The 54,161-nt window shown below is 44.2% G+C and overlaps 2 protein-coding genes and 1 pseudogene across 2 annotated transcripts; 1 reads left to right on the forward strand and 2 right to left on the reverse strand.

Annotated features, from left to right (window-relative positions):
• Nucleotides 1-6,202: 6,202 nt before the first annotated feature.
• Nucleotides 6,203-11,844, forward strand: LOC114108733 (ciliary microtubule-associated protein 3). The gene is made up of 6 exons (XM_027964861.2): nucleotides 6,203-6,221; nucleotides 6,457-6,599; nucleotides 7,221-7,319; nucleotides 8,207-8,337; nucleotides 10,255-10,372; nucleotides 11,776-11,844. The coding sequence occupies exons 1-6, from the start codon at nucleotides 6,203-6,205 to the stop codon at nucleotides 11,842-11,844; spliced, it is 579 nt and encodes a 192-aa protein (XP_027820662.2).
• A 2,596-nt stretch (nucleotides 11,845-14,440) lies between these two features.
• Nucleotides 14,441-26,660, reverse strand: LOC106990799 (pepsin B-like; annotated as a pseudogene).
• A 3,286-nt stretch (nucleotides 26,661-29,946) lies between these two features.
• Nucleotides 29,947-43,040, reverse strand: LOC443344 (oviductal glycoprotein 1, 120kDa). Its single transcript, NM_001009779.1, is given in 11 exon segments — nucleotides 29,947-30,807; nucleotides 31,792-31,927; nucleotides 34,979-35,095; nucleotides 36,659-36,844; nucleotides 36,944-37,052; nucleotides 38,861-38,985; nucleotides 39,439-39,604; nucleotides 40,426-40,482; nucleotides 41,662-41,866; nucleotides 42,247-42,276; nucleotides 43,000-43,040. Coding segments are annotated over 11 exon segments (1,620 nt in total). The 5' UTR covers nucleotides 43,025-43,040; the 3' UTR covers nucleotides 29,947-30,343.
• Nucleotides 43,041-54,161: the final 11,121 nt, after the last annotated feature.

The following is a 54,161-nucleotide window of genomic DNA, read 5'->3' on the forward strand; positions in this document are numbered from 1 at the left end:
TGCTCCCCTAAAAAACTATTTCATCTATTGCAGAGTGAGCTCTTTTAGTGAGGATACATGATTAATTTACCTTTTTAGCCCCAGAACAATTAACTAGTCTGCCTTTGGAATGCATGAGATAAGAAAATACACAGCCAAGAGTACACTCTGGCTTAGAAAGAGGCAACTGGCATTGTTACAGAAGCAGGGGTTGTAACAGGTATATTTTACATTACTTGTTTTTACCTTCCCATTTCCCTCCTCCTACTTTATCTGTTTTTGGATAACTGTTTAGTTTAAGGTGATTATGAACAAATGAACACTGTCCCATGATGATAAGTTGTTGAGGGAACTTCGGGCATCTCCTGTGTTGAGGACACAAAATTTTCCCTGCATTTCAGACAAGAGAGGGCACTAGAGGCAAACAGGGTGGATCGTACTAGATATTTTCCAATTGTCCCTCTACCTCCCCAACCTTCTCCACCTTTCTCTCTGACCCTGGAAGTCTGTTTGGACTACATCCAATAGCTCAGTAGGCTCTGTTTGAAAGAACGGTAGAGTAAGGAGGAGAATGAGGTTAGGGTGTTTACTCCCCTGATCTCAAGGTGACTATATCCCTCCATCAAGGGTCACTGCTCCTCTCAAGGAGGACTGCTCTACCTGACTCTCTCTTCTTCCAGCTTCTAGAAACCTCTCCCTGTACCAGCTCCACTGTTCTAGCCCTGGCTTCATGGACTAACCCTGTGGTTCCCCTACATCACTAATCTTTGTAGTTAGTCTTTTTGCAAATAAATCCCCCTCAAATTATCTTGAGTGTACTATCTATTTTCCTTAGGATGCTGACTGATAGACTGTATAACCTTGGATCATCTTGCTTAATATTCATGAGCCTGTTTTCCCATCTATAACATTAATATATTGATAATTATCTTACAGTGTTTAGATTATTAAAAGTCTTGCTTTAAAGGCTAAGTGCTCAAAAATATCATGCACTATTAACTACTTGCATTTGTTAGATGCAATAGAAAACTCAACTAGAAGCAATTTAACTAAAATAAAAACTTATTAACATTCACTACAAGAAATCCAGAAGAGGTGGCTTAATCAGCATTGCTTAATTCAGATGTTCAGCAGAATCATCCAGGACTCAAGTTCTTGATATGTTTCTTCTCTGAAGGACATGACTACCTGTGGATGAACAAAATCAAAGTCCATCAGTAAAGTTAGAGGAAGGAAGGAGAATAGATGTTATACAGCCAGCTGCACTTGCTACACTATGACTAAGTCCTTCTCTGGTGTTTCAGGTGGTAAAGAATCTTCCTGCAATGATCCCTGGGTTGTTAAGATCCCCTGGAGGAGGAAATGGCAACCCATTACAGTATTCTTGCCTGGAGAATCCCATGGACAGAGGAGCCTGGCAGGCTACACTCTATGGTGTTACAGTCCGTGGGGTTGCAAAAAGTCAGACAAGACTGAGCAACTAACACTAACTAGCCTCTCTGACAGCACATCCATCAGAGTGGATGGGCCCCAGAAAGAATATTGGAAGAGTGGGGGCTGGAGTAAGCAGAGCAGCGTCAGAACAAGAAAGAAAATACCCCTAATAGAAACCAACAAAGAGGGGCTCTTATTCCTGATGACAGTGAGGAAAGTTTCATCACATGACAGAAAGAAAGTTTCCCATAATTCTGACAACAGCTTCTACTTCACTTCCAACTGTATGGAACATGCAACATTTTCAGCACTGACCAAGACAATCGTTATCAGGGTAGTGTGGATGCAAACAACAGACAGCAACTCTGGCTAAATCTATTCAAACAGAAAACCAAAGGAAAGCCTGTAAAGCTATGTGGAATCAATGGACATGTTGTGGAATAGTCTTAAAACACAGACAAGAGGCAAGAAGGACTATTTATAAAAGATACTGCCAGAGTCCTGCCATGGGAAATCTGGTTAGGAGGTTCCAATGATGGCACTGGTGCTGCTGCTACTGAGCTGTCCTCATCATTGTCAGATACCCATTCTTTGAATCTTTGCAGCTCTGCCTCCAGATTTAAGTTCCAGATGTGAGTAGCCAAATTACCAAGCCTAGTTCAGCTACCTACACCTTAGCAGCTCAGGTTAAAGGAAAAAACAAAAACCTAGTATCCATCACGTTTTCACAGTCTCCCCTCTAAAGGCCAGCACTGAAATCCATTTCAAAAGCATACCCAACAGGTCAATCACCTAGAGCCAGACATCCTGGAATGCGAAGTCAAGTGGGCCTTAGGAAGCATCACTAAGAACAAAGCTGGTGGAGGTGATGGAATTCCAGTTGAGCTATCTCAAATCCTAAAAGATGATGCTGTGAAAGTGCTGCACTCAATATGACAGCAAATTTGGAAAACTCAGCAGTGGCCACAGGACTGGAAAAGGTCAGTTTTCATTCCAATCCCAACGAAAGGCAATGCCAAAGAATGCTCAAACTACTGCACAACTGCACTCATCTCACATGCTAGTAAAGTAATGCTCAAAATTCTCCAAGCCAGGCTTCAACAGTATGTCAATCATGAACTTCCAGATGTTCAAGCTGGATTTAGAAAAGGCAGAAGAACCAGAGATCAAAATCCAACATCTGCTGGATCATGGAAAAAGCAAGAGAGTTCCAGAAAAACATCTATTTCTGCTTTATTGACTATGCCAAAGCCTTTGACTGTGTGGATCACAATAAACTGTGGAAAATTCTGAAAGAGATAGGAATACCAGACCATCTGACCTGCCTATTGAGAAACTTATATGCAGGTCAGGAAGCAACAGTTAGAACTGGACGTGGAACAACAGACTGGTTCCAAATAGGAAAAGGAGTACATCAAGGATGTATATTGTCACCCTCTTAACTTATATGCACCCTGTTAACTTATATGCAGAGTACATCATGAGAAAGACTGGGTTGGATGAAGCACAAGCTGGAATCAAGATTTCTGAGAGAATTACCAATAACCTCAGATATGCAGATGACACCACCCTTATGGCAGAAAGTGAAGAAGAACTAACAAGCCTCTTGATGAAAGTGAAAGAGGAGAGTGAAAAAGTTGACTTAAAGCTCAACATTCAGAAAACTAAGATATGGCATCTGGTCCCATCACTTCATGGAAAATAGATGGGGAAACAGTGGAAACAGTGCCAGACTTTATTTTGGGGGGCTCCAAAATCATGGCAGATGGTGACTGCAGCCATGAAATTAAAAGACGCTTACTCCTTGGAAGGAAAGCAACCTAGACAGCATATTCAAAAGCAGAGACGTTACTTTGCCAACAAAGGTCTGTCTAGTCAAGGCTATGGTTTTTCCAGTAGTCACATATGGATGTGAGAGTTGGACGGTGAAGAAAGCTGAGCACCAAAGAATTGATGCTTTTGAACTGTGGTGTTGGAGAAGACTCTTGAGAGTCCCTTGGACTGCAAGGAGATCCAACCAGTCCATCCTAAAGGAGCTCAGTCCTGGGTGTTCATTGGAAGGACTGATGTTGAAGCTGAAACTCCAATACTTTGGCCACCTGACGTGAAGAACTGACTCCTTGGAAAATACCCTGATGCTGGGAAAGATTGAAGATGGGAGGAGAAGGGGATGACAGAGGATGAGATGGTTGGATGGGATCACCGACTTAATGGACATGAGTTTGGGTAAACTCCGGGAGTTGGTAATGGACAAGGAGGCCTGGCATGCTGCAGTCCATGGGGTTGCAAAGAGTCGGACATGACTGAGCAACTGAACTGAACTGAACAGGTTACTTGACTGTTTTGAGATCCTCACCATAACTCATAGCACCACCACCAGCAGCAACTAGCCTCATCTTTTATCCTGCACCCCACCTCCATTTAACCCTAGCTGCAGTGACCTCCTTCTCTAGGGAGCTCTGAGCTCCTTCCACAGCAGAACTCTGTTCACACTGCCACTTCCATCTGGAATTCTTCCTCAGCCCCAAGCATCAGCTACTCCACATTCAACCTTTAGGACTCAATCCAAATGTCACTTCACCAGGGAAGATTTACCACTTCTGCCTCCCGAAGTAAAATGCTTCACTAGAATCTGACCCTCAACATTATGGTGTTATTGAAATATGACTATATTTACTGAGGGAATTTGCAACAAGTGGCACTGGCTGGGCTCCCACCAGAAAGTTAAACGGTTGGTGTAAACTCTATCTACTCTTCCTTTGATTTATTTTTTATTGGAGTATAGTTGCTTTACAATGTTGTGTTAGTTTCTGCTGTACAACGAAGTGATCAGCTATGTGTTGTGTTGTGTTGTGTTGTGTTGTGTTGTGTTGTGCTGTACTAAGTCGCTTCAGTCATGTCTGACTCTGCATGACCCTATGGACTGTAGCCCGCCAGGCTCCCCTGTATATCCCCTCCCTCTTGGACTTTTCTTGCACCCCTCCCATGCCACCCATCTAGGTCATCACAGAGCACCAAGCGAGCTCCCTGTACTATATAGCAGATTCCCACTAGCTATCTATTTTACACATGGTAGAGCATATATGTCAATCCCCATCTCCCATTAAAAGGAATAAAATTGCATCACTTGTAGATACGTTAATGGGCCTAGAGACTGCCACTCTTTTACTGTTAGAATGAAGTAAGTTAGAAAGAGAAAAAAACAAATATTGTATATTAACACATATTTGCAGGGCAGAAATAGAGATCAGATGATCTTTTGGATTTTGATGATATATATTGAAACTATGGCATATCATGTACAAGATAAGGAAATTGTCCACAGTAAGTTGAGGAGGGTATTAAACCTTACACAAGATGACAAAAGATTTTAGGATCAAGGATTATGTGTCATATGCCTCTGTAACTTAAAGTAAGTTAAATTTCTCTCCCCATCTCTGTACCTGCTTGAGTCTTTCTGGATTGAATGAGTCTTGTGACCATATAATGAAGATGAAAAATTCCATAAATGCCCATTTTTGATGGAGAAGGCAACAAAACAATGTGTTTTGGGTCCAAGACTGTTCTGCCTATTTTATTTTCCCAAAATTGATCTATATAGGTTACTGATGCTCTAGGGAAACTTTAACTCAAAATTGAGACTAGAGCTTGCTTACCCTTTATCCAAAAAAAAAAAAAAAAAAAAACAGTTTCTGCACAAGTGATTCTAATAATGTTCAGTGTGACCCAGAGATTAACCCTAAGAAACTCTCTGCAAAGGGTGATTGGATATAAATTCTCTCAGCTTCTTCCACGTTTGTTGGCTCTCCTTAGATGCTCTAAAGCTTCCTCAGAATGCATAGAAGCACTAAGTGTGTGACTTACTGAAAGAAAGGTTTATGTAAATATAATAATTTGGAACAAACCTCATACTTGCAAAACTTGCTGACAGTGAGTGGCTTGTTCTCATCCAGCTCCTACAATTCAACAGCACCTGTTGGTGGTGGGGAGGAGGCTGAGTGAAACAAGCTTGGTTTACACCAAGACAGTAACTCACTTCTAGGATTCAAGTAGTCTATTGTCACTAAACTAACAAAATTATTTCTGTAAAATGAAAGTCCACATCTTTAGAGGGTTTAACTAACAAGCTATTTAGCTTTATTCTGGCATTATTGTTGTCCTACTAACAGTCCAGAAGACTAGGTGGGGAAAACTTCCAGAAAAAGACAGGGGGAGATGGGATGGCTGGTAAAATCCATCATTCTGCTTCCAGTGAGAAAACATTGGAAATTAACTTCTTAGAAGACAAAGATCTAAGTAGCACACGGTCCAGTATGGTTAAATCTTTACAATTACTTGGACACTAATAAATATTTGTTGAATACTAGTCATAAAAAAATATGTTGAATAATTCAGTGTCTTTTCAGTGACTGGCTAAGTAGGGAAAAAACCTCTAAATAACTTTCCCAACAACGTATCTTTCTTATCTCATTCAAGATCTAATCTAGGAACATATGTTGCATTAGATTTTCATGCTTCATCAATATGCCTGAATCTGAAGTAACTCCTCAGCCTTTTTATGTCCCTCATTTCTTTGGTACACATACAGTTATTTTGTTTTTGTTAGTTCACACCCTCCTGGGCTCCTGGCCCTGGCGGTGCAGGTTCCCACCCAACATAGCCCAACGTGGCCCAGCGTGGCTCCGTGGCAGGCCCCTTTGCCACGCAGGCGCACCAGAGCTGAGGTTGTCTGCCAGCCTGTTCCCTAGGCAACGCGGTTCAAAACGCTCGCCCTAGAGGTCCTGGCGCGATGTGCTTCCCCAAAGCAGGTGAGGAGGGCTGAGTCAGAGTAGAGGCAGAAGGAAGATGGGGAGACTGGGAAAGACCAAGGGGGAAAGGAGGGAAAGGTAGCTTGCCCGTCTCCTTGGATTGATCACGCTTTCGTTAAGAGTGCAGTCTGCTCAGGTCTCGACCACCTTTCCTCACACCGCTCCTGCCCCCAACCCTCATTTGGACCACATGGACTTCCTTCATGTGGAGTTTCTCCTCTTTCTCGCTCTCCAGAGATGCTGGTTAGCTACTCCTTTGGAACATGTCAACATAGGAAGATCTTTCCTCACTTCTATCCCCCAAACTTGTTGGGAAACAAGTTCCTCCCTATTAGGGGAGTGCCCCACAGAGGGCCTGGATGTTATACAGCAGAAGAAGTGAGTATTCACCTTACCTCAGGTGGGTGTCAGTTCCCAGACCATCTAAGGATACTCACGTTTCCTGGAAGAAAAGCCCTGTGCGATTTGCGACCTTCCGGGTCCCAGCATGAGAAAGTGCTCTCTGGTTCTCTGTCTGCAACCAGCTGTCAGGCCAATATCAGAAAGTAAAGGACCATTACTTGCGTTTGCCACCCCCACCAAATGCAAGCCTTGGCCTCATGCCATCCCCAGTAAGTGTTCCTTCATCATTCATACCTACAAAGGCCGGTGACTAAATATTTCCTCTTAGTCCAAACCTACTGTGTCTGTGCTGATAGGTAGTTTATGAAATCATAGTCAGATTCAGTTGAAACCATAGAAAGCTGATTCAGCTCTATGAGGCTCAGAAAAGTAGATTCACTGGATTCAAATGTCATTCACTCTACCTATCCAGCCACATTTCTTTGTAGAGAAGCCTGTGTTACATATGTAATTGTTTGGTCTTGATTCAGAGGAATCAAGAAAGAAAGGGCAACTTGAGCAGAGAAGATTCAGGGATACTCTTGAGATCACTCCGTTTTAATGACTATAATGTTCTCTATGCATGTTTTGTCTTTGTTTTCTACATAACACATGAAGAATAAAGACTTGGCATACAACCTCGATAAGATCCCAACCAGTATAAAAGGATATGGTTTTGGAGCCAGAACAGCTGTGAGGTTTAAGCCAAAGAACAAGGTTAGAAATGGCTGTACGTGCTTAGATTTCAGTGTGATCCATGTTGCTGCATGTATTTGCATTGGGGAGCATGGTTGGAGGTTACCTAAAGTATGTCCTGAAATTCAAGATGAAAGTCATCTGGACAAAAGCTACTAAGGAGTCTACATGAAAATGTGGGTGTTAACGTGAAAAATGTGTGTGTGAGTGTCCTGGGAGAGTGGAAAATAATTCTCAGAAGAAATGGTACCAAGGCAGGGCTTCAGTCCTGAGACACCTGCTGATAAAATACTGGAAGCTTTGTTTATATGCATCATATAACTATATGTAATATATAGTATAATATCTTATCAGTTAAAAAACCAGTTCTAACTTCTTAACCTTTTGTGTGATTGGATTTCAAGTCTTCAGTATAGGTTCCTAATCTCTTGTTAGACGTTTTCTTGACACTTACGCTCAGGGAGAGGGATACTGGCTCCAAAAGAAAATCTGATTGGGGTGGTGGGATGGTGGGGATATTAGCTACGATAGGTTACCTTGGCTCTCTGCCCTCATAGGTTTTTTTTTATATAAATTTATTTATTTTAATTGGGGGTTAATTACTTTACAATATTGTATTGGTTTTGCCATGCATCAACATGAATCCGCCACAGGTATACACGTGTTCCCCATCCTGAAGCCCCCTCCCTCGGTTTATTTCTATAGCCAAAACATTAGGTACCTTTAGGTAGCTGAACCATACTCTTATCTTGGTTTTCTACCTACTGTAGGCCTAATTCTATAGCTTGAGATAGTTAAACCATAGCTGATACATGAAGAGGGGGAGGATGACTTTGTTTTTTCTACTTAGAAGTCTTTACATATGTATCCATCACCCTCTGACATATTGATCTTTTTCTTGGAAACAGGATGTGACACCTTACCCAGGCATGTACCAGACAGTCAATCTTCAGGAGCAAACACACAAACCAAATTTTGCTCCATTTAATACCTTGTCACCTCGCTTTCGGACATACTCAAAGGACCCTTGTTATCCTGGGTATGTGCCCCTTCTTCTGGTGCACTTCAGCAAAGAGCAATAGGAAAGGAAGTACAAAAAGGAGTTACATCCCAACCATGCCCTCTAAATAAGAAACCATTTATCTTTAAAGATTCAACCTCTTACCTTCCAGGTCTCTAGAATTATAAAATTGTAGAGTGTGGTGATTCATTCAATAAATATTTATAAAAGGCCAAGAAGTTGTGTAGGTTCCAAAGATTTTGCATTACACCCATCATCATTTCTTAGAGCTTACATTCTAGAGTCCAGACAGATGAGAAGCCAATAAACAAGAAAGTAATCAGTGGTGATAGAGAGTGACCATATAATTTATTAGTCCGCATGTGACACTTCTGAGACTGTAAGGGTCTTATTAATAATTATACCAAGATAGTAGCCATGAGCTGGAGCTACCACAGGCACACCAGGAAGTATGGTGACCTGGTGAAATGCTGAATAACACCAAACAAAATGATATAATAGCAGGGCGGGTGGCAGTGGGGGGCAGGGGGGCTTCCCTTGTGACTTAGTGGTAAAGAATATGCCTGGAAATGCAGGAGAAACGGGTTGGATCCCTGATCTGGAAAGATCTGGCATGCCTTGGAGCAACTAAGCCCATGCACAGCTACTGAGCCTGTGCTCTAGAGCCTGGGGGCCACAACTAGTGAGGCCGGCACTCCCTAGAGCCCATGCTTCACAGCAAGAGGCACTGCCGCAATGAGAACCCCACACACTGCAACTGGAGAGTAGCCGCTGCTCATCGCACCTAGAGAGAAAGCTTGTGAACCAGTAGAGACCCAGGACAGCCTCAAGTAAATAAATAAATAAAAACAGCAATATTTTTCACAAAGATGATAGGACATAGAGTGATGGCTGGAATCTTCCTTGGCAAGGATTGGTCTTTCTGGGAAATGACACTTCATCTGAAAGCACAATGACAAGACTGAACTGACCCTGTGAAGATCTAGGCCGAGAGCTTCCCAGCCAGAAGGAACTACAAGTACAAAGGCTGTAGGTGGGAGGTGGGAGGAAAAAAGAAAGAAGGCTGGTGTGGCTACAGTGCAGTGGGCAAGGAGAAAACGAGAACAGAGGAGGAAGAAGGGCTACAGTCCATAAACCTCATAGACCAAGGCAGGGGGTCTCAGTGCTTTAGGAAGCCATTGAAAATTATAGGGCATCATCAAGGCCTTTCTTTTACTGGTGAGAATTCCAAGGATCAGAGAGGAAATATAACTTTCTTAAGGTTGTAGTAAAGAAGTGGAGATGATGAAGCTTGTTTCCCATGTCTGCTCTACATCTTATTTCCACAGTTAAGCGTCTACACCAAAAGACAAAGTGATATGAACAAAGGCAATGCAAAATACCCTATTGTTGAGAAATTTCACATCATGGGTACTAATTAGCATCACTGTGGCAAATCTCTGTTATCATCCACCACTTCTGGGATCTCTTGGTCTCTCAGTTAAGAAGAGGTTACAGAAATAGCTTAAACTAGGGTTGATTTTCACCTTCACTGCATGTCAGGACTAAAAATCTTGAACACTAACACCTATTTAGAAGCACATTAGCAGGCAAAGGAACCCTATGCTTGCCAAACATTAAGATCTAATCTGTCTGTTGCCTTTTCCAAGAGAGTTAGGACTAGTTCAGGTACACAGGTAGTACTGATGAAGTTTGTGGTCACTACAAACCACTTCAGTATTTTTGCCTGGAGAATCCCGTGGACAGAGGAACCTGGTGGGCTATAGTCCATGAGGTCACAGAGAGTCAGACATGACTGAAGTGACTAACACTTTCACATCTGACTCTGCAACCGCATGGACTGTAGCCATCCAGGCTCCTCTGTGGGGTTTCTCCAAACTAGAATTGTGGTGGTCACTAACTCTTCAACATAAGGTTTTATATTTTTATTTCTAGCCCTGGCACATATAAACTAGAGAAAAAGGCACCCCAGAAAGTCACCTGGCCAATGAGATTTGGATCTCCAGACTGGGCTCAGGTTCCTTGTCTACAGAAAAGAACCCTGAAAGCTGAGGTAATATGATTGGACTTCTGTGGAGCCTTTACCTAATACTTCCACATGTATCTGTGATTCTTAACCAGGGGTCTGTGAATAAGCGTCAAGAAATCCTTGATCCCCTGAAATTACTTGCACAATTTTGTGTAATATATACATATGGGAAGTTTTGGAGAGTTACACAATTTCACTAGATTTCTAAAGGTGTATGTGACTGAACAAAAGTCACAGTTTCTTATTTAATCCTCAAATAATCTTTCTTGGTAGTCTGAGATAATTATCCTCTGTGACTGAGGAGGAAACTGAGGATTGTGCTGTGCTGTGCTTAGTGACTCAGTTGCATCTGACTCTTTTAGAGAAGGGAATGGCAACCCACTCCAGTATTCTTGCATGGAGAATACCATGGACAGAGGAACCTGGCGGGCTACAGACCATGGGGTCACAAAGAGTTAGACACGACTGAAGTAACTAACACTTTCACATCTGACTCTGGAACCCCATGGGCTGTAGCCTGCCAGGCTCCTCCATCTGTGGGAATTCTCCAGACTAGAATATTGGAGTGGGTTGCCACGCTCTCCTCCAGGGGCTGTTCGCAACTCAAGGATCGAACCCAGGTCTCCCACATTGCAGGCGGATTCTTGACCAGCTGAATTACCAGGGAAGTCCAAACTGAGGCTTAGATGGATTAAATGGCTTGTTGAAGTTGCTCAGCCAGAATATAGATCATGTGACTTTTAGGCCAGTGCTCTTCCCATCACATCACTTAGTGTTAGATCATCAAGGTGCAGTGGATCATTCTGGCAAGAACATGGATTTTAGGAACAGACTGCCTGAGTTAAACACTAGTTCCATATTTGTTTGCTATGTATCCTTTAACTTTTCTAAGCCTCAGTTTGCTTATCTTTAAAATGGATATAAACTAGACTTGATCTGATGAAGTTGTAAAGATTGAGATATTATAGTACCAGACCTGTAGCATAATAAATGGTCAGCCCATGTCACTTGTAATAAATCCAGAGGTGTCCTTTTCCCCCTGGTGGAACTTTGGACTAATTCTGCAAGTGTTTATTAAATACCAAATGTACTAACATCATTGTGCTAGGGCCTACAGGTAACATTCAAGAATTAAACACGTAGTCTTTGTTTTCAAGAAATTTACCAGCTATGCTTGAGGATAGTATATTTTATACTTGATTTGCCAAGTAGAAAATAATTCCTAGCATGATATATTCCAGAAAAAAATGACAAAGAGTAGATATACAGAGCAATGTTGGGAGATTCACTAGGTTAGGTTACTGTGTGGTTGGGACTCAGGTAGGCTAAAACAGCTCTAACATACGGGTCTATTTCGCACATCCAGGAAGACCAGAGGCAGGGAGTTCTCATGTGAATATTGACTTTGACAGTATTTTTCATTGCAGCTGTCCACAGACAAGGACTTTAGAAAGCATCGGAACCGTTTGGCCTACCTAAGCTTGTACTACAACTGAAAAGCTGTGACTACCTTCACATGCTCCTCCTGACCACAGACTCTCCAGGACTGAGGACAGAGCTGCTCTTGTCCTTCTGCATTGCTCTGACCCTCCCGTCTGCCAGCATGGGGTGCAGGGAGGGGCAAAGGGCTCATAATTACTATATGACAGCATAAAGACTCATTGTACAGAGGGTGCTCTTTCCACGTGCTGGTTTGTTCTGTAAAAATGTAGAAGGGTCTGAGGGTTTCCTAACTGAGTGCTCAGTAGAGTGGCTTCACTTTACTGAAATATTATACTTGTGCATCCCCACCCTCTAGCTATAAGTCCCAGGAATGAGTTTTATGTTTTCTACTGCTAGCCCTGGCGATAGGAGATTGTTGGTCTATACATATCAAGGATTTCTATGGCTTTCTTGACTTTGTATTTGGGCTTGCTAGATGTAGAGGATACTTAAGACAGAGTAAATGTTTTAGGGGCTCTTCCAATTCCTAGACAAGGTGGCAGAGTAGAAAAAACTTTGTGAGCTCACCTCTTCTCACAAGCACACCAAAATCACAATTCGCTGCTAAACAACTATCCGGCATCCAAAGACATAAAGGAGTAACCACAATGAGACACTAGGAAGGGTACACTTGTGATATGATCAGATCTCACAAACTGAAGAATAATACGACAGAAGTTCTTCCCCAGGTGTGAATGTTCTGAGCTCCATGTCAGCCTTATATGTGACATTGAGAACAGCCTCCAGAGCCTTTGACTTTGAAGGACAGTGGGACTTAATGCCAGGAGCTTCACAGAACTGGGGGAAATACAGACTCCACTCTTAAAAGCTACACACAAAAGCTCATGCACACCAACACTCAGGGCAAAAGCAGTAACTTCACAGAAGCCTGAGCAAGACCTATCTGTTGGAGTTTTGAGGGTCTCCTGGGATGGCGAGGAGAGTGGTGGCTCATCCTGGGGACAAAGATATTGGTGGTAAAAATATTGGAGGGCAGGGGGTTCATCTGCATGAACTCTGACTGGAGGTAGACATCTTGCTTGGGTCATTAGCAGCAAGACCTGGCCCCATCCAACAGACTCTAGGCTCCAGAGCTGGGATGTCTCAGGCCAAACAACAAACTGGGTGGGGATGCAGCCCCATCCATCAGCAGACAGCCTGTCAAAAGACTTCCTGAGCCCACAGCCACCTTTAAACATGTCCCTTGACATGGCCCTGCCTGCTGGAGAACGAAGACCTACAGCTCCACTCACCACTGGGCAGGCACTGGCCCCTCCAGGGGCCAGACAAACCAGGAAGCCTGACAAACCTCTAGTCTAGCCTCACCCACCAGAGGGCAAGCATCATAAGGCAGAAAACCATTCTATTGCTTTGCTCTTTGTGTCTATATGAGATGACTGGATGTCCACTAAACTTATTGTGGTAATCATTTCATGATGTAAGTCAAATCATTATGAAAATGTTAATTGCTAGGTTGTATCCACCTCTTTGCTACCCTGTGGACTGTAGCTCATCAGACTCCTGTCCATGAAATTCTCCAAGCAAGAATACTGGAGTGGGGTGCCATTCCCTTCTCGAGGGGATCTTCCTGACCCAGGGATCGAACCCGGGTCTCTTGCGTTGTAGGCATATTCTTTACCATCTGAGCCACCAGGGAAACCCTTAATCTTAGACGATGCTGTGTGTCAATTATATCTCAATAAAACTGGAAGAAAAAAATAAACAATTAAAAAATTTTTAATACAAAATTAAAATTTTTTTAAAAAAGAAAACAAGCAGCATGCTCCACTTGACTGAAAATTTCTAAAGGGCCAGAGCCAAGCCTCACCTATATTTACATGCCCCGGTAACTTGCACACAACCAGCTTCACTACATAGCAACATGATAAATATGTCTGGATCTGATTTTAACACTAACTACGTAATTGTCATTCGATGCCTCAGTTCTTTCCACTGTAAAACAAGATTGGGGTGTTAAACTCAAATGCTTTCAGGCCCAGGCAGGTAAAGTGAATCTGTGAGGCAGCCTGAGAGTACAGGGAGGGTACAATGGCAAAAAAGTCAGAGAGTATTCAGATTCATTAAAACTGTACTGCTCTTCTCAATAACAAACACACACACAAACTGTTTTCTGATCAGAGTTGGCCATCGGAGCACCTGTTTAAAAAGCTCTCTTAGGTTTCTGTTTACTTAAAACTTCTTGAGTCGTCAATTGCTCTGGTTCACTTTCTTTTTTAAGAATGGAGAGAAAATAATGATGGAGAGTGCTAGGAGTGGTGAAAACCTCTAACCAGGAACCCTCATGCAGAAACCACCGTGTCCTTGATACCCATGCTACATGCAGCCAGATACCATGCCTCCTGTTCTCATCCATCAGTTAACAGATCCCCCAACAGCTATTGCTAACTTTCAAATTGGAATCAAATACTAAGTTGTTTATTGGAAGGAACCTCAAAGATGTTTGAAGATTTCTGAGTTTATTAGTTTCATAAAGAAAGGCTCTTGTGAGCTGAAGGAATCAGGGTTGTTTGAAACGTTGCCGTCACCCCAAAAGCATCAGGGTAACCGCAGAGTCCTCAGGGAGAGTGGAGATGGCTGCCTTGCACTCCTCTAGGCAGATAGGGCAAAGCCCACCTAGTCGTTGGCCATGTCGAAGACAGTAAAACTCCTTGAGGAAGACATCACCCAGAATCCACAGGGGCTCCCTGCTGGAGGAGGACAGGTAAGTGGCCTCAATCCCCAGTGTGCAGTAGTCATTGTTCTGAAGAGACAACAAACAGGCCATCACCAGCAGCATTGCAGAGGCCTTGCCCCATGGAAATGTCCCCCACCCTATGTCCCATGACACCTGGGAGCCCCTGACTTCTTGTTCACCCTCAGTCCTGCCCCTGGGAATTGCTCATAGGTGCCCAGATGTGAGCTGGGACACAGAACAGCCTCTGGGCCCATCCGAGCACATATGCAGGGACCCTGGGACAAATGTGTACATTGAAGACGTAGGCGGAGGGCAGCAGTGGGAGCTGGAGCCTGCCGATGGTGAAGGTGATGGTAGGCAGACTCTCCACAGAGTCTCAGCTCACCACAAACTGAGAGAAAAGAGGCAACGCTGCAGAACAAGGCCCCCTTTTCCTGTGGGACTCTCTCCTCCACTGTCCAGCAGAGACTGTTGCAGACACTGGAAGGCCAGGCCTGACTCCCAGGCGCAACACTGACCAACCCTCTGGCTTCTTGACTCCTCCCTTAAACACACCTCAGCTCTCAGATTTTGGGAGTACAGATATGGTCATAAGGAGTTAGGCTTTTCCAGGACCAAATTCTAACCTCAAATCACAGAGAAAAGGCATGGGCACACATTTGCACAAGTACAGTCACACCCTCTCATGGCCAGGTGTGTGTGCACCAGTCCATGTATTCATCTCTCTCTCTCTCTCTCACACACACACACACGCATGCACACACACACACACACACACAGATATTTGCATGCAAGGAAAAGCAAACCAGCTATGGGTACCAAGGAGAGCAGACATGGGGACGGAAGGCTATTCAGAGTAAAGCCCAAAGGTGCATTCCTAGTGAAGGAAGAAAACCAAGTGGAATGGAGAAGTACATTGTGCCCAGACTCTATTTCATGCAAATGGCAGCAGCCAGACTGAGCTGAAATGTGCTCCTAGAACCTGCAGTGGACAAGCAGCACCTCCTGACAGCCACTCAGCGCACCCTCACAGTCTAGATGGAGTCAGTACTACCCTCTCCCTTTTCCCTTCTTTGCATTGGAGGTTCAAGCTTTGTTTCCACTGGTTCTGTCCTGCCAGGGGTTCGGGTCCCCCACAACGCTTCTTCCTCCCTCTCATGAACTCATGCTGTCGGGCTCCTGTCCTGAGGCTACCTGCATGTGCAGAGAAACCCTTGGCTTCTGGTTATTCACATCACCATTCTCATTATCCTGGGCTCCCATTGCCTGCAGGAAGGAGGTCATGAACTGCTGGGGAACAGCCAGCAGGAAAGTCCCTGTATCCACAATGGCCTGGCAGCCTTCAGAACACCAATCAGTGGCCTGGTCGCAATTGCAAACCTGACAGAGGCACCAGTACAAAGAAAAAGTCAGGTGCCTCTTCTGCAGTCATGAGCCCTGTCCTCCTCTTATCACCCACCAGTTCAGGAGCTCTAACATTCTGCATCTTCCGGGAAGCAGGGGCACTCTATGACACATCCGCCCACGTGATGCCACTGGGCCTTTGTGATTACTGGAATAACAGCCTCAGTCTTGGACTGGGGACCTCTCCAGTCCTTGGAAAGCAAAAACTGTGCATGTCTTCTTTAATCCACTTGTGCCAGGTTTTTCCAATGCTTACCCAGCAATTAGGACATACAACCTGTGATACGAGCACAGGTAAATACATTGGATTCAAAGAGAGATCACCATAGACTGGGCCTCCAGGAGAGGTTTTGGAGGAGATAGGAATTAATCCAGGCTCTGAAGTTTGCCTAAAGTTCAAATAAGCACAGAGGAGAAGAGGGGTACACCAGGTGACACAAACAAAAGAAGCCGGAAAGTTATGACAAGGTGCATAACTTGATGACATCTATGCTTCAGATCAGGAAGTAGTGGGAAGGCTGTATTGATAGGTAAGGCCTAGGTTTTGTACGGTCTTGAGTACAAGGCCAAGGCATTTTGTCTTTAAACTTGCATGTGATGGAAAATACTTGGCGGCTTTAAGTATAGAAGTAACAGACTCACAGTCATAAATTTGGAGATCTGATAAGCTTGTGCTCAGATTTTAAAATTCGTGAAATGTGTGACTTTGGATAACTTACTAACCTCCCAGCCTTGATTTCTTTTTATCTATAGAATACAATATGATGCTGACATCCTTATAGTGTTGTATATTCTTATATGCAATAGTATAGTAAAATATTTAGCATATCTGGAATGTGGAAAACACCAGTGACCGCATTCAATTCAGTTCGGTTCAGTCCCTCAGTCATGTCCGACTCGTTGTGACCCCATGGACCACAGCATGCCAGGCTTCCCTGTCCGTCACCAACTCCCAGAGCCTACTCAAACTCATGTCCATCAAGTCAGTGTTGCCATCCAGCCATCTCATCCTCTGTCGTCCCCTTCTCCTCCCGCCTTCAATCTTTCCCAGCATCCGGGTCTTTTCCAAAAAGTCAGTTCTTTGCATCAGGTGGCTAAAGTATTGGAGTTTCAGCTTCAACATCAGTCCTTCCAATGAATATTCAGAACTGATTTCCTTTAGGGTGGACTGGTTTGATCTCGCAGTCCAAGAAACTCTCAAGAGTCTTCTCCAATGCCACATTCAAAAGCCAGATGGTCAATACCAAAATCAGATTGATTATATTCTTTGAAGCCAAAGATGGAGAAGCTCTATACAGTCAGCAAAACAAGACTGGGAGCTGACTGTGGCTCAGATCATGAACTCCTTATTGCAAAATTCAGACTTAAATTGAAGAAAGTAGGGAAAACCACTAGACCAGGTATGACCTAAATCAAATCCCTTACGATTATACAGTAAAAGTGCAAACTGATTCAAGGAATTAGATGTGATTGACAGAATGCCTGAAGAACTACGGACAGAGGTTTGTGACATTGTACAAGAGGCGGTGATCAAGACCATCCCCAAGAAAAAGTGACAGCATTACTCTTACTGATGATGGAAGTGGGTAGAAATTATGCTGATGGTATAATGAAGTTTTAAGAACAAAGCTGTGATGACCAACCTGCTGGCATGGCGAAGCTCAGTGGCCAGTTCTAAAGGTTCAGTCAAGAGCTAGATGCCAGCATCTACTGAGCTCCAGGACCACCTCAGCCTGGGGGTTTGGTAATTGTTTAAGAAATTCGTGTCATGAGAGGAACAGGCAATACTGTCATGCTGGGGGACTATGGGAGTGCCCATAATCCCTAGGAACTGTCCACTCTACTTACTCCTGGATGACAATCTGCCAGTACAGCTCCCAGGTGACAGGGGTCCTGACGAGATCACCGGAATAGAGCTGAGTGTCCACGCCTCCCAAGATAATCTCTCCACCATACTGATAAGTCGGCTGGCTGGGGAGAAAGGCCAAGGGCATGAGTCCTGCAGCACAAATGGGTCAGGCAGTTCCTCTCTCTCCTCCCCTCTTTCCTCTCTCCTTCAGACAGGGAGGAACTGCAGAACAAGGGTATGCTGTCCTCTCAGCCGCTCCTCAGACTCCACCTGGCTCAAGGTACAATAGAGAGAATTCTCAGAGAAACACCCAAAGCGGCAGAGACTTGGAAACACAGACTGCATCAAAAAGGAGAGGACGGGCACCTGAAAACAGACTGTAAGCTTATCCCAGAGAGGCCTTCCCCGAAAGGGAGAGGATAAGAAGAAACCCCACTGAGAGTGACTGGGATGGGGCCTGACAGAGACCCCGAGCGGGCCATGATGGGGACGCTCCTATCAGGGTCAATTTGATAGCTAGATAATCTGAAGAGGTTCTAGGCCTCCTGTATTTACTATCTTGGCCTGCCAGTCATCAGAGTAAGCCATTTGGATCAGGTACCCTGAGGACCATGTGTTTAGGAATAAAGGAGCAGGGAGTAAAATTTGCCATGAAGTTTGAGTCCAGATGAAAAGTACTGGATTTCTGATCAAGATTTTTTAGCTGGAGTCTTAGCTTCATGCCTACCAAAGACTGAACTTGTTTAACATTCACATCATGTTTAAGCCTCCATTTCCTCACTGGCAAAATAGGGCTAATAGGATTTTTCAGATGTCATTTGAAGTTATTGCTACAAGAATATTTTATAAAGCCAGTTCAGTTCAGTTCAGTTCAGTCGCTCAGTCGTGTCCGACTCTTGTGCATCGAGTCGGTGATGCCATCCAGCCATCTCATCCTCTGTCATCTCCTTCTCCTCCTACCCCCAATCCCTCCCAGCATCAGAGTCTTTTCCAATGAGTCAACTCGTCGCATGAGGTGGCCAAAGTATTGGAGTTTCAGCTTCAACATCAGTCCTTCCAATGAACACCCAGGACTGATCTCCTTTAGGATGGACTGGTTGGATCTCCTTGCAGTCCAAGGGACTCTCAAGAGTCTTCTCCAACACCACAGCTCAAAAGCATCAATTCTTCAGTGCTCAGCTTTCTTCACAGTCCAACTCTCACATCCATACATGACTACTGGAAAAACCATAGCCTTGACTAGACGGACCTTTGTTGGCAAAGTAATGTCTCTGCTTTTGAATATGCTGTCTAGGTTGGTCATAACTTTCCTTCCAAGGAGTAAGTGTCTTTTAATTTCATGGCTGCAATCACCATCTTCAGTGATTTTGGAGCCCAAAAAAATAAAGTCTGACACTGTTTCTACTGTTTCCCCATCTATCTCCCATGAAGTGATGGGACCAGATGCCATAATCTTAGTTTCCTGAATGTTGAGCTTTAAGCCAACTTTTTCACTCTCCTCTTTCACTTTCATCAAGAGGTTTTTTAGTTCCTCTTCACCTTCTGCCATAAGAGTGATATCATCTGCATATCTGAGGTTATTGATATTTCTCCGGACAATCTTGATTCCAGCTTGTGCTTCTTCCAGCCCAGCATTTCTCATGATGTACTCTGCATATAAGTTAAATAAGCAGGGTGACAATATACAGCCTTGACGTACTCCTTTTCCTATTTGGAACCAGTTGTTCCATGTCCAGTTTTAACTGTTGCTTCCTGACCTGCATACAGCTTTCTCAAGAGGCAGGTCAGGTGGTCTGTATTCCCATCTCTTTCAGAATTTTCCACAGTATATTGTGATCCACACCGTCAAAGGCTTTGGCATAGTCAATAATGCAGAAATAGATGATTTTCTGGAACTCTCTTACTTTTTCCATGATCCAGAGGGTGTTGGCAATTTGATTTCTGGTTCCTCTGCCTTTTCTAAAACGAGCTTGAATATCTGGAAGTTCACGTCACATATTGCTGAAGCCTGGCTTGGAGAATTTTGAGCATTACTTTACTAGTGTGTGAGATGAGTGCAATTGTGCGGTAGTTTGAGCATTCTTTGGCATTGCCTTTCTTTGCGATTGGAATAAAAACTGACCTTTTCCAAAGCTAATGGAGGTGATGGAATTCCAGTTGAGCTATTTCAAATCCTGAAAGATGATGCTGTGAAAGTGCTGCACTCCATATAAAGCCAGAGGTGTTGTTATAGTTATCACTTCACTTCTGTTCTCTTTATAGTAAATGCTCATGGAGTTTATTCAATCACTCTACAGCTGTGCAAATCTAACACAGCAATCTCTGGATTTACTGAACAAATGTTGAAGGAGCATTGTCCATTTTTAAGAAGAGAGTCATCATATGGCTAGTATGGCCATTATTAAAAATTCTTCCAGTGCATTTAAAATAAAATTCCCCCAAAAATGTAATTACAAATTTTCAGAAATATATGTGGGGTTGTATATTACACATTATACTCATTGTATAAGGAAACTTTTTTTACCTGGGCTCTGTCTGATGTTGAGTTGTCCAAAGCCCCTACAGAGCCTCATTTGATGGGTCCTTCCCGGGACAAGAGTTCTTACCAAGAGAAGTAGAAGCTGAAGAAGGGTTGGGTCAGCTTGTCCCACTGCAGCATGTTCTGTGTGAATGCTGGGGTGCCCCTGACTACCAAGCCGGGGTAGGCCATCTCCATAATCCCATCAAAGTCTGAATAGTAGAAAGGGTCACTGGGCTCATTCTCACTCAGGCCAAATTCATGGTTATCAATGACAATGTTCTGAACCCTGAGTGAGCTAACAGAGAGCTTCACAGTTCAGATGGGTAAATTCTTCCAGACTTAGGTGCCCAGGGTCTGGGATATAGAACCCCTCCCAGGAGAAGAAGTTGGCTTTTCTCATGCTGAGCTCAAACATGAGGGCAAGGGTGGAAGGGGAAATGGCAACAGTATCAGCCAACCATGTGTATCCCAGAAAAAAATAGGTAGGTGTTGGGGAAGCAGAGGTAATCATTTTCTGGAGTTATAGTTTCCGTATCCATTTATAGTGAAAGAATAGTTTTTTTTTTCTATTCTTCTATTTATTTTTCTATTTATAAAACCATAAAGTTGGTTTTATGCTCAACAATCCATGTGCAAGAACCACAGAGAACTTTGAGAATTAGACATGAGGAAATAAGAAAATAGTGAAAGGACAAGTCATCAAATATCCAAAGTGAAACTGTGTGGAGGAGAGAGGGGATTTATTCTAGGTGGTTTCAGGGGGCAGAGTTAAGACTAGGAAACAAAGTCACAAGACATAGCAACCTTAGCATCACATAAAGAGTTTCTGCAGTCAGGACTGCTGTGGAAGCCTGTCTTGGGAGGAAGATTGAATTACATGGCCTTTGACATTCTTTCCAACTCTTAGCTTCCAGGGAGGTTGTACTAAATTAGTAATTATGGATTTTTCTGGAAGCTTGAGGCTCTAGAAACTAGGAGGCAGACCACAGAGCCTCCGCAGTTATGAGAATATCACTCACAGACACAGTGTCATATCCCAGGACCATACTCAGGCTTCCACTCCCATAAGACAGCATATAGGTGTGTCTGTTGAGACTCAAAGTAGAGGACTTGCTGGGGTTGAACCTATTGTGAGTGGCTATAGGAAGATAAAATATTACTGTCAATCATTAATTCCCAAAATACTTGGAGACAACTTACCCTTGACAACCTAGGGTCATCAGACCACGGATGTGATAAGGCCTCAGCCTCAGCAATTTTGTGCTGTAGACACACTATGTTGGCCACAGCAAAGCCTGTCCCCTTGAATAACATACATTGCCAAAATTCTCTCCAACCCACCATCCCTGAGGGATGGATCTCTTCAAAAATGCCAGGAATTCCAGCGTATGGGAGAGAGCTGAGGGAAAGACAAAGTAGAAAGGAATGGAAGCCTCAGTCTGTGTCTGCTGTCTCTCCCCAGAACTGTCAGCACTTCTGAAATGTAGACCAAGGGCAAGACATCCAGATGTTCCCAACTTTAGCAGGAAGAGATAATGTTTATGCAGCAAGAACTCTGGACTCAGCAGTATAAGCCTGTGCTCAATTTGGTTGCTGCCCCTCCCACTCAGGGGTGGTGGTGATGGTGGTGTACTCACAACAGGCCTGTCTGGCAGTAGGTGGACAGCACCCACAGGTTGGAGGAGCCTGTGTCAAAGAGGACCAGAAAATTTTGGGGTGGTGTCCCAATGCTGATCTCCCCAAAGTAGAAAGACTGCAAAGAAAGGTTTGTCACCCTCATTAAGCAGCCAAGCCTTGTCCAAAGGATGGGAAAGAAGTTGGCCCACTGGAAGTCGCATTTTGCCCACATGATTTCCTTGGGGAATAAGAGGCTTCTCCCACCAATTCTCCTTTCCACCTGGAGTCAAATGTTCTCAGTATTTCACTTTTTTATCCTTAATTGCAAACCTTTGACCAGCTAAGACCTGGTCTTGAAAGACAATATCCTCTTCCAAAAGTGTTTTCTGCTTTGTAATATCAGACTACTCAAAGAGGGAGAAGAATCGCTTTTTTCTCTTTTCCCAGTGTCTATCCACTGTCCAGCTTTACAGACACATGCCTACATTCACACATGCACACACACACACTAGTCTCCCCTTCTCTTCCAGTGTTAGATACTTCCACCACCATTCTCCTCCTTCCTGGTCACATACTTGCAAAGGGAGCTAGAGAGTCTAGAGTGAAAGGTGGCATGGAAAGAAGAGAATTTTATTTTATTTTTTTTTTAATATTTTTTTTTATTTTTTAAATTTTAAAATCTTTAATTCTTACATGCATTCCCAAACATGAACCCCCCTCCCACCTCCCTCCCCATAACATCTTTCTGGGTCATCCCCATGCACCAGCCCCAAGCATGCTGCATCCTGCGTCAGACATAGACTGGCGAATCAATTCACATGATAGTATACATGTTAGAATGTCATTCTCCCAAATCATCCCACCCTCTCCCTCTCCCTCTGAGTCCAAAAGTCCGTTATACACATCTGTGAGAAGAGAATTTTATTAAGAGATAGTTTTAGTTCTAGGTGAATTGAGGTCAGCTGTGTCATTTACCTGCCTCTAGTTCCTCTATCTGTAAAATGTGGGATTTGAAATAGGAGATCCACTAAAGTACCTTCCAGCTCTGAGACTCTATGTACGTTAAGATGCCTATGCAGTTATTGTAGCCTCAAGAACATTCAAACAGTTGCTCTAGGTTCCTGTGAATCTTTTCAGAAAAAGGAGATTATACAGTGTGTGGAGCCACTGGATATTTTGCCCGGTGGACTTGCGTGTGTTTTCCTTCTTTCCCCTGCAGCTCCTTGTTAGGCTATTCTTTCACTCTCTCAATTGACTTGAACACTCCCACTATGAATCGCTTTACTACATAGACAAGGCTGTAGAGAGATGAGCCAGTAATAAGAGAAAAAGAGGGAGGAAAGGGGGAAGAAAGATGAGAGGAAAGAAAGAAAGAAAGGGAGCTTCTATACTATTAGCAGCCCTGTGTGCGAGCTCAGTTGCATCTGACTCTTTGTGACCTCATGGACTGTAGCCCATCAGCTCCTCTGTCCATGGGATTTTCCAGAAAAGAATATTGGAGTGGGTTGCCATTTCATTTTCTAGGGGATCTTCCTGATCCAGGGATCAAACCTCTGTCTCCTGCAGTTCCTGCACTGGCAGGCCGATTCTTTACCACTGAGCCACCTGAGAAGCCCATACTATTAGCACCAAATCGTAACTTTCAGATACTTTCCACAGGAATATGAAACTTAGGTTCAATAACTAGTACAAAATCAAAGCTAATGAGAGGCACAAGTAAGTATTTAACAACATTCAGAAAACTAAGGTCATGGCATCTAGTCCCGTCACTTCATGGGAAATAGATGGGAAAACAGTAGAAACAGTGTCAGACTTTATTTTTTGGGGCTCCAAAATCACTGAAGATGGTGATTGCAGCCGTGAAATTAAAAGACACTCACTCCTTGGAAGGAAAGCTATGACCAACCTAGACAGCATATTCAAAAGCAGAGATATTACTTTGCCAACAAAGGTCCATCTAGTCAAGGCTATGGTTTTTCCAGTGGTCATCTATGGATGTGAGAGTTGGACTGTGAAGAACGCTGAGCACTGAAGAATTGATGCTTTTGAACTGTGGTGTTGGAAAAGGCTCTTGAGAATCCCTTGGACTTCAAGGAGATCCACCCAGTCCATCCTAAAGGTGATCAGTCCTGAATATTCATTGGAAGGACTGGTGTTGATGCTGAAACTCCAATACGTTGGCCACCTGATGCAAAGAACCAACTCATTGGAAAAGACCCTGATGCTGGAAAAGATTGAAGGCGGAAGGAGAAGGGGACGACAGAGGATGAGATGGTTGGATGGCATCAATGATGTGCTGGACATGAGTTTGAGTAGGCTCTGGGAGTTGGTGATGGACAGGGAAGCCTGGCGTGCTGCAGTCCATGGGGTCACAAAGAGTCAGACACGACTGAGTGACTGAACTGAACTAAGGATTTCAAGTCTGCTTTGTCTGAACTCAACTTCTGTCTAACCATGACTTCCTTTCATAGGCCTCTGTGTGCAGTCTCTTTGCTTCAGTGTGCCTGTAAGCATCAACTTGAATGATAATAACAGATATTTATATTTGATTTAATAGTCTAATTCTTTTCTCATACTCTCCTAGCTTTCTTCTTGCCTCCATTTAAAAAATATAAAATGCAATCATGGACTGCAAGGAGATCCAACCAGTCCATTCTAAAGGAGATCAACCTTGGGATTTCTTTGGAAGGAATGATGCAAAAGCTGAAACTCCAGTACTTTGGCCACCTCATGCGAAGAGTTGACTCATTGGAAAAGACTCTGATGCTGGGAGGGATTGGGGGCAGGAGGAGAAGGGGACGACAGAGGATGAGATGGCTGAATGGCATCACCAACTCGATGGACGTGAGTCTGAGTGAACTCCGGGAGTTGGTGATGGACAGGGAGGCCTGGCGTGCTGCGATTCATGGGGTCGCAAAGAGGCGGACACGACTGAGCGACTGAACTGAACTGAACTGATGCTGCTGCCACCTAGTGGCAGTATTTCTAACTTAGAAAAATTTTTAGAAATCTTGAAGCTTTTATGTGACTTCAAAATTCAAATTAGAAAGTGAGCGAAGTACATAGCACCCACAGGTCACTTTCCTAGGTGGATATAACTGGTACCTGCTTATTAGCCATGCCCCTGTTAGCCTGCACCCTGCCCTCTTCCTACCCACGTTAGACAGACAAACTATCTGCTTTCCAGCAGTTCCTAAGACTTCTCCCACGACACATCTCTGTCTCTGGCTTCTTGTCAACCCACACACTGCAGGCTCTACTATGGCACTTTAAAAATCTTTGCTGAATGATATCAGTACCTAAGCTGTCTGCTTTCTCATACAAGTAAAACAAGGTCTGCAAAGCACAGTGTGATCTCTTGAGTTCTCTCAGATAATCATTTGAATGATGGTCTTGTCTCTCTCACTGGTGTTAAAGTCTTGTAGGGACCTGATTCCCGACATACCACCTACTGCCTATACCACAGTGGCTTCCACTCAGAAAAATCCCTCCGAATTTTCCACCAAAGAGGGGAACATTACACAGGTTTCTGTTCCCTGTTAGGCAAAGGTTGCACATTACCTTCTCTTCATGGCAATGGATCTGATAGGAGACAAACACTAACATTGCTGCTTGACAGCTGCAGCTCTTTCAGACTTAAGTAAATTTGTATGGTGTGCCATATCCCTGTGGGAACTGATCACAGTGTCTAAAAAGACCACGGGCATGGCCAGTTGTTCTTATCACAGTAAGTATGAAGAGTTTGAAGAGTCAGGTGGGGCATATCCAGCAGGTGCTATAATTCTTATGAAGCATCATTCAAGAACTGAAAAATTCCTCCACTTCTCAGCTCACGTTTATCCAGTCTGAGTGACAGCACCCATCTGGAAAAGTGCAAAGAAGACAAGGAATTAGAGGAAGGTGTTGGGTTCTAGAGCTCCCTGACCTTTAGGGAATCATTAGGGGAAAGCTTGCAATTAGGCATTGGAGGCTTTGATGTATTACTTATCTAAATATTTGTTACCACTGAGTCCTTTGGTTATTATATGGTGCCATTTTTGAGGGCTTGCAAACTGAGATGTGTGAGGAATATGCAAGGGTGAGGCTTTTATTTTGCCAGCAATGAACTGACTGTACGATCATGAAATCATGAAATTTAGCCCATTCGGAGTGGACATTTCAAGACTGACTCTAGGACTTCATGTACAACATAACTCTTCAGTTGTTAATTCATAATCATGTACAATTAGTAGGGTACAATTACAAGTATTTAAGTTAATGAAGTACTTACAAACCACAGATACTGGGCAGGAGGAAGTAAGGTCTGGAAAGGCTATAACTTTAGAACTCACTGTTATTCTGCCCTCTTTTGATGTGTTGTATCATCCTACATGCAGAGATCAATACAATCCCTTCTCCAAAGTCACAATCTCCACTCTCCAGAGATTATAGTTTTCTTTCTAAAGACATTAATGAAAAACTTAGAAGTAGATTGAAGCTATACTGCAGTGAAAAATTAAGGGTGAGCATCAAAGAAAATCAACAGAAAATAGTCCCTTATTCCCACAAAGGAGGTCCCCAATTGATGCTAGTTAAGACTAGGGACAGGAGTATGTCACCTGCAGACATTTCCAATAAACTCCCAGCTAATTTTTGGAGTAAAATTTTCCCAACTTGAAGACCTGCTCTAAATTTCAGGAGCCAAACTTACTGAATTTGAATTGCTGCTTGCTGCATCCCAAAGAAAGCTCTTCTCATGGTCCATGTTGTGCTAGACACTGAGCCAGATCCAGGGAAGGCATGGGGCAGAACTGTACTCTGGAGGACAGCATGCTCCATCGACTCTAGAGACAGGGCTACTTCCCTGGTAGTCCAGTGGCTAAGATTCCCTGCTCCTGATGCCGGCGGCCTAGGTTCAATCCTTGGTCAGAGAACTGGATCCCACACGCCACAACTAAGTTCACACGCCACAACTAAAGATTCCGCCTGCCATAACTGAGACCCGACACAGCCAAATAATAAATATTTTTTTAAATAAAAGACCTTATAGATGGGGGTCTAAGTTCAGCTCTAACATTCTAAATATTCCTTCTCACTGTTAACTTAGCCTCTGTCCTCAAAAAATGTCAAAAAATAAATCCATACCTCCAGCTGTTAAGTCAGAGAGTGCAAAATACCAGGTGCTTTGAGCACTGTAGTTCGACAAACCTACACAGTAATACCATGAGTTGTATTAGATTTTGTCAGCTCCAGCAGCCTTTCTTAGGAATCCACACTTCTCTTACTTCCATTTCCTTCTAGAGAGGCACACTGTGCATTCCCTCCGCCACTTCTGGTTTCAGTGTGGGTACATTACTTAGACCTAGTTTTGGAGCCTCATTCCCCACAAACAGTGTCTGATACCAGGATTGGCACCTGACCCTCATGAGGCCACCAGAGTGTTTCTTGAGACTGACATGGAGTTATCATATGAAAGAAGTATTCTTAACACTGGGAAGATATTTTCTGAGAATTGCATCAGCAATTGACTTGATCAGATGAAGAAGACTATTTGCAAAATTAAAGCAAGTAAAAGCAAGCAGAGATTGAATGTGTGTGTGTGTGTGTGTGTGTGTGTGTGTGTGTGTGTGTGTGTGTGTGTGTAAAAGAGAGAGAGAGATCCAACTCTACTGACCACCCCAGGGCAGGTACAGTGGAGTAAAACAGAAAATGAACATTATTTCCTCAGGCTCTGACTTCACAGTCTGACAATTATTAGCATCTTACTTTAAATTTTGATTCTTTCATAAATTTCTATCCCTGCCATGCAATTCCCCAAGGACTGTGTACCACCCCAAAACCCTCTGAGGTGGATGAAGTAACGGGAAGGACTTTGGAGACATTTTCCAGAAAGATAACATGTGGTTTCTAAACATAAAAGAAGGGTTTGCACGGATATGTGAATCGCCAAAAGGGCAAATGTATGGCAAAGACAGCTACTTACCCCCCAATACCTGACCTTACTATTATATATTTCATAAGCATAAAAATCCTAATAGTTACCTCAGATAAAACCAATATTTCTCAGGTTTCATGTCAGAGTAAGTTCACTTTCAGAATAAATTCACAATAGAACATGTAACTTCAACACTGAACTCTCCTCTGCCCTTTTCCCTGTAACAGTACAGGTAAACCTTGACTGTCCACTGATCTGTGTTGTGAGATAGATGATGAAGCTGGAAGTCTCAACCAGTTTATATCTAAAAGATAAGTACCAGGAAGCTTATAAGTTAGAATTCTTTTAAACATATAGGTAAGTATAAACTTCCAGGCACATTTTATTTGAATAAGGCACATGCAGAAAAGGGGACAGAAAAAAATCACAAAGATTCATCAGAAATATTTATTGTCCATATAGGAGCTGGTGGGAAAATCTTCACCTCTATCTCTTTTCTACTCTAAGAATGTCCAATTAAATATATAATTCCTAACCTTTAAGGAGATGAGGGTAGGGTTTATACAACAAGTAGGAGAAAAACTCTGACAATTCAGTGTCCAGAATGGAATGTAATCCATCTCTATTCCATCAGACCTTACTGCAAACACGGAGCCCTTTCATCCAACTGCCCTATCAAAGCACATGCATGCATGCGCACGCACACGCACACGCAAACACAGACATCTAATCTTAGATGTTTTAGCTTTTCTTAAAGTCATATTGAACTTGTTATTGCAGTAATATCCTCCAGTTTATTTATGCCTCCATGTATCCACTTGGATAATTTCCTACCATTCTACCTCTGGGCTTGGGCATTTAACTTGCTTTGACCAATGGAACAATAGTAAATACGCTTCAGGAAGAGATTTAAAAATTAATTGCCTATTGGAGCTTTCTCTCTTGCTTTCTAGTAACAATGAAACCACAATCTTATAAACTAGCCAGATGAAGAATGGGAGGTTTCATAAAAAGAGACCTCAGTCAGCCCAGCTGAGGCCATGATAAACCAGCCTAGCCCACCCCAACCCACTAGCTAACTGTCGATGCCTGACCCATTCCAACCAGGACCAGCTAAGACCAGTTCAGAACATACAAACCACCTAGTTCTTCAATTTTTTTAAAAAAATGAATTCTAAAAAAAAAAACACCTAAACACAGCCTAAATTACTTACCTCTAGTATTATGAGCTAAATAAATATAATAGCTGCTTTGTAAGACACTAAGTTTTGCAGTTGGTTTGTTTTGCAGCTTAACTGATTTGTGATCTATGCTGTGGCAACATGGTCCTAGGGCCATGTGTCTACACATGTATGGACATATTTTCATAAGACCTTTAAAGTCTAGGAGGTGCACTTCCAAAATAAAAGATAACACTGATGGCAGATCTGACACTTACTAGCATCATTGTGTCCCAGAAGGGGAGGGCAAGAAATTGATCCTGTGTCTATCCTGACTTATGAGGGTCAATCATGCCCAGAAAAATACTCCATAGGTGGGTAACAGTGTGGAGTACAGGAACTGGGGTTTATGGAGGAGTCCCAGGAGGAGTATGCAAGTAACTTAAAATATACTGATTGCATCTTTCCCTCCACCACCTCTTTTTTTTCTTTTTTCTTTTTTTTTTTTTTGGCCCTGTATGTGGGATCTTAATTTCCCAACCAGGGATCAAACCTATGTCCCCTGCACTGCAAGGCAGATTCTTAACCACTAGACCACAAGGGAAGTCACCCCTCCACTACTTCTTGTGGAGAGAACAGGTGAAGGTGTTTTATCACAGATAACTAAGCCTTCCAAAGTAGGGAGTATAACTGGAAGATACAACTCCCTCCTCCTTTTCTCAGCACCCTTCAGCAACAGCGAAAACTCTAGAGATTTTGGCTCTGACCATCAGTGAAGTCAGCAGTGTTCACTGCAAAGACAGAAGCACATAATCAACACTGGAAAATATCAGGGTGGGACAGACACAAATTCCCTCCTTCCAAAAATTACAGGAGGGGAAAATGATCTTGAAAGAAAGAAATTGACAATTCACGACCACCGGTCAGTTCAAGAAAAGAACTTCAGAGAACTCAGTTGGCTTCTTATGCTTAGTTTATTCAAGAGAGAAGAGATTAACTCACTATGACCTGGGGCCTGTTTGCCCCAAGAATGATGCATGAATGGCTGGGCACAGGCAGCTTCTGTCAGGGACCAAGAAGAAAAGATAAGGACTTCCCCCAGCTTCTGCCCACAACAGACTCTAGGATCCTTTATTCACAGTAGAGTTTTCCAAGTTTCTTTACAGAGAGACTCATTAGAAGGGTTATCAAGTCATCCCAAGAATGAGTCCATCAGTGGGAACAAAGGGGTTGTCAAAAGCAAGAGGAGTTGTCCAAGGAGGTGAGATGACAGAGCCAGAGAGCAGCACCCACTTTTCAGCTTCTGTCTGAAGACCACAGTAACCCACCAGGCCTCAGGGTCCACCTCAGAGGTCAAAGTCTCTCCAGAGTCTCAGCCCTCCCATCAGGGGTGACTGTCATCTTTCCGGAGGGGGTGGTCACCTTCTCAGGGACTCCAGCCTTCCTTCCTGGGGGCGTGACCTTCTGTCCAATCTGAAGGTGCACAGGACCCACAGCTATCCCTCCAGGGCTCACCGCCAGATGGCCCACAGAGGTCAGGGGCTTCTCTCCAGGGCTCTCAGTCTTCCCTTCTGGAGCAGCAGTGCGCCTTCCAGATGATAGAGGGGTCCTTGTAGGGGTTGCAGTCTCACCTCTGGGGGTTGTGGTCATAGTTACAGACTTTCTATGAGTCTCAGTGGCCATAGCCTCTCCTCCTAGCGGCAAAATGCCCAAACCAGTGGTCAAATCTCTGGTCATAGTTGGCATTTCAGGGCCAATTCTTGAAGAATTCACAGCAGTTGAGAACCAAAATTTTGGAGAAGGAGTTGAGCTGAACTCTAGAAGAAATCAACAGAAGAGGGTGAGACTCCTACCTCTTGCTTCCCATCCTGTCACTGGCAGAACTAGAGCTGCTCCAGGGATGAAGTACCAGCTCCCAAACCAGAAGCAGAGGATTTCTGAATGCATCCACTTGTCAACACAGATAAAGTCTCAGCACACAGAAGCCCAGCTTCCCCACTTAAAAGTATCAACAAGATCCCAGGCACCCATGGACACTTGGTGGGGTTTGCTACATTTCTGGTTGAGGGACCCCAAGCAAAAGTCTGCCAGTTCTGTAAGCGTAAGCCTTTGCTTTGACTTTTGCACTTTGAACAAGACCTTACCCTGAAGCCTATTCCTAACCTGTGGAATCCACAGGAAGAATCTTTCGTGTCCCACTTTTGGGAAGCACAAAGTCCAGGCTGAGGGTAAGGAGGTTGCCCTAGAAATCATGTTGTAAAGAATTAAGTTGGAGTCTCATTTCCACTCCTGACTAGCTGTATTATCTTTCTGAGCCCTGGTCTCCCAAAGAATGAGGGTCATAGACTGTCTCCAAGGATACTGCAGCTCTAGCATGCCAGGTTCCATCTCCAAACTGCCAGGGAAGTCTCTGCTATCAAAGAAATATCAAAAAGAAACTTAATTTCTTCTTCTGGTGTTTGTTGCATGAAAGCAAGGAAAATACAGAAATAAACTGATAGGTATTGAGTGTTCACCATGAGCCAGCATGCTTTCATTTCACATCTCATTTAGTTTGTATAATACTGACATGAGTATAAGGATTATTCCCATTTTGTAGATGGGAAAACAAAGCTCAGAGAGATTAAATGGAGCATGCATTCAAACCAAGATTAGAAAGCAGACTGGCCTGGCCATCAAAGCTTATTCTCTTCCTTCGCTGTCATTTTGCCACAACAAAGCCTTTAGATCTTACAGAAGGGACCCACCCAGTGGCTGCTTGTGCAACTGCCAATCCCAGCTTCCAAGTCATAGCTACTCACCATCATTCACCAGGAGATTATTCAACGTGTGGACAAGGGGGAAAGGGCCAGTGCCGCAGAAATTGCCCCTGAAGTCATCCAGGTCCAATGTCCACACCATGGCCCCCCCAAAATGCTCTCTCTTTATGAAAAATGCCTGAAAAAAAGGAGTGGTCAGTCAACCTGCTGTTCTCACCATCCTCCAGACTGAGTACAATGGCAAAATTAGATGGACTCTCAGAAGGCAATATGGCAGGATGGTTAGCCACATAACCTGTCTTTGAATCTAGCCTCTATTGCTTATTAGCTGCGGCATCTTGAAAAAAAGTTACATAAACTTTATGTGTCTTAGTTGCCTCCTGTGTAAAAAAAAAAAGGGATAATAACATTTCCAACATTTTTAGGATCCAAAGAATTCCTACATGCACACGTTACAACATGGATGGAAGTGGAAGACATCATGCTAAGTGAAATAAGCCAGTTACGAAAGAACAAATACTAAGATTCCACTCATAGAGGCTCTTAGAGTAGTCAGATTCATAAAGATGGAAGGTAGAGTGGTGATTAAGAGGAGGTGTGTGAGGGAAGAGTGAGGAGCTATTTAATGTGTGTGGAGCTATTTAATGTGTGGGGAGTTTCCGTTTGCAAAGACAAGAAAGTTCTGGAGAGGGATGTGTGATAGTTATACAACAGCGTCAATGTACTTAATGCTATTGAACTGTAACAAAAAGTAAGTAAAATGGTAAATTTTATGTTATGTATATTTTGCCACAACTTGAAAAAAAATTTTTTAATTCCCACATGTAAAATATTTGGAGCAATACTTTGCACATAGTAAATGTTCATAAATGTTAAGTACTGTCTGACTTCCCAAACTGCTAATTACCATTATCATCATACTGAACAGTAGATATTGCTTTATATTTTTTAAAAATCACCTCAACATACCTCATGCCAAAATGATGCTATAAAAGAGGAATAGAACAGATAATATCATATCCTTTTCACAGATAAGTAACATAGTCTTTGTCCATGATTTTTAAAATCACAGATATAACTAAAAGGCAGAGTTTAGACCCCAAACCAGGTTTTATTATTACTTTGCCAGCACTCTGTGCTGGCGGAAAAGGCAGACTCATATGCAAACATCTGCATGACGGAAATGACTTGGTCAAATCGGTTGGCTCCTTTCTGAGGTTTAATTTCCCCAAATGTAAAATAAGACAGCAAAGCCTAATTATTAAGCTTGAAACTGTGAAGATTCTGAGCTTTTCTCCTACTTCTAAGCTAAGCTGGACTTCCAAAGTGCCACTAGTGGTAAAGAACCTGCCTGCCAGTGCAGGAGACGTAAGAGACTTGGGTTTGATCCCTGGGTTGGGAAGATCCCCTGAAGGAGAGAATGGCAACCCACTCCAGTATTCTCGCCTAGAGAATCCCATGGATAAAGGAGCCTGGCAGGCTACAGTTTATAGGGTCACAAAGAATCAGACATGACTGAAGCAACTTAGCATGCATACATAGGCTAAATTAACCTGTTCTATATGTACATACACACACACACACACACACACAGACACACACACACACACACACCAGACCTCCAGATCCAAAAAGTGACCATTTCTACTCACAGTAAAAAGTCAGATTAGCACCTGGAGTTTGCTCTCCATTCCCCAATTATCCAAAGAGTGATGCGGAGGCAACCAGATATTCACCTGCACGTGCAGCAGAGTCTGCACCGCAGCAGAAGAATCCCACAGTTTCGACTCTCAGGTGACACAGGAAGCAGGCACATCTTGCCCTCCTCCCCTCTAGAGAGACCGAGAGCTTGGCTCTGGAAAGTAAACAAGGCCTCTCTGGGAAGATTTTACAGTCCATGCAGGTAAGGAGATGACTCTGGGAGAGAGGGGAGGGGAACCTTTCTGTTTAATTACAGCTGGTCTATTTGCTTTACTCAGAATGCCTGGACAGTGCTGGAACACTGAGAGATCCAGGGATTACTGCCTCCCAGTGATTACCTGCAAAGTTTCTTTCAGCTGAGATTCTGTGATGGGAGCTCTTAATTATTCTTACACTGGGCTCGCGTCCACCTCTAGCTTGGTAAGGCTCTATAACTGCCCCTCAAAGCAAGGCCACCCTGCACTGCTGGCTTCTGGCTTTCCCCAGCAATGGGGTCCAACCCCCCTCTTCTGTGTCCTATGGATCATATATTTAATTCCACCCAACTGGATAATTCCAGGGTCACTGACCTTTTTTGTGTCTTCTGTTTCCAAACCACAGAGTAAGATGCTGAAAGCTGAAAGTCATGCTCTCTACCTCTCTCCCCACAGCGGGTCTCAGCCAGGATTAGAGGAAGTCACAGTGACTCTTCATGATAACCGCCATATTATCTCTGCTTCCTATCGCAAATGTTTCCCAAAGAACAACCAACACCAGTGACTTCCACATCACTTATGAAAGGAGACACTGTGACATTCCTCTACTTATAAGCCCCGACATCCAGGCAGCGACAGACTTCTGACAACTGCTCACTCATCAATGGCCTCTCCTCCTGAACTCCCTAGTCCAGACCCTTATCATTTCACACGTGCACACCCGAAGTGCCACACAGATTAGAGTAGGATCACAAGGGGATATACTGCAAACAGTTTCCAGATTCTTTCTAAGACCTGATGAATACTCAGGGTTGGAACTAAGAATTTCTACATCTATTAAGTCTACATCTAATCTAGGTGATTCCAAGCAGAGGCAGGTTAAGGAAACACTGGAACATGTCTTTTCTGTTTTAATTCACTATTAAAAAAACAAAAACTCGCCAGGTTCAATATCATAGACCACTGTTGATATGGGGTGCAGTGGTGGTGACAATTACTAAAGTCTAAAGATTTCAAACTCACAAATCATATACCTGGCTCAGAAACCTGATTTTGCCTGAAAATGCATACAGGATGAAGGCCAGACACCTTCATCAGCATTCAAGTGTCTCCATAAATCCTCCTTTTTAAAATAAGATGATTGGGGCAGGTTTGATTGGGAAGCTCCAATTAGATCTGGTATGCCTAAAACTCATCTAATATAGTCATTCTCACCTTCATTCTCCATGCAGTACACACACACCCATACACACACACAAACACACAGTACAGACAAGGGCCTCACAGAAGCCAGAGGAAAGCTATGCTGGAGCAAGAAAGGACCAAGGTCTCACCTTGTAACCGAAGCTGATGGCATCATCATAGCCAACCCACTCCTTCCCCTTGAAGGCATATGGGACATACTGATCATTAATCCAGCGCTTCTTCGCTCTCTGGACAAAAGAGCAAACCTGCCAGGAAGATCCCCAGGGTAGTTCCGTGAAGTGCCACAGAGGGAAGCAACAGCAAGGGAAAAGAACCCAGGAATCCCGCACCAGGGGGTGACAGGAAGGCAGACCAAAGAGGGGGTGTGGAAGCCACTCACAAAGGACCTCCTGTCTATTCCAAAGAATCCCTACTACTGCACATTCCTTCCATGACATCTGTGATGGATACACAAAAAGAAATACTAAGGAGTGGGGGACAGCCTTAAGAAAACAAACCAGGGTTTGGTAAAATCAATACCAAACTACTACAGGAACAAACCTGACCTTTGACCAAACCTGCTCCTTTCTCAAAGACTTTTTATGAGTAAGTGTCTCCTCTGTTTACTAAAACCAACATAAACTGCCCCATCTAGGCAGTTATCAAACTAACTTTTGAATCTATAGTAACTGTAAAGGCCTAGAATGCCGGGAGAGCTAGGTTATTATAATCAAGAAAGCACTGAGTGTGGATTGGGTACCCAGCCCTGAGCTGGAGACCATATGCTACAAAGATGTAGACATGTTCAACTTGGGCTGTCGAAGTTAAGGTGTAAAAGTCTTTCCTTTGGGGGTGGGGGTGGTCATTAAAAGTTTATCAAAATCTCTTTCACGTAATGTCCTTCAAGAACACTCCCTCAACTATGTCATCACGCATAACTATGCTTCACTGGATTAGCAGGGAAACATCTTCAGGAGCCAGGACAGAGCAGAGACTGGAGAGACACCAGCACCTCCACTACCACCACAGGCAAAGACACAGCTCGCTCTCTGGTGTCGGCTGTCCTCTGCCTAGAAGGTCCTTCCCACCCATCAGGACTCTGACTGTCCGTCACAGCTCTGCACAGAATTCACCTAATCTAGATCCTACCACCACGCAATCCATGCCTCTTACTATCTTCCCTTGTGTTTCACGTTGCCCTGGGTCCGTGGCTCTTTCCTCCACTAGAGCAAGCTTTGTTGAGATGGGGATTAGGGGGTGGAATTGAGGTAGAGGAGAAAGAATCTGTCATGAGGGATGTCTTTGAATCATTTCAGAATAATCTACTAGTGAGAAGGAAGGAATCAGGGAGAAGAAACAATAATGAGAAAAAGCAAGACTGGCCAAGAGTGGTTAATGACTGATGCTGGGTGAAGGGCATCTGGGAATCAGGGAATAAGAGAATGTTATACTATTCTTTTACTTTTGAAAATGTTTGAACTTTTGAAAAATATATATATGTATATATCTTGCAAATATTAATTAGGTTCATTTAGGCCATATAGTAATTCAGGATTGACTTAAATATTATTTAAGAATCTTCTAAAGAGTGAAATATCTGTCCCCCTCCATTCAGACTTCACCCAGTCCCTCACCTCTTACAAAGGACTCAAATAACTTCCCCAAAAGAAAAGAGAATATCCCAGAGACTGAATGTCCCTTACCACAGCAAACCACCTCCTTGTCCTATCTCTAGCCCTCAGTCTTGCCTTGGTCCCTTGTCCCTGCTTTGGCCCTGGGCTCGGGTCGGGGAGCCCTAACTCACAGACACAGGTTCCCATTCCTGTCACCTCATAATAAGCCAAGAAGCCAGCTTGCTTGGTGTACTTCCCTGGAGATGCTGGTCCCACAGCTCCTGCCCCGAGCTCATTCTGAGAGGCTCTGAGGAGGTGAAAAGTACGTCCATAGGTGGGGAGCCCCATGAGGAGCTTCTCGGGGGGGACCCCAAGCTGTCGCCAGTAGCTCATGGCATATGCCTGTAGGGAGGAAGAACACAATACCTCCTTGTCACCAAGAGCCACTGGCCTGGCTCAGGGGTGCACGTCTGGGCTGCCTGACAGCTTTCCTTTTCTTACCGAAGATTTGGGGTCTCCAGGCAGAGAGAACAGAGGGCTATTGTGTCCTGTGACCTTTTCCCAGCTTCCATGTAAGTCGTAAGACAAGACGCTGATGAAATCCAGGAGTCTGTAAGGGGCAAGAAGAGGAAGTATGAAGATCATGCTAGCTAGACTTTCACAGCACCAAGTAGCTAACTAGCTGAACATCGGCCACCCAACACAGCTGCCGTCTCTGCCCATGAGGATGCCCAAGCTGTGCCCTGCATGTGAGAGGCTGCCCTAGAACACACAGCCAGTGAGGGACATCGGTGTGTCAGGACCTATGCCCTCCAGAGAGTATCCAAGGGGTCAGACCAGGAAACAAAGTGGACGGGATCAGACCAGGAAGCAGAGGCGTTCTGGCTGATATGAGTGCAGCAGAGGTCTGCATAAATAACATGTGTAATCAGACAGCACTAAAGTGCATCCATCTTTCTACCATTGCAGGAGCCACTGGAACCCACCTCTTCCAGAAAGCTTTCCAGATGGCGAAGTGCAGTTGAGCCTTATCAGGGCACAGTGTAGAGGCTAGCATGGATCATCTAATTTAATTTTAATTTAGCCAATTTAGCCACAATTGTCTCTATTTTAAAATGAAGAAATTGAAGGACTTCCCTGGTGGTCAAGTGGGTAAGACTCTGCCTGCCAATGCAGGAGACATGGATTCAGGCCCTGGTCTGGGAAGATTCCACGTGCCACAAGCCCATGCACCACAGCTACTGAAGCCCAAGCACCTAGGGCCCATGTTTCACAACAAGAGATACCCACTACAATGAGAAGCCTGTGCGCTGAAATTAAGGTGCAGCCCCAATCGCCACAACTAGAGAAAAGCCTGCACACAGCACCAAAGACCCAGTGCAGCCATTAGTAAACACATAAAATAAAGAAGCTAAAACTCAGACAGTTACCTAATTTGTCTAAGGTGACCCAGCCTGGTGAAGATGAACTCCCTCAATCCTGCCTGGCTCTAAGACCAACACTAGGCAACTCCCTCCACTGGGGTCCACCTTTCCTGACTAACCACTCTCCATTGAAACCACGCTCCCTAAATAAAATCACATTCAGAAACACCCCCATTCACCTTTTGTGTTCTGCATCTAACTCAGCTTTCATATCTGTAAATACCTGATTCTTAAGCTTTGAGAAAATTAGTAAAGAACTGGCATTTCCTGAAAGTTATATGCTTTCTTGGGGCTTCCCAGGTGGTGCCAGTGGTAAAGAAGCTGCCTGCCAGTGCAGGAGACATAAAAGACATGGGTTCGATCCCTGGGTCAGGAAGATCCCCTGGAGGAGGGTATGGCAACCCACTCCAGTATTATTGTCTGGAGAATCCTATGGACAGAGGAGCCTGGCAGGCTATATAGTCCATATGGTTGCAAAGAAATGGACACGACGGAAGCAATTTAGCATGCATGAGTGTTCCTTGACTGATTTTGTGATTTTGGCATGAAGATCTCTGCTCTGAAAACAGGCCCTGACTTGGCATTCCTGTTTTTATTTCAGAGGCAGTAGTTGGTAATTCACAAATGTCTCTGATGCCAGCCATCTGGCATTTGGTGCACATCCACAAGGGACTCCAGGAAAACAGAGGCCAGGCCCCTGGATTCACTCCTTGAGGCCCAGCTATGGGTAATGCAGATCTCTACCCAAGAGGATGCTGTGGTGTAGCCTGATGCTCCATCACTTCCCTCTGATCTCCTCAGAAAAGCCTGGGCTATAAGGAATAATCCTTGTCCCCACCTACATTCCTGCTAGGCCCACCTCCCATAGGTGTTCTCACAGCAAGGCAGGAAATCGAAGCTCCAGGACAGTGCTGGGCACCTCTGGGTTCTGAGCCCAAGATGCCTTCTTCCCTCCAGTGTTCCTCCCCCCAACACCAAAGGAGCACCCACTCACCTGCCCAGAAGGCGTGCATCATATGCTTTCTGGATGACGTGGGGGTCCCCAGAGACGGCAGCAGACAGCAGCAGCCTTGGGCGCATGGTGAGCTGGGCCTCATTCTTGAAGGCCTGCAGGAGCTCCTGGGAAGAGAGAAGCAAATGAGAGAAATGGACAAAGCAGAGTGGAGTCGGGGAAAGCAGGAGTCATCCAGGAAACAATCTTCTGCAATAACAGAGCCCCTGGAGCCAGGAGAGTCAGACACAGGCCCTGCCCACAGGCTCCTGAGAAACGGGGACGTGAGCCAGTGCGGTAAGTCGCTGAGCAGAGGGCTGGCTGCAGGCCCAGGAGCAGAGTTCAGCAGCCTGCCTGAGGGAGTCCAGTGGATGCATGGAGAAAGTGTCATTCAGGCTGGAAGGCTGGGGCCAGGCCAGTGGTGACCGGGGGAAAGGCCTCCACAGGGCCCCTGCTCAGCAGCCCTCTGTCCACACCACTCTCCTGTCCAACCCTGGTCTTAGGCTCCTCCTGTGCCCGGGGCCCAGACATGGTCAAAATAGAATCACTTCTGGATTCAGGATCTGCCAAGCCAACCTTACCTCAAGTAAGAAGACAAAGGTCCAGCGGTCACGCGCGGGGCTGCCTCTGAGTCCAGGGTACAAGAAGAAGAGGTCCAGACCATCGAAGCCATGTGTCCTCAGGAGGGCGATCACTGAATTGACAAACCTTTCCCGGTTGGAAAACGTGGACAGCATCTTGGTGAACCTGCAGGGGGAACAGGGATGAGGCCAGGAGTGCTTTCGGCATAACCGTGCTCCCCCCAACCACTCCCCTGCAAGGTTCTTTGGTTCACATGTGACTACAGAAAGGAAGGCAGAGCTTTGAAACACTCAAACCCTCTTAAAGCTCTACCAAGTCCTGGACTTCAGGCTCCAGGGAGGATTAGCAAACCACCCCTGCCCCTGCCAGATGGAAACAACACTCAGCCCGAGGTAGAGACAGTGGTTCAGAACAGCTCTGCCTTTGAGAACCTGGTTACTCCTGGCCAAGTGCTGACCCTCTGCCTAAACAGATAAGGGGAGGGAAAATAAGCCAAGGGCAAGTATTTCCAGAAAGATCTCTGAGCTAAGGGGCCCATAAGGTGGCAAAGAGGGCCAGGCTCTGACCAGGGGTTCAAGAGTCTCTGCTCTTCTATTCACTGGCTGTTTGACTATTTTCTATTTTTTGTAGTATTTTCTCTTCCATAATGAAGACCCTATTGGAAAATCTTTAGTATAGTAAAGCAGAACTTTAAGTAATTTGGAGCTAGTCCTACATGCAATATTAACCAGATTCAGACTTAGGCAGGCCTGGTTCCATTACCTGATCATCACCCCAGCTGGTCACCTCACAGGGACACCTGGGTGAAATATGGTAAGTTCCCTAAGCGCTCTCTCGTGCTTTTTTCCCTACAAATTTGGAATGCAAACAGCCACTTTAATCCTTTCCCCTAGCAATCATGAGATAGTGAGTGTAAAGCTGGCCTGCTCCCCTGACCCATCACCTCAACCCCACCCCAGAGATGAGACCTAACAGCACAGACTCACCTCGAGGTGCCGAAGTTCCACCCCCCGACGGACAGCAGTGTTTTCAGCCCCCTGTTCCTGTGATGAGAGACAGAGTCGGTGAGCTGGGTTCTCATCAGTCATTTGGGGAACAGTGGGAAGTAGTGGGGATGGGAGGAGGGGGAGGGAAAGGGGGCAGTGGGTGGAGTAACCTAAGGGAGAAAGGAGCAGAGCCAAGGAAGGGGAAGAAGGATAAAAGAGACAGCAACCAACCCCCATAAAGGTCATCACACCCAGGACCCCAGGTTGTCCAAGCCCCGCAAACTCCAAAATCGCATGACAGTCCCACAAAAAGGAAAAGAAAAAGCAGCCTAAATTTTCTCTTCACTCACTTTCTTGGTCAACAAACGTTCATTGAACAATTAATATGTGCCTCTGACTGCTTTGGGCTTCTCTGGTAGCTCAAATGATAAAGAGTCTGCCTGCAGTGCGGGAGACCAAGGTTCGATCCCTGGGTTGGGAAGATCCCCTGATGAAGGAAATGGCAACCCATTCCAGTATTCTTGCTGGAAAATCCCATGGACAGAGGAACCTGACAGGCCTCACTCCATGGGGTCGCAAAGAGTCAGACACAACTGAGCGAGTTCACTTTCACTTTTCACTTTCTGACTGCTTTAGGTGCTTGAACACAGCAGTGAACAGAAGGACAAGCTCCCTGCTCTCCTCTCTGGAGGCTGTGCTCTAGTGACATGGATTTTCTCTGCCCTTCTACAACCATGCACACAGCGACAGACCACTCCCTGCAGAGGACAGCCCAGGAGGCCTGGGGAGAGAACACTGAGCACCAGCTCTCTGCTGGGCACTGACCCCGCCACTGGTGTACAAAGACCATAGACACCAGCCCTTCCCTTGGGGTTCATTTGCAGGTGACAAAGGGCAATGAAACACTAGCATTTGTGAAGCTTTTGTGATATGCAGCTCTCTCCGAAGCATTTGAAAATAGAATCCTGAGCACTGGGCTTGAAGGGTGAGTTGGGGTGCAAGGCAGAGAAGAGAGAGGAGCATATTCTAGGCAGGGGCACAGCAGCCACAAGGGCAGGGAGGCAAGGACAAACTCAAAGTGCTGATCAATGGGGAACTCCCAGAGCAGGGACACTACAGAGAGCCATTGACAGGAGGAGGGACCCAAGGATCAGAGGACAGGTGACGACTAACAGAAGAAAAGACTTACTCCTCTTTACCTGTAAAATACAGCCCCCACACACACAGTGAACACACCTCTCCTTGAGCTTGTTGAACTCTGGGTAGAGGATTTTCTCATCCAGGGGATCCTTAGGAACAATCTGATTGTTGTTCATCGAGGCAAAGGCAAATACCAGGTGGGTGCAGAGAAAGGGGTCCAGATCCCGGGGCAGGATCGAGGCAGAGCCGGGCCGACTGAATGCCCAGTTGGTGAAATAACACACCAGCTTGTGGGCAGCACCTGGCAGGGGACAGCAGGCATTACTGATAGAAACCAAGTGGGGATGGAGCTCAGCATCCACAGCAGCATGGAGACTTCTCTAGAGGCCAATCCACTGTAACTCCCACCAAACACATCCCCTCAAAGCTACACTGAGGGCAGGTCCATCCCCCACTGCTGCGGTCCCCCAGGGAAAGAAAGCCTCATGAAACCCTGGTCAGAATGGACCCGAGAGTCTGGATCCTGGCAGAGAAGACCCAACAGTGACTGAGAATTTGCTGCTGAGCCGCACTGGGTTAATAATCCCCAACACAGAGCCAAGGCAGGCACAGGGGACACTGGATCTGGAGCAGTTCTCAGTGGACACTCTCCCCGGCTCTGGAGAGGACCAGTTTCCTCACCATCATGGTGTTTCAGCATGAGGAGCAGCCCTGCAGGAGACGAAGGAAGAAACACACGCAGATTCATGGGTACACCCAGAGTGACACGCCCAGCTCACCCTCCAGCTCCCACAAATGCAGACACACACACCCTTCCCTCCTTCCTCTTCTCTACACAGAGTGGGTGAAGCCAGATCTAGCTAAGCTCCTTCCCACTCCAATATACTCTACATGCAGACACACAGGCTTTGGGACAACCATGGCACTGAAAGTCCCAGCAAGGTTCAGGCCAGTGGTTCTCAACCCCGGAAGTGTTAGTCACTCAGTCATGTCCAAATCTTTGTGACCTCATGGACTGTACCCCACCAGCCTCCTCTGCCCATGGAATTTTTCAGGTAACAATACTGGAGTGGGTAGCCATCCCCTTCTCCAGGGGATCTTTCTCATTCAGGGATTGACCCCGAGTCTCCTGCACTGCAGGCAGATTTTTTACTGTCTGGGCCATCAGGGAAGTTCTCAACCCTGGATGCTAATTTAAAAGTAGTGATATCCTGGTTCCTCCCTCAGAGATTCTGATTAACTGGTCACAGGTGAGAAAGGTTGAGAACCACTGCTCTGATCACTTCTCCTTTCACTGTGTCCTGTCCACCTCTACCTAATCCAGGCCCCCAAGTCCCAGGATGCTCCTTTGGGTAACAGTGAGACAATAAGCTTATGAAGCCTGGCACCTCCTGAACTAAGAGACATTGAGGGGCTGGGACCCACCACACTCACCAACCCACAGCAGCAGCTTCCCCATCTCTGTGGTCTGACAGCTGCAGGCCTAGGGCTCGAGCCCCTTTATATGAGATTCCCCTGGTACAACTTTGGGACAGTGCTGATACAGCCCAGCCACACACACACAAAACCAGTGATTAATAGGCAGCTGCCCAGTGTCACAGTGACCCCAGCATCTCCTATTGTCCCGCCCAGCAGAGCCACAGTTCTCAGATCCAACAAAGGAACAACTCCCTCTGACACTGGCATAGACAGGGTGTCCACCACCAGCCCTGGTGAGGACAGGGCAGTGCTCAGCCCCTCTTCCTGTAATTCAGCCCCACATGGACTGAGTACGAGGAAGAAACACTGAAGGACAGCAGGAATCCTACTGTTATGAGATTAGTGATTTGGAGGGTTGCATAGTGCAATGTTAACAAGGCTCAGCTATGGACTCTGCCAGGCCAAAGTTTGAATCCCACTGTCAAGAAGCATAAGTTCTAGCATCTTGAGCAGTTAGTCAGCTCTTTGAGCTTTAGCTCCCACACTTGTAAAATGGAGGTAACACTTGAACTCACCTCATAGGGTTTTATATGATTTAAAGAGATAAAAACTGTATGAAAAACTGTGAGTTCAGTGCTTTGCATATGAGGACCCAAATCCCACGGACCAGGGAGCCTGGTGGGCTGCAGTCCATGGGGTCATGAAGAGTCAGACACGACTGAGCAACTTCACTTTCACTTTTCATTTTCATGCGTTGGAGAAGGAAATGGCAACCCACTCCAGTATTCTTGCCTGAAGAATCCCAGGGATGGCGGAGCCTGGTGGGCTGCTGTCTATGGGGTCGCACAGAGTTGGACACGACTGAAGTGACTTAGCAGCAGCAGTAGCAGTGAATGGTAGCAGTTATTAGAGATGGCATAAGAGTTAGCCCACAGAGCAGGGTTCTCAAACTCAAATGCTGACAGGCAGGTAATATAAATCAGTGAAGTGGACACAATAGTTCACTCTCCAGTGGATTCGAAGAAAAATAGTCCAAATCTAGTAATACACTTCAGCTAACACGAAGCCTCTCCGTTGGAAGACATCAGAGATTACCATGAACAGCCACTAACTTTTGCCTTGCAGTGAAACAGAACCAATGTTTTGGAGGATTCTTCAATTTCTCGAGAGAAGACAAAAATCTGAATTTTTGTATGAGTCAACAATGTCTGAGCCAGTATATGAGCCGATGATGACACTGTCATGAGAGGGGTCATGAACCTAAGGAGTAAATTAAATGCAATTCTGGACACCTAAGAGCCAATTTTTAAAAAATATACCGAAAATGTTAAGGATAAATAAAATAGGTATATAAACCAATGATTTCATTATCCACCAGTTTACTTTTCTGCTAAAAAGTTTCAACCATGAGTAGGTCCCATATTTCAGTGTCTGAACTCAATCACAAGGACCAAAAATTGGATGTTCTCAGTGTATCCACTATGTTTATCCTCTCAGAAACTCAGACTACTGCTCACCTAATCCACATGCCACTGAGGTATTAACTAGACGTCAATAAATAAAACACTGCAAAGTAACAATGGCTAGTGGTTGAATTCACTTCCTTTCCAGAATGAAGAACAGGAAAGTTTAATTTGTATCAGCAGGTTGCTTGGTTGTTGTTCAATTGCCCAGTCATGTCTGACTCTTTGCAATCCCATGGACTGCAGCATGCCAGTCCTCCCTGTCCCTCACCATCTCCTGAAGCTTGCCCAAGTTCATGTTCACATCCAAGGAACTCTCAGAAGTCTTCTCCAGCATCACAGTGCAAAGAGCTGGTGCTCCAGCTCTTTATGGTCCAGCTCTCAAAACGGTACATGACCACTGGGAAGATCACTGCCTTGACTATATGGACCTTTGTTGGCAGAGTTTTCAAAACACTGTCTAGGTTTGTCATAGCTTTCCTTTCCTGCCAAGAAGCAAACGTCTTCTGATTTCATAGCTGCAGTCACCTTCTGCAGGGATTTTAGAGTCCAAGAAGAGGTAATCTGTCACTCAAGTCACGTTAGTTGCTCAGTCATGTCCAACTCTTTGCGACTCCATGGACTGCAGAACACCAGGCTTCCCTGTCCTTCACTAACTCATGGCGCGTGCACAAACTCATGTCCATCACGTTGGTGATGCCATCCAACCATCTCAGCCTCTGTCATCCCCTTCTCCTGCCTTCAATATTTTCCAGCATCAGGGTCTTTTCTAATGAGTCAGTTCTTCTCATCAGGTGGCCAAAGTATTGAAGCTGAAGCTTCAGCATCAGTCCTTCCAATGAATATTCAGGACTGATTTCCTTTAGGATTGACTGGTTTGATCTGTCACTGCTTTCAGCACCACCCCCCCCCCTCCCCACTTGCCATGAAGTAATCGGGCCAGAAATACATCTATTTCTGCTTTATTGACTATGGCAAAGCCTTTGACTATGTGGATCACAGTAAACTGTGGAAAATTCTTTAAGAGATGGGAATACAGATCACCTGACCTGCCTCTTCAGAAATCTGCATGCAGGTCAGGAAGCAACAGTTAGATCTGAACATGGAACAACAGGCTGGTTCCAAATAGGAAAAGAAGTATGTCAAGGCTGTATATTGTCACCCTGCTTATTTAACTTATATGCAGAGTACATCATGAGAAACGCTGGGCTGGAAGCACAAGCTGGAATCAAGATTGCCGGGAGAAATATCAATAACCTCAGATATGCAGATGACACCACCCTTATTGCAGAAAGTGAAGAAGAACTACAGAGCCTCTTGATGAAAGTGAAAGAGGAGAGTGAAAAAGTTGGCTTAAACCTCAACATTCAGAAAACTAAGATCACAGCATCTGGTCCCATCACTTCATGGCAAATAGATGGGGAATTAGTGGCTGACTTTGTTTTGGGGGGCTCCAAAATCACTGCAGATGGTGACTGCAGCCGTGAAATCAAAAGACGCTTACTCCTTGGAAGGAAAGTTATGACTAACCTAGATAGCATATTACAAAGCAAAGACATTATTTTTCTAACAAAGATCCTTCTAGCCAATGCTGTGGTTTTTCCAGGAGTCATGTATGGATGTGAGAGTTGGACTATAAAGAAAGCTGAGCACTGAAAAATTGATGCTTTTGAACTGTGATGTTGGAGAAGACTCTTGAGAGTCCCTTGGACTGCAAGGAGATCCAACCAGTCTATTCTAAACGAGTTCAGTCCTGGGTGTTCATTGGAAGGACTGATGTTGAAGCTGAAACTCCAATACTTTGGCCACCTCAAACGAAGAGTGGACTCATTGGGAAAGACCCTGCTGCTGGGAAAGATTGAAGGCAGGAGGAGAAGGGGACAACAGAGGATGAGATGGTTGGTTGGCATCACCGACTCAATGGACATGAGTTTAGGTAAACTCCGGGAGTTGGTGATGGACAGGGAGGCCTGGTGTACTGTGGTCCATGGGGTCACAAAGAGTCGGACACAACTGAGCGACTAAACTGAACTGAATGGGGCCAGATGTTATGATCTTAGTTTTTCTTAATATTTAGTTTTAAGCCAGCTCTTTCACTCTCCTCCTTTACCCTCATCAAGAGGCTCTTTAGTTCCTCTTTGCTTTCTGCCATTAGAGTGGCATTATCCACACATTGAGGTTGTTGAGGTTTGTCCTGCCTATCTTGATTCCAGCTTGTAACTCATCCAGCTTGGCATTTCTCATGATGTGCTCAGTGTATAGATTAAACAAACATGGTGACAGCAGACAGCCCTGTTGTACCCCTTTCTCAACCTTGAACCAATCAGGTTTTCCATACAGGGTTCTTTCTCCCTCACCTTTTGCTTCTCTTCTTTTTTAACCTATGTGTAAGGCCTCCTGAGATAACCACTTTTCCTTCTTGCTTTTTTCTTTGTGATGGCTTTGTTTTCCACCTCCTGTACAATATTATGGACTTCCATCCATAGTTCAGTGACTCTGTCTACCAGATATAATCCATTGAATCTATTTATTACCTCTATTGCATATTAATAGGGGATTTGATTTAAGTTGTACCTGGCTGGCCCAGCAGTTTTCCCTGCTTTCTTTAGTTTAAGCCTGAATTTTGCTATGAGAAGCTGATGATCTGAGCTACATTCAGTTCCAGGTCTTGTTTTTGCTGACTATATACAGGTTATCTACCTTCAGTTAAAAAAAATATAATCAACTTGATTTCAGTGTTGATCATTTGGTGATGTCCATGTGTAAAGGTTGCTTGGTATCATGGAATAAAAACAGTAAGTGCTATAGAATGTTTAGGGTGAGGATATTTCACTGAAACTTGGGAAAGCCTGAGGGAATACTCCACCCAACAGAAGCTGTGTCTCCATTTTTCCATCCCTCTTTGCCTGCCTTTACATATTAAATCAGTGTTTGTTGAGAAGAGGCCAGGTCCTGATAGACACCCTAGGTACATGCCGATCAAGACAGTTTCTGATCAAGAAGCTTCCAGTCTAGTAACTACATGGATCACATCTCCCAGAACATGTGTTTTCTCTCTTGTATCTCTTGGGAAAGTGCAATGGGAGACATACAAGTTTTGCTTCAAAACAACCTTGCGATCAGGTTCCTACTCTGCAGTATTGTCAGGTCCCGCTTTTTGTGTGTTCAATGCTGAACTCCATACGTTGGTCTCATATTAACCTGAATCAGGAGATAGTTAAGCCTCCTGAATGCAATACTGGATCAGGTACAGCAACAGCCTTCCCAATTGGTTGGATTACCCCTGATGCAGTTCCTAACTCTAGTGACCAAGTTACTGTTTCCTAATTCCTAGCCCTTGTGCCCTAAATCTTATTTCTAGGTCTCTCCTTGGATTTTTCTTCCTGGTTTATAAACTGTAGGCACCACAGTTGGTTTCTAGGGCCTGGGTCCTGACTCACTCTTGCCAGGCTCCTGTGGCCTTACTGCTGGCCTTTAAGACCTCCTTGATGTGAATGCTTGCCTCTTTCTGCTTCTGAGCCTCCTCTCAACCTACCTCCTGCCGCCCAGATTCTATTTCACTGAGATTTCCCACAAGGTTTGTGCTCTTCCACCCAGACACCTGCCGGGGGGGGCTGGCTGTTAATCCTGCCCACCATGGAGCCAAATCTGCCTGCCACCTGCAGCTCCCTCATCTGCACCTGGGCCGGCATTCTGGGCTCCTGTTCTGCTGTAGTGGGCAAGACTGGATCCCAGACCTGCCTGTCCCATATCCTCAAAAGTGACTGATGATGCTGAGAAGAATGGCAAGATATAACAATGGATGCCCAGGAGTGACCCTTGCTTCATTCAGGGGTGACTGTGCCAAAGAGTGGGCAACTAAAGCTCTGTGTGTAGGAGATGATGAACAGAGAAACGCTGGGCTATGTTGAAAACCAGTGTGCCGTGTCGCTCCGGTCACTCCCCATCCTCCTAGAGTTCTTGCTGTCAAAAGACAACCACTGCTTTGTATTTTTACACACCCACCAGGTACTTAGAGAATACCCCTTCCCAATGCTTAGCCTGTTCTCATGAAATGAGAAAAGACACGTACAAATGTCTTTTAGTTGACCTGCTGAAGAAATTCCACAGCAAACAGCCCCTCCCATATTCTACAGCACTCCACTAGGTGAGGGCAAGATCATAGATGCGAAGGGCTTTGGGTTTAACAAAGCATTTGGCAGCATTTTTCATGATTCTCATGTGGAAGAATTAGAGAAATATGACTTAAACAAAAGCAACTGGTTGAATAATGTAAGAACACAAAGAGTGTTGACTACAGGTCAGTGTAAACTTGAAAGAGCTTTACCACGTCTCTAAAATGAAGGAGATGAACTAGAGCATTGTTTCCCAAAATTTAATATAAAAGATTTTTGGTTGTGCATTAGGATTTTTTTTGTTTAATATTTATGTATTTATTTTAATGCCTACAAGACAATGTTTACTATCCCAAAGTTCCATGATTTCATAGATATTAAGTGTAAAAATTGAGGCAACTCAAAAAGGAATATTTTAATAAAGTAGTAAAAGTAAAACCTATTCAATCTCCTTAGAAGTCATTTTGAGAACACCATAATTCGAAACACACCCTATAGCCCAGCAACTTCATTTCTAGAAATTTGCCATATACATATATCTGCCCCCAAGTAAACAAAGAAAGTATGTTCACTGCAGGTTTATTAATAACAACAAAGAAAAAACAAACAAAATGACCATTATTTGGGGCACATCCATGTTTCTACACATCCACGCAATAGCCTCTTTCTTTGCCTTTTAAGCCAGTGCTCTCAACTGGGCAATAATTTGCCCCCCACAGGACATATGGCAATGTCTGGAGACAATTTTTGGTTGTCGCAGTGGAGGCAGGAGTGCTACTAGGGTCAGGTGGGTAAAGCCAGGGATGCAGCTAGTCATCCTACAATGCACAAGACAGACCCCCACAGCAAAGAGCTATCCAGTATCGATAATTAATAATCCCAAGGATGAAACATCCTGGTTAAAGCACAATTGCTTTCATTGCTGTTCCTGTTCTTATTCTTTTAATTCCATTACAAACCAGAGATTAGGTATCTATTCAGCCCTTATTCGGAGAAGGCGATGGCACTCCACTGCAGTACTCTTGCCTGGAAAATCCCATGGATGGAGGAGCCTGGTAGGCTGCAGTCCATGGGGTCTCGAAGAGTCGGACACGACTGAGCGACTTCACTTTCAATTTTCACTTTCCTGTATTGGAGAAGGAAATGGCAACCCACTCCAGTGTTCTTGCCTGGAGAATCCCAGGGATGGGGGAGCCTGGTGGGCTGCCGTCTATGGGGTCTCACAGAGTTGGACGCGACTGAAGCGACTTAGCAGCAGCAGCATCCCTTATTACCTTATATTTAAACAACAGTTTCATCTGTTGCAAAGTGAGCTCTTTTAGTGAGGATACATGGTCAATTTAACTTTGTAGCCCCAGAACCAACAATGAAGTGGTCTGCCTTCGGAATGAATGAACTAAGAAAAGGCAGAGCCAAGTAGCCAGGGAGCACACTCTGGCTTAGAAAGAGGCAACTGGCATTGTTACAGAAGCAGGGGTTGTAACAGGTATATTTTACATTACTTGTTTTTATCTCCCCATTTCCCCCCTGCTACTTTATCTGAGGACACTAATGATGGCTTTAGGTTTAAGGTGAAAGTATGGACAAATGAACACTGTCCCATGATGATAAATAGTTGAGGGAAATTTGGGCATCTTTTGTGTTGAGGACATGAAATTTTACTTGCATCTCAGACAAGAAAGGACACTTGGGGAAAACAGAGTGGAATGTAAGATATTTCCCAATCATCCCTCTACCTCCCCATCCTTCTCCACTTTGCTCTCCGACCCTGGAAGTCAGTCTGTTTGGACTACATCCAATTAGCTCAGTAGGCTCTACTTGACTAGAGGGTGGAGTGAGGAGGATAGTGAGGTCAGGGTGTTTACTCCCCTGATCTTTCCCTGTAAAGTCACATCAAGGTGACTATATCCCTCCATCGAGGGTCACTGCTCCTCTCAAGGAAGACTGCTCTATCTGACTCTTCTTCCAGCGTCAGATAACCTCTTCCTGGAACAGCTCCACTGTTCTAGCCCTGGCTTCCTATACCAGCTCTGTGGTTCCCTTATGTGTGTGTGCAAGTTCAGTCTTAGTTGTGACTGACTCTTTGCAACCCCATGGACTGTAACCAGCCAGGCTCCTCTGTTCATGTAATTTCCCAGATAAGAATATTGGAGTGGGTTGCCACTCCCTGCTCCAGGGGATCTTTTCAACTCAGGAGTCGAACCCATGTCTCCTGTGTCTCCTACATTGGCAGGCAGGTTCTTTACCACTGTGCCACTTGGGAAGCCTGTGGCTCCCCTACACCACTCCCCAAACTCTGTAATTAGTCTCTTTGTAAATAAACCCTCCTCAAATTACCTTAATTTGAATGTACATCTGTTTTCCTTAGGATACCACCTGATATACCATATAAACTTTGATCATGTTGCTTATTATTTATGAGTGTTTTTTCTATAATGTTAAAATTATAACTATCTTTCAGAGTACTCAGATTATTAAAAGTTTTACTTTAAATAGAGTGTTTAAAGGACACATACACAAAAATATGGAGCTTCCCCAGAACTCAGTAGTAAAGAACTTGCCTGCAATGCAAGAAACACAGGAGACCTGGGTTCGATCCTTAGGTCAGGAAGGTCCCTTGGAGAAGGAAATGGCAAGCCACTCCAGTATTCTTGCCTGGAAAATCCCATGGACAGAGAGGCCTGGTGGGCTACAGTCCACAGGGTCATAAAGAGTCAGACACAAGTGAAGTGACTGAGTATGCACGCACACAGTCAAAAATGTAATGCATCATTAACTATTTACATTTGTTAGGTGCAACAAAAACTTTACTAGATGCATTCAAACAAAATGAAAGCTTATTAACTCACATTAACAGAAACCCAGAAGAGGTGGATTAATCAGCACTGCTTAATTCAGTTGTTCAGCAGCATCATCCAAGACCCAAATTCTTCTCTAATGTGTTCCTTCTCTATAGGACAGGGCCACCTGTGTCTGGATAAGATCAAAGTTCTGTTAGTAAAGACTGAAGGAGGGAAATAGATGTTAGACAGCCAAACGCACCTGCTACACTATTAGTAAAGTCCACGGTAATAAGCAGCTACTCAGCCTCTCTGGCAGCACACAGAATGGAAGGGGACCAGAAAGACTCTTGGGGAAGGGGAGGTGGAATCAGCAGAGCACAATCAGAACAAGAAAAACAAATACCCTTCACAGAAACCAACAGAGAGGCTGTTCTTCCTGATGACAGTGGTGAGCTCGCAGAACAATTCCATAACCCTTGACAACAGCTACTTCACTTCCAACCTCACAGAACATGCACGAGCTGTTCTTCGTGAGGGTCAGTTGTTCCCCACTGACCAAGACAGTAGTTGTCAGGGTGGTGGAGTTGTAAACAACAGACAGCAACTCTGGCTAAATCACTGCAAACAAACTAAGAGGGAAGCCTGTTGGAATCAATGGGCATGTTGTACAACCAGTCTTTTTTTTTTCTTTTTATTAAGATATAGCTGATTTATAATATTAGTTTCAGTGGTTCAATATTTTTACAGGTTAGAGCCCATTTAAAGTTATTACAAAAGAATGGCTCTATGTCCCTGTGCTAATATGTCCCTGTTGATTATTGATTTTATACATAGTATTTTGTGTCTGTTAATCCCATACCCCTATCTTGCCCCTCCCTCTTCCTCCTCTCCATGTAGCCACTAGTTTGTTTTTTATATCTGCAAGTCTGTCTGTTTTGGTATTCATTTATTTTTTAGATTACACCTGTAAGTGATAACAAGAGTATTTGTTTTTATCCATCTAACATTTCACCAGGCACTATTCTCTCTAAGTCCATCACATTGTTGTAAATGGCAGAATTTCATCTTATGACTGAGTAAAATTCCATTGTATGTAAACATATGACAGCTTCTTTATCTATTCGGGCTTTTCTGATGGCTCAGACTATAAAGAATCTGCATGCGTTGCAGGAGACGCCAGTTCGATCCCTGGATCAGGAAGATTCTGTGGAGAAGGAAACAGCAACTCATTCCAGTATTCTTGCCTGGGAAATTCCATGGACGGATTCACTTATTGATGGACATTTAGACTGCTTCCATACCTTGACTATTGTAAATAATGCTACTCTGATCATTAAGGTGCAAGATTCTTTTCAAATTAGTGCTTTTGTTTTCTTTGGATACATACCCAGGAGCGGAATTCCTGGATCCTACTGTAGTTCTATTTTTAGGTTTTTGAGAAACTTGCATGCTATCTTCCATAATGGCTACATCAATTCACAATCCCACCAACACTGTACCAAGATTTCCTTTCTTCCATATCCTCACCAACATTTGTTATTTGTAGACTTTTTGGTGATAACCCATTCTGACAGGAGTGAGGTGGCATCTCATTGTGGTTTCAATTTGCATTTCTCTGATAATTAGTGATGCTGAGCTGTTTTTCATGTGCCTGTTGGCCATCTAAATATCTTTATGTAAAAATGTCTTTCCAAGTCTTCTGCCCACTTTTAATTGGGTTCTTTGTTTGTAATAATGAAAATTACAGAAGTAAAGAAAAATTAAGGAGAAATAATTCCATTTGCAATCACATCAAAAATAATTAAGTATTAATAACTAGGAATAAACTTAGCAGGGACGTGAAAGACATACATTCTGAAAACTTTATAAAACACTGATGAAGGAATCTGAAAACAACACAAAGAAATGGAAAGATATTCCATGTTCTTGGACTAGAAGAATTAACACGTTAAGACGTCCATATTACCAAAGGGACTCTAAAGAAGTAATGCAATACCTATCAAAATACCAATGACATTTTTCACAGAACTAAGAACAAGTAACCAGAGATGACCCAAGTTGCCAAAGCAATCTTGAGAAAAAATAACTAGGCTGGAGGTATCATACTCCATGATGTCAGACCATACTACAAAGCTACATTAATCAAAGTAGTATAGTTCTGGCACAAAAACAGACACACAGATCAATGCAACAGGATAGACAGCCCAGAAATAAATCCACATATTTTGTCAACCTACAACAAAGCAGTCAAGAATATACAATGGAGGAAAGATAGTCACTTTAATAAACGGTGCTGACAAAACTAGACAGCTACATGTAAAAGAATGAAATTAGAACTTTCTCAAACACGATCACAAACATAACTTCAAAATGGATTAAAGACCTAAATGTGAGACCTGAGACCACAAAACTCCTAGAAGAGAAACAGACAAAATACTCTGACATAAATGGCAACATATTTTTAGATCTGTCTCTTAAGGCAAAAGAAATAAAAGCAAAAATAAATAGGACCTAATCAAAAGCTTTTGCACAGCAAAGGAAGTCAACAAAATGAAACAAACAAAAAAAACTACTGAAAGGGAGAAAATATTTGCAAATGGAGTTAATTTCCAAAATTTATAAACAGTTCATACAGCTCAATATCAAGAATCTATCTTAAAACATAGTCAGGATCCAAGAAAGAATATTTATTAAAAACAGCAACAACAATTTGGCAGAAAACAACAAAATTCTGTAAAGCAATTATCCTTCAAGTTAAAAAAAAAAAAACACACACACACACAACATCGCCAGAGTCCTGCCATGGGAAGTCTGGT

The sequence above is a fragment of the Ovis aries genome, chromosome 1 (genome assembly GCF_016772045.2).
Source record: "Ovis aries strain OAR_USU_Benz2616 breed Rambouillet chromosome 1, ARS-UI_Ramb_v3.0, whole genome shotgun sequence".
Taxonomy (NCBI): domain Eukaryota; kingdom Metazoa; phylum Chordata; class Mammalia; order Artiodactyla; family Bovidae; genus Ovis; species Ovis aries.

Excerpts from the sequence above, each read along its gene's own strand:
- LOC114108733 (XM_027964861.2), top strand. Across the intron at positions 7,320-8,206 it reads GGTTTAAGCCAAAGAACAAG|GATGTGACACCTTACCCAGG; the intron begins GTTAGAAATGGC and ends TCTTGGAAACAG. Across the intron at positions 10,373-11,775 it reads AAAGAACCCTGAAAGCTGAG|CTGTCCACAGACAAGGACTT; the intron begins GTAATATGATTG and ends TTTTCATTGCAG.